Below are 72,089 nucleotides of genomic sequence, written 5' to 3'. Positions count from 1 at the left end.
TTACTCAAACTACAGAGATGTGATCTAAGTAAGTAACTATAATCAAACCAGTATGAACTTACGGGATTTAACTTTGGGGTAGTGCATGTGGTTCCTGTGCTGAAATAACGAACAAATACACGGCATACAGAGACAGACTAAAACTCCACCAAAACAAAATGGCAACCGAACTACTCGACTATAGATTTGACGACACCAGACGATGAATTATACCATCTGACATACCTGACAGACATGACAAATAATAAATATAGTAAATTAATTACAAACAATAAATTACTTTTATATAAAATAAATTAGATTTTATTTTAAAAAAATATGAAGATGTATTCAATGGGATGTTTTCTTTACATGCCAATATCCTAATCCAAATTTTAACTTATTGTTACACGTAATACTTTGTTTGTTGTTAACTTGAAAAGCAATAGTCTCTACTTCATAAAATCGTTTATGTGGCTTTACAGTCTATATGAACAAGTGATAATAGTTTGCGCATTCAAGGGTACTTCCCAGCTTATTGCTCCCTTAGTTATTCGTTTATGCGCCGCAAGAGGCAATTTGCATAAGCAAAAAAATCTAAAGCCCACACGCTTGAACTCATCAATCCGCGATTGTGCTCCTCAACAACAGTAAACAGTACTACACCCACCGGAGAGATGTAGATCAATTATAGCGGTATACAGTAGTTGTGAATGAGCGTAATAAGCTCTACAAGCAAATAATAATCAGTAGGTACCGTGATAACGTGAGAATTCAATACGGATTCATCACAATGAAACGTAATCACGTACATAATAAAGTGCATGTAACGGATTACCTTTTATGTACCATATATATATGAACATGATAAAGTACAATGTGTGTTTATGGGCGATGACGGAACGTCGACGTTGATTTTTTTCGTACACTCTGTACGTGTGTATTTATTATAATAGGAAGCAGATCGTGAGAGAGCAGCGGTAAAGTAGTAAATATTTCGCGAGTTAAAAAGACTTGCGAAAATTTATTATATTCTGAAACGCACAAACAATTGGTCAATTAATTTGCCACTTAGATATACGTTTTCAACAGCAATGAACAGTAAGGGATCTGCCACGAATAAAATGAAGTTCAGGAAAGTGTCCAAGAAAATCGTTTAACATCAAACAGTACTCGTTCTGCAAATTTATGAATTACTCGGAGACTATTGCAATATATTTTAAAGGATTTGAAATTGATTTCGTATAAATTGAATTATACACAAAATGATTTGTTTTAATTTTCATTTATATAAATTTATAATATAAATATAAATTTCGGCAATGAGTCTCGATAAAGACCCAAAACCATTATAAACGAAGAACAATTTAGAGCCATTGTGTAAAATAATCCAATCACATTTCAAGCATTAGTTTCGTGTGGGTTTCTCGTAATTTTACTGCGATATCTGAATAAGTGGGTGCCGCATGAATTGACAGTATTAATTAATATCATTCTTAAAAGACTAATAATATTCTCTTGCGGAGATTTCTCAAAAGTTGTGTAAAAGATTTTTTACAATGCTTCATTTTAAACAACGGACAAGATCAGTCCTTCCACAATGAAAGAAACGATCTCAAGATCGTTATCTGACGACGGATAATATCGAAATCGTGATTTCCATTATAGGAAACGTTGTTATTTCGACCGGCGCGCGCGTGTTTGTACAAGGTGAGCTAATAATAATAATAATAATAATAATAACAATAATAGCGTTCACAATGATTTATCGGCCATTGATGGACTGGGCCAGACAACAGAATATGGGAGGTTTTTGAAGAGTAAGAGGGCATTTACCTGTACGTCGTGCAACTGCTCGCGCTCGTCCAGCAGCAGCACGCGGCACGCGAGCACGCGGCCTGCACCGCACACCCACTGCATGCTGATGGTGTAGCACGACGAATGCTAGACGAACATCGCGACGATGACGTGCTCGGAGACCTGCGGATTCAAATACAAATGAGCTGGTTAAAAACAAGCATAAATTTTAAATGTCGTTTCTTAACATCTCAGCGATCTAAAATAACAATTACTTTTCATCATGTAATATATAATACACTCAAGTTTTTATACTGGACACTATGAAAAACCCCGTTGTTGAACGACGATAGACGGTACGCGAACGCCGACTTTCATAGATGCGAGCAGTCAATGTGATGTATAAGGATATAGTATCTGATTCTATATTTCGTGTACTCGATGTCGAAAGTAAAGTGGAATGTTCCAGTGAAAGTTACAGATTAAATGACAATTAGATGGGGAAATGGGAGGAGACTAACGATCCTACATCTGGATTATTCATAATATTTATTCTCGAGAACGAGATCAGTAGATTTAAAAATCTGATGTAATACATATTTTTATTGAATTAGTTAAATTGTATGAATAAAGCAATGGTATTATATAATAGTTTGATTTAAAATATGTATATATTATGTAAAATACAATTATTTAGCACTTTCACTACTTCTTTCATACCATTACAAAAATGACGAATTTTGTGCTGTTTTACAACATCTACAATATCATTTATATTAAAAAAACAAAAGAAAATGAACCCAACTAAGATCTAATTTTATCTATTAATCTTTTAATAATCATATATGTCGAAATAATGGCAATAGTTTCATTTATTATGGAGTCAATTATTACAATGTTTTAAACGATTTTAAAATGACTTCAAATTCTATTTACTATTAAAGCTCACCATAAATTCATATTAATATATTATATATGACTATATGAATACAATGATTTTTATATTTACTACTAAAGATTACTACAGATTTATAATAGTTCTTTCCACGAATATATGATATTGTATATGATCTATTTTATTGAGATTGTTTTAATGCATCTTTTGGAGGCAACTCTGTACTACTGAGATTCAGATTTATAGAGTCGCATTGACAAGTATATCAAGTAAAGGGCTATAAAAATAGTCACTGCCAGAAATTCATACTTAGAGATAATGTATCGTCTTAATATAAATTATTATTTGCATAATACAACATAAAATCATTATTTATTTAGTAACAAGATTGTATGTTTAATAACAATATAACCGATATAAATTTCTCATTGAAATCTTGTAGATATCATTTAAATTTTAAAAAGCGAATATTTGCAATATTTTTAAAACTATACAAGTAGGAAACAATTATATATTAATATATAATTTTATTATGTATATAAATTTTATTAATAATAATTAGCTATGAGATAATATTGTAAAATAAATAAAAATATGCATGATTGGTAAACACACCACGGTCGATATGACAATGTTGCAAACCAAGCATGTAAATATGTTTGAACGTGATCGTATACAGAATATTAAATATTAAAAGTGGCCGAAAAGCGGCAGTAGATGTCTATGCTTATAAATCAATAAAATAGGACCAATTTATTTGATCTAAAACAGAATCAAATTCAATCTCAAAAAAATATTCTGGAATAATATATTTAATATTAATAGATAATATATTGATAAATATAGTAGCTGAAGATATTCTAAACATTGTTTTTACCTATTGCAGTGCAAGTCGATTAAAATCAACACCGGGTTGATTCTAATGTAAATATCTTTACGAAGGATATGTTAGTTGTCGAAGAGATAAACATTCAGTTTCAGATACTAAACTATGATACTACTGACACAACTATCTTACGTTTAATTTGAAACACTTAAAGCAAAAAGTCAATAGCTTGCAGCTAACAACTTGGACTAACTTACTTAGATATACATAGTATATATATTTACACATGCGACGTTTAAAATATTAAAGGCAAGCATATTATTTATTTCTTCATTATATTCCTTAAAGCTCGTAAGAGAAACATAGTTAAAAAGCGATTTAAAACAGATTCGTAAATAAGAAATGATCTTTACGGTTCCACTATACTGAATATATATTGATATTTAGGCAAAATTTTAAACCAATAAATAATTTAGAGAGTTGTTCAGTAAAATCAATAAAAGAAAAAGAACATTGAAAAATACCTGTGTTTTGAATACACGATTTGAATAAATATGCGCTTTTCTACTTAAAAAAAACATATCTGTGACTTTCACATCTTAGAGCTGCATCAGCATCAATTGCCGTACATCGAATTATCCAGGAAGTTGATTCAAGTTTATGGTAACGTAACAAATGATGAACTAAGAAATACTTTTGTTTAGATTCCTTTTTCTAATTTACGTTACAATAAAAGTTTCGGTTCTGGCAAAAAATAATAATAGGTAGCTTCGGTCGGTATTTACGTGAATTTTTGAGTTGTTCTTGATTGTTCCTAATGTTTTATTATTTTAAAAACAGCATAAAAATAAGACATCTTGTAGTGAAATAAATTTCAGCGGATAACACGACAAACACACAACGCGTCAATTTGTCATCGACGATTACGATATTAGCATAAATAGCGAAACAGTGATAAATTCGATGTATGGAATCAGAAATGAGATAGTGGGCTGGTACTTTGGGCTCGGCTGTAAGCCCTGTGGGATATAGGGAGCGATAAATTTGTGGATAACGTACTATAACTGCCTCCGTGGGACAAGTACCGGTAAATTTTCGAGGACGACAGGAGACTTCGCCGTCTAAGTATGACAAATACACCACAGAAGCCGATAGCATCGCTTCAAAAAATATTTCATTCCTTACATGTACATAGTATGTATACATGCATGCATATATATCGTGTGTATGGAACCTGTTACGTTTATTGCAAAAGAAAACGGACCAGATATCATTCCGACTTTTCGTGGGTAAATATGTATGCATATTATGAACGCTCGTTAATTCTGACCTTTTACGATTGGTCTCTTTATATATGCCGTCGATTCCGTTATACGACAGTGTTTTAATTACCCGGGTAATAAATTTAATGACTCTTTTTGCTAATTAACTCTGCCTCATCGCTATATTTGCACACAGTACTTGCGTGTTAGTATTTCATAAAACGTTTGAATCGAAGACATAAATGTGAGAGAGTTCAAAGGTATAATATAAAATAATTTGTGGGATAATGTTTATTTACTGATTACTAACCCACCCGTTGGAAAATCAACTGAGAGTACATAAAAGTAACATAAATAACAAATATTATATGCGTGCTACTCACGAAAAATATATGATGTTTTTAAAAATACACTGTTTTTGTGCAGAGATATTTTTAGATAGGACAGATAGAACAGCCCAATTATTAAAAACTGTATAAAGTACTGCACATAAAAATGTCATCAAGTTAATTAATACAATTGGAAAATAAGTCAATTTCATAAAATAAAATAGATTACAGCAGTCGATTTTATATAATTAAGATTAAATTCTACACAACTAGCAAAATCAATAAAAATTATTATTTAGTATTCTATCAAAGCAATAGTTTAACGGATTTTTAATCATTTAACGCATGACTTTGCAGCCAGTAAGACACAGGTGGAAATTAGTAATAATTTAATAATTTAATGACACTATGATGGGCGAGATGTTTTTCTCTGGTAGTGGTGGAGAAGCTGGCGCATGGATGATGTCTGTGGAAGATCCTTAGAGTTCTGATTGGTGTGGTAGCGACACTATAGAGAAGGTTGATACCTCTCTACTGCGGTGCTCGTAGTGATCATCCATGACCGTATGTTGTCTTCTGCTAGTCTTTTCTAGTATCTGCCGGTGTCTGCATTGGCGACCAGCCTTGTGTGTCCAAGCCTGCAAAGCTTTCTGACCAATCACAATCATGCAGTGATCATCCAGCCAATAATTGCACTCACTTCTTAGAACAACGAAATTTCAGAAAGTGACATTTGCTTGATGGACATCTCCGAGGTCGAATTGTGCAACGGGACTTTGTGGCCTTACGGTGCTATTTGTCTTCCGGTAATATATTGTTTCTCGTGACCGTCTCGTAACAAAGAAATATTCATTCAATGTACCGGAAAATTCTTGCGTGTTATTTATGGGAAACCCTTTACTTTTTCTACTCGTAACGAGGGCCTTTGTATGATCCCACTGTTGTCTAGTTTATCCTTATTGATGAATGATTATTTTTGATCACAGATTTTAACACGAGATTCAAGAATAGGATCCTTCACTTGTATTCCACGCCAGAAAGATAATTATGTATTTTAAAAATTGTATTGCATCAGTACACCTAGATTTAAGAAAGAAGAAAGGATTTTTAAATTATTTTAAAAAGTCAAGAGTTTTTTACTATAGCTACTCCCTTGCTTTGGAAATTAGTAGGTTGGGATTGCTTTTGTAAAGTGCCCAATAGCACATATGTACATATATAGAACGGATAAATTATATAATTGTATAAAAATTGATACAGGTAGAGTTTTACCTCGCAACTTATTAAACAAACAATTAATAATGTGAAGGGCATTAGATGCCAATTTATATAATAGATGAATGGGTTTAAATCGGTGGTTTCAATTATAAAACCTTAGATTCACTGTCTAAAATTATAACAAATAATACTGAAAATAGCAAAGATACTTTAACGTATAAGTTCTTAAAATCGAAAGATCAATTATGAATGTCATGCTAATCTATAAAATATAGAATGAATGCGAATCCGATATAATAAGAAAAATTGATATGGTCCAAAGTGTAAGTATGGACCATAAAAGCAGATTGAAAGTCTTTGAGAAGTCTTTGAAAAATAAAGGACCGACTTTAGAACATGTGCTTGCAGCGAATTCTCTAGTTATTTAAAATAAATAAATAAAGCAGATGTTCTATATTATGGACTGATCCTTCAGCAGCATGCATCGATATCAACTTATCAATGAAATTAATTAAATTATGTTATATCCTTTTAAAAATCATCTAATTGCTATTCCATATCCTGTATATAACATATAAATTAGCACACACGTTAAACTTGCTCAAAATTACAATAAACCTTTTGTCGTTAGAGGAGTGAATATTAAACGTTCCGAGAAAACATATCTCACACTATGTATATAACTGTAATCAACCCAGAAATCTGAGGCGATAAACACGTATTGAATATCATACGCAGAATTTTAGTGCGCTTTATTGAAATTCCCGGGAGTCTGGTGCTTTATTGAAATTCTAGTGGTGCTACCGTGCTCAACAAAGGCGTCGAGAGTTTTTTGATGTTTTGTCAACACATCATGTTAAACTATAAATATGATGTTTGAATCTAAAGATGACACATAAACAGGAATGTGTCCGGTGGTGTACGCGACGCATTTCGATTAGTGGTTGAATTTTGAGGAAATTTCTTTAGACTGAAAAGAAAGATGACTGCAGTGTGGGATCAGTGTCCTTTCGAAGGCGGCAACACATCCTGGTAACACGCAGGAATGTCCCTGGCTGGACTGGCAATTTGTATTCAATATAAATCGCCGATCTGGAGGTTAGGGTTGTCAGTCTTTTAAACTTTGTCACCTTCGCCACAACGCGATAGTTATAATACTATGGCAAGAAATATTCTTCAATATTTACAATATTTACAGTTATATGTAGAGTTTATTAGAACTGAAAATTAAACTTTAATTAAAAATTATAAATCAAAATGAAGTTGCCATCCCTGAAATTTGTCCATCACACGTATCCATAGGATTGAATCATGCGTGCGTAAACGGCGCGTGTCATTGGATAATTCAGTAGTAGTGAACCTTTTGCTTGTAAGTGAATTAAATATTATTTTTTCATCAGTCCGGTGGCTCTTGGGATATCAAAATTATTAATAATATTATCGGTATAAATGTAAATGGCACACAAGCAAAAAAATATAATATTTCGTATTTTTTATTATTTCCTATAAACCTTTTTACTTATCCATAGTTTGTTGTCTTTTTATAGATATTAGATATGCGTTTTATTTACTACTATGGTTTAATTATAAAAAATACGTACTAGATCAAGTATTATATAAAATGGTTACCCGTGATTTGTACTACGGATTTTATTATAAAATATTTAAGGTACATATAATATTTTGCTAATTATTTAATGAATTATAAGTTAAAGTGCTTCAGAATCATTAACTAATTATGCAGCTAACTTTACTAATATATTATATATATACACAAATAAAAGTGTTTACACATTCGCTTGATTTTTATGTTCACTGTCAATATTACATAATATAATTTAATAAGAAATTTGCGTTTAATATGTAATATATAACAACTACAACTACAAAAAAGTCTATACATATATAAGAACGGAATAACGCACTCAAATTTTCATTTTTTAAAATTGTCTAATTATTAAGAATTATCTGCAATAACATATATTGAATATTACACATAATAATGTCACCGATTCCCAGACTTTTAATCTGGTGGTTAATACATACTTGTAGGTGTTCATTTTGTCTGATTGATTTACTCAAATTTACCTTTATTTTCATTTCAACACGTTTGGCTTACGCTCGTCAGGTTACAACAAAGGATTAAAAAAATATAAGGCGTTAAGAATTTGACAAGTGTATTACAATGAATCTGAAATATCTGAAGAGTGTATTAAGAGTGTTCAACAATAACAATAATTTAAATGTGTGACTTGATCCATATGTTTCGTTAGCTTTTAATCACACACGTAACAAACTTTTGAGTCAAATATCTCAAAAAGTACGTTTGTTATTGAAAAATTAAAAATATTTTTTTTACAAAATCGCTAAAGTACGAATTTAGGCAAGTCAAAGACTCGCTATATCTAAAACAACCTTGTCTCATTGGAGAGATGCGTTTCCCATGTATTATAATGCTGCGGATCGCAGATGCGGATGTTTGTGCGACAATTGCATCGTTTCTTGAACACACCTACGATGTGTGCATTCATGTTCCTTTAAATAGAAACGGTTAAACTGATTACTTCAATGATAAATAATCAATAATATGAGGCGCAAGGCAAAATGTATTGTATAGAGCGCGTCCTTTCCGAACAAAGAGTATTATTTGTGGTACATGTGGGTGATTAACGTATCGATATAGATGTGAAATATTTCCAATTATTAACGCAATCTTTTTTGATCTATAATATTATATATTTTCGTTTACTCAAATGCTCGTTAATAAGAAACAAATTGTGGTTGAAACCCCAGCAGATCAATGTGTGATACACACGTTAAAAAATGATTAACTACAAACCACTTTTAGCTTGGTTTTTAATGATGTAATAAGATGTAAAAAATATAAGTAATAAATGATATTCTATTTTATATGATGAATAAGCTCACTTCTTAGTTAGTGAATTAAAATACGCAACCCGAAGAAGTTGTTTATAATAACGAACTTTGATATAAACAAATAACTTAATGTAAACCTGAAAGTAAAGGGTTCAAATGAAACTTTTCAAAAAAAATACTCTTTTTCAAAAGAACAGTAAAAAATGAGGAACAAAAGCATTTTTGATACAAGAAGGTGGCTTAATTATTAAATGTGATCAAAAACGATTAATGAAAGTGTCAAAATCTATTGCATGTTATAAATATATTAATTTATAAGAAAGAGAAGATAGCTTTAATGTTAACACTGCATACAGTAAAGTAAAATCTACGTATTTTTATTATTAGTTTGTACTTAATTATATTATATCGAAAATTACTCAAAAGTTGTTGACTTGCGTGATTTTATAACTTACACAAAAACTTCCAGAAGTTAAGGACTTAACTGTATATCACTCTCACACATATAGTTTTTAATTTGAATTGTAGTTTAAGCAAGTAAAATAAAATAAAATAAAAAATACATGTATACAGTAATATAAAATAATAAGTTTTGCTCAAATAAAAATGCAGTTTTAGTGGTAATATAAAAAAATTTTCCACTACGATGTTTTATGTTACACCTAAGTAGTACTTTGAAATGCGTCAGCTAATCACTTGTTTCAATAACATATTCTACGTTAATATGAATACATTGATAAAACGTATAAGTAAATTGTGCAGTTCTGTTAAATATACTACAATATTAAAATAAATAAATTGTTTCCTACCCCACATAGAAATCGGCGGCTTTTTACACTGAAACGCCTTTATATACCGTGTCAGTATCAACAGGCATTGAAATATTCGAATGGCCAATGTCCACGGCGGCTTATTGGACAATTGCCTGAAAAAGTAAAAGTCGCACAAACGACAGTAACTTTACATACTAGCACATAGGTACATCTTACGCACGTTGTCCGCTCTTCATCCCCTATCCATAAAACAAAGTAAGGAGCCGTCCTCTGAATTGATGATGAAGATTCCCTCTGTAAATCCTGCGTCATTAACCCTGAGCCACGTAAGGGGCACGTACGTGCCGTACAGGATGACCCCGAAGAGTTTTACAGCCGATTTAACAGGAGCGGAAATTGACAAAACGTACTCGTGCCGATATGGCTGAGTTTAGAGGCATTTAGAGAGTTATTTTGAAAAATATATCAATTTATATCGGACGAGGGCGAAAAGCTCTTTGCAACGTTGAAAGCAATGAGATAGGGCTCTTCCGGTTTTTTTTAACTCGCAATAGGATTGATATACTCTTGAACTGAAATATGAACATAGACACATGTTTCTTAGAATATATATTTATTTTGCACAAAGATGAAACAACTTGTTTTATATTTATAAATAAATACACATTGTTTTAAGCTTCGTGAATAATCATGAAAAATGACTAGTATATTTTACACCCATTTAAAGTTTATTATCATGAAATTAAAAAAAAAATTATAATCAAATTATGATTTTTGGGAATGAAATTGCTAAGATAACTTAATGTTTTATCTCAACAAATAATAATAGGGACATTAGCAACTGTTTTGTTTTAATTTGACTCGTGGTTAACTGCATTAGTTTAACACTATTAAATTTGTAGAATTAAGCACCAATTTCTTAAATGTCATTAGTTTCATATATTATTAAAAAAAACATATAAATCAATATTTGTGACTAAAATACCTTAAGAGATAATTTGATTAGTTATTAGCAAAAATTAAAATAAACTTAAATATATGATTAAATATATACATCACAACAATAACACAATTTAATATGGTAACACAATTTTTTAAGTCTTTACATGTTTATAATCTAGAGATATGTTTATTGTTGCGGCCCCCTTTTGAGTTTTATTTGTATATAGTCATTAAATGAAACTCGTAAAATTAAAAAAAATATCAATAGTTATTTATGTAAATAAAGACTAGTCTTTAGTTGTCCAATAATAAGCATTGATCTATTATTAACTCAATTACTTTTATATTTTCAACAACAAAACGACTATGTTCAAGACGATTATCTCAGCGGCGATTATCACAAACGAGTTCTCGGATAATTGCTTTAAAAAATACCCAAGGGAGAGCTAAGATACTGAAATTAGTACTACGAGGATATCCTTATTAACATAATAATCATAATTTGACTCAATAAATTTGCATATCCTTGCGGATTTTTCCATATAAAAACACACCTAGATAATATTATACTTGTTCTATATAAAACATGTAATATTTACATCAAAAATATCGCATTAAAAATACATATTCATGACGACAATATTTTTATACGTATAATATTTTAAATTCAATATAAACCTGAGATTGCTTTGATCTCGCTAATCTTACATACACAAGAAATATATTCCAATAAGACAAAATTAAATTTTATGCTTAAATTAATTTCTTTATATTAGCGTTATATATCAAAATATATTATATTACTTTTCACAATAATATTTATAAAAAAAAGAAAATAGCATTACTATGAACATGTAAGTGGAAATTAAAATATACTGCTAAATGCTGCTGTGATTAAAAGGTTCACTTAACTCGTTACTTAAAAAATATTTTGAGTAGTAAACATGTATTTTAAATTGTTGTGTTGTGACCCTAAATGATTTTTATTTAATGTAAAAATAAAACACTTTTACCTGATCGTGGAATTATGGTAAAAAATTATACCTCAAAAAACATATCGTATGAATTTCAATAAAAAATAAATGCAACAGCTGCTATAAAAAATATTAGTGTAATTTATGACGATGCCTAAGATGTTTAAAAAAATAAAATGTGGTGTTTTTGATTTTATGAATGAGCTTTGAAATAGACACTGAAATAGTTATGCGAACTGAAATTGAAGCAAATCCAGTAATAATTATTGAAGAATTATCAAACAAGATCAGTACTTCGTATTCTACTACTCAAAAATGCTAAAAAAATATTGGCAAGAGCTAAAAAAAAGGTGTTAAGGTTCCTCATTAATTGTCTGATCACTACAGAACAACACACGTACTGTTTTGCGAAAAAATAACAATTACAGACATTTTTTTAAATATGATCACTGGTGACGAAAAATGTGTTCTATTCAAACGTGACTAAGAAAAACAGTGGCTAATTTTTTTTTATGTATAGTGGGATTCCAAAATAATTATTTATTTTAAAGTGTTAAAACAGTGATGGAAAAAGTGTATATAAGTCTTTTAAATCGATTGTATTATATATTGCATTGAATGAAAAGAGACCATCTCAAATGAATAGGCAAAAAATAAAAGCTTTATTTTAGCCCCTATATTCACTAGATTTGGTCCTTTCTGAATGATAGTTTCTTTCAATAAAACAATGTTTTAAGAGAAACATATTCAATTAAATAAAAATTTTGATTAATTTAAATTTTCAACCAGAAAAATTTTGAAAAAGCAAAAATAATTTATAGAAAAGGTGGTAGAATATTAAATAGAACAATAAAAATGATATTATACAGAATAAAAGTTTTATTGATAAAAACGTCATTATTAATATAAATCGGTTAAAATTAAATATGCATTAAATATCACTACCTAAAAATATTTTTTCTTGCCACAGGATAATAGGCAAATTATTTTTTTTAAATATCGCTAAATTTATATTATTAATTAGATAAACATACAGATTCCTATAAAATGCACAATAATGTTGTAAGCAAAATAAAATATTTATTTATAATTAAATTAATTTTATATATACACATGTATGTATGTATGTAAAGATAATTTTACACATAGCAAAAAATATATAATTTAGAAAATATAAAGTCTATTCTTATGCATTTTAATTAAATAAGCAGATTTTTTGTGTGTCTTTAATTTATAAAACACAACAATAATATTCCTACGTTCTATAATCAATTGGGGGTGGTTCATACGTATCAAAAAAATCATTAAATAAAAGTGTTTTTATATATCCTTCGTTAATTTTTTATAAAGTACGTTACTAGCTGATTTTTATTTAGAGTGGAAATTTGAAATAATCATAATAATTATCTACATGTGTAAGCTACATTTTCTGCATAAAAATTGCTATAAAAATGCTATGATTTATTTTTAATTATACGTCTCATTATCTAAAAAAAAATACCATATAATTTTTATTATAAAATATCAGGCAATGCCTAAAGCTCTTATGCCTTCACTACACTCTCTGGAAGTTGTCCGAACCGAAGTTACAACTGAAGTCGGCCGATACCTACGACTTCGAGTAAAAGCGACCACACTGCCACAAATTTCATATGCCGTCCGGACGGCGGCTTCTGTCAAGTACAGCTGGCATATTTGCGCGCGATCAAAAAATGTACCAAATAATCGCAATTTTTAAATTGTCATATTATTAAGTTTGTGTGGGCACTCGCTAATACAATATCAGTGAAAACTTTTCGGTCGTAAATATTCAATTTACGCAAAATCTTTGTCGGCTTTTGCAAAATGCCATAAGGCATAAAAATAATACTTCAGAATACGAACACCACATCTGTGACTATCCTAGAATTTGTCGCCATCGATTCTAAATAAGAATTCGTTATGGTGTGACATTTATATAAACTGATCTAGGAAAATATATAAGTATATGTGAAACGATTTTTTTTAACAAAATCAAGTACCAATAATTATTTAATTTTATATGAAAAAAAATATAATAACGATATCTGTTAGAAGAATATACTATCAAAAATATAATTAATCTCTTTTGGTGCCCTAAAATATTGAAAGATGTCAGTAAGAGTCTGTTGAAGTCCCCGATAAGCATGTGGTATTATAACTTGACTACGTGACTACGATGCAGCGCTCGACATGCGTGTTGACCATAGGACGCCTACGCGCATACTGAAATTGAACCGATTTACTCGTTCTGTCTCAGTTTGCGAAAAAATATATCATTATCTCTTTCACTGTCGTCACGTAATACGCGAGAGAGCGAAAGGGGAAGTATCTCACTGATCGCGTTCGAAAGAGCAGCTCCGACTTCGGTTCTTTTGACTTCGGTCCGTTTGTCGACAACGTTCGGAAGCGCTCGAAGCCGGCCAAGTTGACTGAATTACCCCCACTTTACCTTTCGTTCTCGGTAACCTCGGACAACTTCCGAGAGATTTTAGAGCGGGCAGAACCGAACTCGACCGAAGTAACCCATTATATTCTCCGTCCTTGGCCACCATGGCCAACTTCCAGAGAGTGCAGTTCAGGCAGTATATTTAATTATTTAAATATATACTACTTGATCATCATCCAACATAGTATATAAAAAAATGCAATGAGTGTTTTTTTAAGTGATAATTACTCTCAAAAAAATCTTAAATATCTATAATAAGGCTTTTCTAAAAAAATATATTACAATCAAAAGTTACATTTATAAGACCAGCGATTGTCGTATAGTATAAACACAGATTAAATAACTTAATGTTGAGATACAGTAAATATGTATTTTAAAAAGCAACCTGCATAAATTTAATATTTAACTTTACTTACAGATACACTATAACTAACGTTTGCTACAAATATGTGTATTGAAGGTTTTAAAAATGTAACTGGCATATTAAAAAAAGCTAATGCATTAATGGATTTAACCGGTTTTTTAGTAAAATTCATAATAAAAAGATATGAGTGTATGAAAAATACTGTTGTTTAATTAAGAAATTAAGACGTTACTTGACAAACAGCATTACTATACACAGTCGTTTTTATAGAACTATTTATGGTTAGCACGAGCCAATTCTAAAGTCGTGCGTTTTACGCCTAGTTACGCGACGTTTTAGGTAAAGGCGACACGTATTTTTCGTAAATGTCATGATAAAAAACACATGTCAATGGCACGCCGTGACAGGATGTAATAAAAAGGCGACATGCTGGAAATGAGGAACTAACATCATCTGGTGACACGTCCTAATGCTCAAAAGTCGAGAGAGAGAAAGAGAGAAGAAAAAAAACGTAAAGTAGCGACAGCATCAGGTTGCTTTTAAAGACAAAAATAGAGCGAAAAGTTCGGGAATCCTTAGAAAAACTAGATATATAGATAGTAATTGCAGCAATGGTGTGCTTGCAGAATGTATTTAAAATACGTCAGTTCCTAATTATGCTAAATAATTCGCTTATGGTTTTAATATCTACTTACTTTTATGTATTTATTGTGTCTGATTGACAGATTTACAACGTTGTCACGCATTAGGCTTACGTCTGTTATAATATTTAAAAATCACGCGATATAATAATATTAAATTGAAATAGAATTCGCCGACAGTTTTAGAACGAGGAAGAGATTGAGAATCCGTGCGAAATCAAATTATACACGCCTCATTAAGAAGGTTATTTTTTGCCATAATATACATCTCTTTTTAATTTACAACCGTTGCCAAACAGCAAATTAAACAAACGATCACGCCAGTAGTTCATTAACCACAAAAAACATGTTTTAGCTAATTTGTCCAATTGACGTTTGACATTTATTCGTTCACACGATCATTATCTTTCGTGCTCGGTGAAAAAATCCATTCAATTAAATTTAATAAGTCAGTAAATGCATAATTATACAATAAACGCATCTAATTCACTAATTAAAATGCAGTTTATCTAACCAATTGGTATGCATTTCCATAATGGAATAGCTTATAAGCGATATATTTGGAAATAATAAAATGTGTGTTAAAATAAATAAATATATCCACACGTATTAAATTTCTTTGAAACACTGTGCGTATTATTTTAATATATTGTATATATGTAAGTATTTTACTTTCACGTCAAAAATTAAATATTACACATATTAAATAAGCGCCGTTTGAGATAAAAGTGAAACGAACGGTTTCCGTTAAACGGCGACTGACAGCTTTAACGGATCTTTCGTCAAATCCAATAAAACATTAAAAACATAATTAAATTATCACCTATATTATTTTATATATTTTTTTATGAATAATAAAAAATAAATAGCTGTGAGTATCCGTATTATATTAAGATTTTTTCTGTTTTTGTGTAATCGAAATTTCATATATGATCAAAAAATCAATACATATCCAAAACAACGGTTTAATGAATCAGTAGTCAATGCTTTATTTAATCATAAATATAAATAAAATAGCTGACTAAATTTAATACACACAAATTTAACCGATAGTTTATTAACCTTGACGTTGAAATTTACAACGATCGATTTATTGCTTCGAAAGCGTTTAAGATGCAATGTCAATATACGTTTCAATGGCTAGTATTACCCACGCGTACTTAATGACGCCATTGCCATACTTGGAGGTGATAAGTGATTACTTATAAATTACAATGTCTTAAATTTTGACATGTGCTAATTGAAAGTTTCTAAATTTGCCCTTGAAAGTGTTCATAAATCTTTAGATTCAGAGAAAAGGCGTTCCATTTAGTCCGACATACTGTGAAATTAGATATAGCTATGCTTCAATGTACCACGAGAGTGTAAAAGCTAGCGTGCCTTATGTAAATACACATATGTTTGTATGACGTGATTCAAACACTGAAACATTACCGTAAATATCTGAAAGTTATTTACGAGTCAAATTAATTTATTTACTTTGAAATTTCCCTCCTGCATGACTTTCTGTGGAAATTAATATTTTGTATCTAGTATATGTGTATGACTGTATGTATTATACATATGTTTGTATATGCTTGAAGAGTTCAGTTTCTCTTTGAAGTTCATAGGGGCGACTTTTGCTTTTTACATGGTAGTCATTTCTGAGCTTAGAGAAAATATATTGCGAATATAGCAATTTTCAGTTGCTTGCATCGGCGAGAAATAAAACTCGACGATGAGAAGCACAAATGTTGTGAACGTTGCTGAAACAGATTATTTTATATGTGTATGTATTTCATCTTACCACCCTGCAGGATAATGTCGCACATTTTTCTACTGCATCTTTTAAGAATTCAATTTAGGTTTTCTTCAAAAAAATATCTATCTTACATTTTTATGCGTAATAATATCACTATTGCAAGAAACAATACTTTTGCGTAAGCTAGAATCTCACTTTGGATATATAAAAGTTGCAAAAGAAATAAATGTAAGAAAATGTTGAGATCGTGAAATTTCAATGAACGATATAAAAAGTTCAATGTCCACTAAAACATTTATTTTTAGGGCAAAAGCGGTTAGGTAATGAAAGCAGACGCTATTAACCAACACTTTCCTTATATTGGCTGTTCTGGCAAGGGCAGAGTTTTATATCGTGTAATATTTTGAATAAATAGTACTATAAAAACATGCTTACCGATTAAAATCATACATATACTATAGTATGTTAAATTTAAAGGATCAGCGGAAATATACAAATACAGGTTTAAATGAGCAACAATATGTACTAAGAAACAACGAAAGTTAAATTGATCCATAGGTAACACTACTTTTATGGATTAATTTAAAAAGATTTTATGATTTTTAGAAAATATTTTTAATAAACAACGTGATAGAATAGTAAAAAAAAATATAAAAGTATTAATACTACTAATCGTTATTGTTTTAATTTTATTTAATATAAACAGTTCGATTGCAAGTAAGTGAGTAAAAAAAACATATTAAGAAATATATTATTTTGTAATCGTTGTTGTTTTTTAAGATTATTTTTTCTAGCAAGCTTGTACATATTGTAATCTCTCAATCATGTATTTTCATTTTCACGATTTTCTCTCATTTAATCCACAAAATAATTCCACATAATCTGTCAACACCGGTAAATTATCCCATCTCAATCCCAAGCTGACATCAGATCACGTTTCGGTAGATACGATAGCCAACATCTAGAAACTTGGTTCTTTCGGTTAATTTAATAATATAATAATGTTAGTCGATGGCATAAAAGAGCGCATAACGGATGTCGAGTTAAATAAAAAAAATTCAACCACTAACAAATAGTCTGCAAGTATACAAATATTTTTAAATTGCTTGTATTTTTTGGCCAATATCAGAATCAATTAAACTAAAATCATAATTCAATATGAATGTAAAATTAAGTTTTCCCTAAATAAAGCACGTTTTATATTATTATCGATTTTTTGTAAATATTGTCAGTTTTCACCATAAAATTCTTAAAAAATATAATAATAATCAATATTTTTTTTAGAAAATTTATGTATTTTTCAGTGAAATTTTGTTTTCATCAGTATAAAATAATTTCACTAACTGTTTCAGTGAAATCCTATTCTAATACATATTCACCGGTAGATATATATATATTTCTAAAGCAAAAATATAATTAAAATTATGATATTATTTGCTCTAAAATGTCTGGTATTCTCAATATTCATTTGCTGTTCAAACCTAAACCTTACCTAATTAACATTTCATTAGGTTAAGCTGAGTTTGATTAATTGGCTCAGGTTAGTCACATCTTATGACAAAATACTACAATATTTAAAATAAATTAAGCGATCCAGCTGGTCACAATAACAGCTTACTGTTATTGTTTCGCCAGGTTTAAGAGTTTCAAAATACACAATCCCTTTGCAACTCCACCATACATACAAAATATTACAGTGAGCCCGGATTTCGATGTAGGTTTTCTTTCGATAACCACTGTATTTTATGACAACACCCATTTCTCATCTTTAGTTATCAAATGATAGAGAAAAGACGATCAGCTTCAAGATCCAGAAAATATACAGATGTGCGCCAACTTGGTTTTTGAACGTTTAAAAAATATTTAACGTATGTAAATTAGTAGCAGTATATTTAGGTATTCGATCTGGAAATTCAGATCGAATACCAAAGGAAGCGGCAATGAAATAAATAAAGCAAAAATCTGAGTTTATATTTTTCAGAATCAGTAAGTGTTATTCCATCAAGTGCCCATCGTTGATGGGGCATCTTCAGCTGTAAACTTGTTCCTTTCGGCAGAGTTCGCCTTTTCACGACTGTAAGAATATAATAATGGTCAGTCGAACAATCGGTGACATCAAAGAGCGCAGAAAGACAATGGTCTTTTATTGGTAGCGGTGGCCAGCTCAGCAGACGATATTGCGAGGTAACCCGAGGACGCAACTAAGCTCGGTGGCCCGAGTTGAACGGCCTGGCTTTATAACGGCAATGGCTGATGCTCGGCTCTTGTCTCCTCGGCCGCTCTGACCGACTCGAGACAAAACGCCAAACCTGCAGATCGAATTTGATCGAGTTCTGTCTGAAGAGATTACACTTGTTGGCATGCGATCATCTTTACGAGAAGCTGAGGACTTATGGGTAATATGAACGGGTGTGTGTGGTCTTAGAACTTATACTTGATGATTGGCGATCGTCTTGCGCAAGAATATACTCATCAAGCCACTATAATGTGTTCAATATTAAATGTACTATATTCAATTATGGTGACATACAGTTCGATACATCCATTTTTTATTGATATGCTGGTGCTATTAAACTGTTAAGAGGTTGATATGATTAAAGTATTAACATAATATTTAAAATAATCCTTACATGCTATAAAAAATCACTGATAACAAACCTAATATTTTTGTTAAGAAAAATCCTATAGCGAATTTCGCACAGTAAATATTTTATTTTACTCAACTGTAAATATTATTTAGTGTTTCATAAGTATCTAATAGAGAAATCTAACAGCCTAAAAACGACTAAGTAAACTATTACTCGAAACGATGCATTGTTAAAAGTGCAATCTCATTTTCAGCACACATCGTTAATTTTATTTCTATGAGTACTTATTATTGTGCTTAACTATAAACAAACACTTGTACAGAATAGAAATAAATTTATATATATTTTCCCTGATTTTCAATATTAGTATAGTGTACTCCTGATTATCCATGTGCGGATTATCCGTGATTGAAATCATTTCTTAAATTATTTTTAAATAACAATGCGCGTAAACTCATAAAATCTAAATGAAAATGGCACTTCAATGAATTTTTTTTTCTCTTGATCATTTTGATTAAAAAGAAGCATCGATGAATAGAGAGATTGGTTCAAAACATAATGGGTTCCTGAAGTAAACGATTTTATACAAAGTAAAGACACGTATAGCAGTATTGTTAATAGATAATTCTTCTCGAGAAAAATGTAAAATAAAGCATTTTTTATTACACAAAATTAAATAGGTTTACAACCACTGCTCTTTTTATGAAGCTGCATAAGTAAGGGCTGGTTCATGCCTAATATGCATACTTCTTGGAAGGAATGACAAAAAAATTGTTTAAAAAAATGAATTGCCGTATTTAGCTCAAGTAATACAATAAGACACTCAGATAAAAACACCTTTCTAAAGACGTTCGCGCCAGATGTTTGAAAATTGCATACAATATCGGAAGATCAAAAGTATTTAAATGACCAACATTTTTTTGCGATTTTCTATTGCTCTAACCGGCCGACGGATTTATCTTTGTTTTAGTGATGTAAGAATCCGTTCCGATAATAATAATTTACGCATTAGAATCGGCAGAATGCAAAACGATTTAAGGCTATTTTTCTTTTTTGATAATCCAAAAAAGATTTTTTTTATATTGTTTTTATAAAGTAACAACAGACAATTATCAGCCGAAGGGGCCTTAATTATTTGTTAAAACAATAAGAAAATATCAATTCTGAGCTAAGCTCAAAATTAATTCGTAATTAAAAATAAATTATATAATTGAAGAAATTAGACATTTATGTCGTTAATTAAATATTTGCAAGATCCAGAATCTATCTTTTGACTTCTTTAGTTATTCGTCAAAAGCAGAAATATGTAAAATGTGGAAAGAAAAATTTCGCAGATTATTTCACGGCACTTAGAATTCTAAGGACCCTCGCGACTCCATTAAATCATTAGAATTCATTGATGAAATGAAAATGTATCATTGGTGCAATAATTAGAGAAAGAAATTACTTTCTGCCTCACAGAGAGTAGTATATGAAAACCAACATGTTACGGATTAATGGAGAAAGTGGAGAAAAAAAATATCATCAAGGAAACGCCTCTGCTGTGCTGGTCTTCTCAAAACTCTTTCTGAGTAAAATCTGCCTTGATCAATTACTGCGCAAAAATGACGACATTGCATGCTATACATATCGTAAAAAAAGATTCTTCCTAATGTAAAAATAATATATTGGATTCTATAAATACTAAGGTAAGTAATATATCTGAATTAAACTGATTAATCAAAAATTAAAAATGCTTTGTAAATGTCGATCGGAAACACATCGAGGAGTAGTTTGATTGTGATTAAAATTCTTAGATGATGTGGATATCATTTCTATTGTCACTCAAACATAAGAGGAAGTGAGTGATAGTGAGAATTCAAGTAAAGAAGATGACAAAACGGTACTAACTTCGGCCTATTTATTCATTATGGTTAAAACTCGGCAACAATGACGTGACGGCGGCAGAGGGCAACACGTTGAATGACGACGACCGGTGGCGCCTCATCCGCCGATCTCACATATCATTCACATCAATATAACATGTAACTAAATTGTAAACTAACAACAAAAATAATACTGCATCTGCGTCTAATTGCCGCCAGTCAACATCCGTCTGCCAAAAATATTTATTAGACTACATCGACCAAAGGTGATTCGAATATAAAATAATCTATTATCTAAATTTTATATAAATATATTTTAAAACCAATTAAAGATTATTCCTATTTTTTAATTATACAAGCATTTCCTCCTCAGCTTTCGCCAGGATAATCGAGAGTATACTGTATTATTTGTTGTATAGAACTAGCAATAAATATATGCAGTGTCACACCAGATACAATATATTTAAAATTAGAAAATATCTTATTTAAAAAAAATATTTAAGATAGCTGTTATAATTTGATTGTAAGATAAAATAGAATATTCAAGGTTCAGATATGATATTTTTAGCAATATGAAGATGATAAAGCAGAAATATGTTTATAATAAATAAAAATACACACATGCGTATGTGCAACTGGGTGTTAAACTATAATATAGTAATCATAAAGATGACCATGAAATAAAACCAAAGCACCATAATACTGAGAGGCAACCAATTATTGAATTATTATCGCATGTGTTTTTATTTTATGTACCTACTGCAATAAATATAAACATCAAACCATTCGGACCATCAACTTTTACAATGGATGCCGCACACGTACTCTTTTGCGGTGCGTACGATATCCTCAGTACATAATAAAAAAATGTGTATAATAATACTACATTGTGTGAAAATAGCAGAATCATCGGCCGTGACCGAAGAACGTGCTATAGGAGGAGTATACTCAATGGTATCCAACGTACCGTGATATGGTATGACTGAAGACATAAAACGAGTGGTTAGAATTCACATACGACCCTCGAAGGTAATTAGCGTTTTATATCATACCCTTTTTAGTATAGGATAAGGATGATTTATTAAAAAAATAAACTAACGACCAACAGCTTTTTTATACGAATTTAATGTTTAGGTCATTAAGAGGAAAAATCGAATGAGAATCGAATAAAATATATATGTATTTCCCAACTAGTCAATAAAATATTAAATAATAATCAATAGCTTTAATTGATGCAAATTATAGCTCGTATAAAAATCGCTATGTATGTATAATCGTCATTCGTTAGTTGTGCATATAATGTATTATATTTTATAGCCTAAAAAAAGATCAATGCTTGTCTTGCGTTTGTAAATGCTAGTTCGAATAAAAAGATTCATCTTCATGAAAGATATGATACACATATCAAAGAAAAAGAGCTTTCGCATCTAGAGATGAAAATCCTTTTTATTATGTATAAAAACTGTACAGCAAATTTAATATTTTATTTGAGTTTAAACGATCTGTCTCAAAATGAGAAAACATTGTTTGTTATGTTTTCTTCTAATAACAATTGTATAAGGCATAATAAAAATAAATATTTTCTTGCTACCTGAATGCTAGAATAACTTATAAATATACCTTAAATAGTCATACGAAGAATGAGGGCGTTTGTACCACATAAATGTATTATGTGGAATAATGTGCCAAAAATAAATTCTACGATCTAAATAAATCTGTCAATAAAAAACTGAAAATATAAAATAAATAAAAACACAGTTATAAACTGTATATAATTTTAAAAAAATACGACAAATATTGTATACACTCGTCTTTCAATCTACGAAGTAGATACATTCCAAGAAATAATAAATAAAACGAAATTTAGAACTTTTAATAGTAAAGTAATCACGTTTAGTATTAAAAGTTCATTTAAATTTGAAAGTAGCGATACGCATGCACTGTAAAAAGCAACTCATTATACACTTCATGGGCAGTGTGAGAGGTTCCAGACGTAGGTCAAGTACAAGAAGTAGGAGTAAGCACATCGCTGCGCTACACGTGTGAAACGAAATGTTTGATTTGGTGTATTTTATAAAAGTTTTTTTTAACCGCTTAAATCATGAGATTTAAAATGCTATAAAAATATAATAACTGCAACTTGAAAAAGTAAAAAAAAAGTATTATTGTATTATTATTGCTATAAAAAGTATAAGTTTGCTTCTTTATATTTAATGTATAAGTATTGTATATTAAACAAGATTTATCTCAGATTTTTTTGAGGCTTCTTGAATCGAAAATATATTTATTTTGGTAATTTATTTAGGACAAGATATGCTATTTAGCTTTTAAAAAGTTTTCAGTATTTTTGAATTTGAATTTGTATATTAAAAAAAATATATTGAATCTGAAATATGTTTGAATAGGATATGGAATATGTATCAATTATGTTTAGTATACTATTCAATCAAACATAATAGGTGTTTATGTACTTATATTTAATAATCAATAATAATATACAAAAAAAAATATTTGGTATAAACGCGTTAAAAGCGCAATAAACAAAAATCCTTTCAGTCTTTATAACTCACCGACATGTGCAATTGATATGTCGACCAGCGTTTTTGTACGACGATCGGATATTCTAAAGTATTAGCATTCTCAAATGCATTAATAACAACCAAACACAAAATAATTTATGTCTTTGATAGGTGTCGAGAAATAATCGTGAAGTGAGCATAGAGTACTGCCAAATTTTTACATGGTAAAATTTAAACGGTAATAAAAAATAGAATTTCACCCTTAAATCGTCGCTAATGATGCGCATGTCAAGAGAATCCAGCGCGAAAAAACCTATTCTATATTAACCAAGCGTGTGTATGTGCAATTTATTAACTTTTATTTGAAATTCACTTTCGATAAGAACTTTGATCAACAACTTCCATCAGATTCTCCCGACTTGGGATACACAAAAGTTAATCTGAACTCGCACCAAGAGGAGCTATGGCAAGCATCAGCCAAAACTTCCGCAAAAGACCGCGAAAGCAGCCGCTTCCCTCTTCACGTCAACTCTGATCTAGCTACGACGTCCGAAATCCAGCGTTCGCCTGATCTTCGAAGACGACTGAATTTTACAAACGCAGACAATGCTACGAGAATATTACGTATTTATATTTTTTGCACAATAACAATAATTTATAACTAAATAACTTCGCCTCATATAAAAAACACGCTGACACTTTTGTATCTTTTATTTATTGTAAGATTGGTAAATGGTGTAATATGGCTTCATAATTTTATGAATTGACAAAAATTTTTCTTTTTTCTTGCAACTGATAATTAATGACAAAAATATTCTTCAAAGTGTTATTATATTTGTCTAAAATAATAGGAAGCACTAAAATATAATTTATAATAGTATCTTCTAAAATTAAAGAATATAATAATGGGAATGGAAAAATATTATTTTATACCTGATTTTAAAGTAAATTTAATTGAAGTTGTATAGATATATCAAATAAGTATAATTTATCCATTTATCTCAAATTTAAAAGAGGAAAATAAATAATATTTATAAAACAATTCCTTCTACATAAATAAATACAATAATGATATTTAATGATTGTAGAAGTGCAAATAATTAAATATAATCATCTTAAAATTCAACCTAAATTACACATCGTCACGAAAATTATGTCTTTTAAGCAACGGTTTTTATATCCGGTTTATTAACCTTGATTTTAGTATATTTACCAAATATATATTTATCCCTAGTGCTTAATAATAGCACAATTATTTATATTTTCTTAAATTATTATATATGTACTACATTTAAATTATACTAATAATAGTGAAATTGCTAAATATCAAGCATTGAAAATTATACGTACACCTACACACAAATAAAACAATAACGAAGGACGCTTATCATACTGTAATTCTAAAAACCGAGCAAAAATATCAAAGGATGACCGATCCTTTGAACAGCCTATATTTATAAACTTTGACCTTTGCTCCAAAGTTTTTAACTAATAAATATTTCATAGAATATTAGCATATACAAATAAATTTGTACTACTAAAAGCAGCTATATATTAAAAACGCCTACGGTGCTCCAATTATTTTATTATATGATATAATGTGACATATAAATTTGCTTTGATCAAATTACAGCGTAGAAATATATAAAATATTATAAAGCAAAACAATATTTTATTTATTTTGCGTGTACCTCAATTATTAAACTCTTGTATGCTCATCTTTCTTTTATATGTCAATCTGTCCATTGTTCGAATGTGAGCGTTATTTTTTTTTGCTCATCATAATAAAATATAATGGATCAAAAGAGTAATATTGTAGAAAGTCGGTCGTTGAAGCGCATCGAAAAAATCTGACGTGTTCACCGATTAAGTGTGATTGAAATCCAATGTGAAAATTTCTGTATTGAACACATTCACAGAAAGAAGATAGGAAATTTTATAATGATATAAATAGTATATATGCATGTCTACTATTTATCACTATCTCTTTAATTCTCCCAGATAAATCGTTAAAAAAAAGACACTATCAAGTTAATGTGAAAACCTAACAAAGACCATATACTCATATCATGTATGTTAATGCATGTAAAGATTGCATTATTTTTATTTAATTTCATAATATCTATAAAACAATAATTTTTAAGTGAAAATGTACCAAAAATGATTTCTATTTTAGTAAAATATCGTTGAATTGCGTAGATGGCCTTTAGTTTAAATGAGCTGTAACTTCACTTTATAATAAATATATATGTATAATAAAGCCACTTTGCTCTTTTATGATTGACGCATACGATGAACATTTCACGTCTCCAAAATACCAGATAATCATTAAAAATCATCCAACTTTTTTTCATAAATCGTAAATTTTGGGGCCTAATTTTAATAAAATTATGAGTTTAGAGTCTAAATATGCACAATCACAGATATTAATACAACAAAAGACGGACTCAGGTATCAATGATCAAAGCAAGACTGACTGTTAAAACTTAAATTTAAAAAAAACGACTTTAATTTCGTAATACTTACTTTATATAAAATCGATCCAATGTATTACATATAATATACATTAATCCAAGAACATTATTTATGACAAGAATAATAAAATAATGATTGAAATGTTAAATAGAACAAATATGTTGTATGATTAGCTGTTGGCTAAGGATACAACCAAAATCATTGGAGCAGTTTTCTTGGATTTCAAGAGAGCCTTCGAAACAATAGACAGAAAAATAATGTTAAAGTAATTGGAGAGTATAGGTATAAGTGATATAGTTTTAAGATGGTTTAATAATTACTTATATAAAAGAAAACAAAAAGTTAAAATAAATAATGTATATTCTGAAGAGAAATTAGTGTCTTATGGAGTACCACAAGGGTCTAAATTGGGACCATTGTTATTTGTTTTGTATATTAATGATATAGTTAATAACGTGAAAAAATGTAAAATTCATCTATTTGCGGATGACACATTAATGTATTGCATAGGTGATAACATTAAAGAAATTGTAAATAATTTAAATAATGAATTAAGTATATTAGAAATATGGTTAAAGAATAATGTACTTAAATTAAATGAGAATAAAACTAAATGTATGTTTATTAATTATAAAAATGTGTTAGATAATAGTACCAAAATAGTAATAAATAACTCTAGTATAGAAATAGTGGATAATATAAAATATTTAGGAGTAATTGTTGATACAAAATTTAATTTTAAAGAACATTGTAATTACATATTAAAAAAAATTAGTAGAAAAATAGGTTTATTATCTAGATTAAGAAATATATTAAGTATAAATACAAAAAAAAGAATTTACAATAGTATAATATTGCCCCATTTTAATTATTGTGCAACACTATTAAATATGTTAAATAAATTAGATAAACAAATGTTGCAAAAATTACAAAATAGGGCAATGAGAGTAATCTTAAATAAAAATAGATTACCTAATTGTAAAAGTATGATTGATAGATTAGAATGGTTGAATGTTCAAGAAATATTGAGTATGAATGTTTTAGTATTTATATATAAGTTAGAAAATAATATGTTACCAGAATATTTTAATAAGTATTTAATAAGAAATAAAGATGTACATAAATATAATACTAGAAATAGAGAAAATTTAAAGATAATTAAGTATAAGAAAGCGAGTACGGCTAGGGGAATTATGTACGGAGGTTTTGATTTATATAATAGTCTTCCAAGAGAAATCCGAAACAGCAAAAATATAACGGGTTTCATAAATGGAATAAAAAAACACCTTTGTACATATAGAAATAAATTATAATATTAAGACTTTATTATTGTATATTTTTATTTTTTCTTTCTGTTATGTATTTTTCATATATTTTTATATATGTTTACTAAATTTGTTAGATGTAAAGATTAGCTATTAAGCTTAATAAATTAATAAAATAAAATAATAAATAAATATATTAATCTTATTAAAACTGTAGTTTATTCCAAAAATATTACGGCTTTAAAATCAATATTTAATAGAAAAAGCAAATACCTATAGACCAGCGGTTCCCAACCTGTGATACGCGTACCACCGGTATAGTTGGTGGTACGCGAAAAATAATCAGTAATGGCGGACACAAAAAGTAAAAAAAAAATCAGTCATAAAAATATCATTTCAACTATTGTATTTTTCCTAAATGTAATTTTTCAGAAAAGCTCGATGACGATCTTTAATGTTGATGATAAAATTGAAAGTATGGTTAAGAAATTAGATTTTTGGAAACAGTGTGTCGAAAACAATCAACCGGAAATATTCGAAACTCTACATACTTTTTTGGTTGAAAACAAGGTTAGCTTGTCTCAAGATTTACTAGAAACATATAATAGTTCATTTAATAGGATTAAAATCGTCTTTCATGGAGTATTTTCAAAACCCGAAAATAAAGATAATAATTGGATTCCAAACCCCTTCTATGCAGAAAATTTAGAAAAGCTTCATCGTTATCAATAAAAGATAAAGAAAATTTAAAATATTTATCAAGTGACAAAACTATACAAATAAAATTTGAACGAAACAATAAAATTAATTATTGGTTAAGCATCGATAAATAATATGAAGAACTTTCTGAAAAAGCTCTCAAATTCTTATTACCGTTCACTAGTATGGAATTAGTAGAAAAAGCTTTTTATATGTTTTTTTTAAAAATAAGTATCGAAACAAATTGGACGCAGGTGTAGATTTAAGGGTATATCTCACATCTTTTAACCAAATTTCAAAAAATTATGTTCTTCGAAACAAGCACAAGGATATAATTAAATTTATTTTGCTTGTATTATTGTGCTTATATTTTTGTAAAGTTTGTTTAAAAATTAAACTTACAACTTGATAACAATGTATTATAATCTTAAGCAACACTCTCATAACTATTATTTCCGATAATAAATAGAAAATTTCGGTAGTAAAAATATTTTTAAATACAATTTCATTAATATTATTATATTTAAAATTTAAATTTCGCCTGCGGCGCTACTGTAAATTTGTAAAAATGAAAGTGTAAATTGTCTCGTTTTCATCAGAAAATTTTTTACACTTACCGTATTTAATTAGTTTTATATACAAATATTTTCTATTAATATCGGTAATTTTTGGAAAAAATTGCCTGCGGCTCATTTCTTTTTTTTAATACAAATAATTTAATATAATTCTATGTAAATTTTTTTAATAAAAATTAGTTGTTAAAAAAAATACTTCATTAAATTTCCTGGTTTTGAATTTCGACAAGAAATGAGCTTCGGCACCTTTTATTTAAAAAAAAACATTGTGCTATGTAAAGTTCAAATGTCTCATTGTTATTAGAAAAAATAAAACCTTTGGTATTTTTTTAAACTCAAAAAGGGAAATATAGTCACCCTATAAAATTTATAATGCAAATAGAATAACAAATTTCTCAAAATACAATAATTTTTACGAAGTGGTACAATTAAGCGTGATGTACTACCAAGTGGTATGCGAGCCAAAAAAGGTTGGGAAACGCTGCTATACACAATTAATCAGACCTGTTTAAACTTACGTTTGTCTAGTGTGGAGTAACGTGAGTAATGCTAATTTTAATAAACTTTAAGTTATCCGAAATAAAGCCATAAAAATAATTTATAATACACTGTTTTATACTAAATTAAAAAACTCTACACCAGGTATTTAATTCCTATTGTTATTATCAAAGTGAAAAATACAATAAAAGTATCCTGCGAGACTATGAAAAACCACTATTCTCAAGAATCGGTGATTACGAAGAAAAAAAAACTTATATTTAATTATTAACATAAAATGCCTAAGCACATATTTTCATATTTAGCAATTTATACCTAATTTTTTTTATATTGTAAATTAATTAATTACACAAACATTCAAAGACTAAAAATCTCCATAAAATCCCATTTCATAAGGCTGTGTATTGTGATCCAAAATAGCATTTAAGACATAAATCTACTTACATAAAAATTATGATCGGATCCGCTTTGTAATGTGAACGAAAAAAAAAACATTTTTCGAACAAATCGACCACACAAAGGTCAGAACATAGCGATCGACCTCACGACTCCCATTCACGTTTACGAGCGCGTTTTTTACCGCGTTTAATAACAATTTCGGTCCGATATTACCAAAAATTGATAAGGGTCCGATTGATGGCGGACCACACCCCCGACACGATTTTAGATGTAAAAGCTCACATCACCCTCTCTCGCAAGATTTTATGGGCGGGGCCAAACGTTCTACAGATACTACCCAAAATTATGTTGAATGTTATTTTGCCCGATGTGTGGATAAAAAGCATGTTATAATTAATTAATCAAAAGATTTTCTGTCGATGTCTAAATTAATTCCAAACGTAATACGTGAATCCTGCTCGTTATCGCGAAACCATGGCAACTGGTTTATATGTAAAGCGAAGGATCTGTCCAATTAACGATAATAGGGTATTATACACGTCACTAATGCATAACTGTGCTTTTTTCGCAATGAAAGGGCTTTCGTTGACACGAAAAAAACGCTTCACTACACAGAATGATTAATGACATTTAAATAAAATATTTAATGTTTCACAATAACTAGATACAATTATTCTCAGTTGATTTCGTCAAAGTCATAAATAAACCATAAAATCTACAGTTTTGGACTCATTCTGGTTTCTAAATAAATTAACGAATAATCGACCGATTTGTACGCAAATTTTGTGAGACAATTTTAAAGTTTACATTCCCACGTGAATTGCTTTCTTTTGTAGAGTCCGATTTGATCCATCTATCACGTAATTCGAATCGAAGATTAGCTCGAAAGGAAGAGTAAATGTTAACGAGCCTCGGGCTTTTTTCGTTCTAATTAATAATAAAATTGTGCAATGCGTGGTATCGAAAGTGGTGTTAAAGTTCAAGATCTTAAATATTTAGAGTAGGTTGTAAAGTTGATTTTAATGTTGTAGGTTTTTTAATCGCAAAAACATTTAATTTATTAGTAACCAGGTAAGACTTTGGTATTTATTAAAATCGAAGTAGTGTTTAAAAAAGTGAATTAGTATCATTCAGAAATGAATTCTAGAAAAGTGTAAATTGTTTAACTTTTAAATTAAAATGATATGACAATCTCAAATAATTAAAAAAAAAAACATTACAACACACTGAAAGCAATAGAGTAAAATGTGTAATTTCTACATTTTATACATAGATAGACTGATAAACATAAAAGAGATAAATTTAAACTATTTTTTATCCTTGCTCTTATTGAGTAAGTCAAGTACCTAATCTAAGTTATTTATGTAGAGTTCAGTTAATATGGTATATTTTTTTATATTTGATTTAAACTAGATGAAAACTTAAACTTATTAACTTCTCATGAACACTTCAATATCAACAGAAATACTTCCACAATTAGTTATCCATAGTATATAAGACTAAAAGTAGTATTAAAAAAATATACTTAAAACTAATAAAATCAATATATAAACACTATATGCTAGGATAATCCATTACTTTAAATAGATCGCTCTAGAAAGAACACATAAATCAAAGACATTAATATAACATGTCCAATTATAATACCAATTAATTGTGAATACATGATTTGATATATGTCAGATACCTTAATAACCGTTAACCTTATTTTTTCGTAAACAATACATTTATAACCTAGCTAGATTTTAGTAAATCACCTTGAGATTACGAATAAGAATACCTTATCAAATGTGATTATAATTAAATGTACCAAATCCGATCTGATCCAAATAAGGAAATGAATCGATTTTCGAATGATATATTTATTGTATTTTTCAAAGATCTTGTATTTACGCAGTCGATTCGGAGGTTTAAGACATTTTTATCAACACAATACAATGCAACAAGTCCGTTACCTTGTCGTCGATCCGAGCTGTCTGCGTCTCGAAAGAACAACCAAGCACTCGAATTGAAACTTAATCGCACGGTCAATGCAAGTCGGAGGTCAGCTCGATCCCTTGGACAATACGAGGTAAGTGTCTAGGGAACGAAAGGTAAGTACGAGGTAGGTTTCACTGAAAACTTTGTTCCAAGTCGCCTCAGCGGGCACCGGCTGAGAGGCTACGCCCCCCGCGCCGGCCGGGTATTCGGGTCCAACAAGTGTCAATCGAAGTTTCGAACTGGGAAAGAGCGAGAGAAAAGAACGGCGGAGCGCAGCCGAAACGCGTCGACACCACGCGACGGACGCGGGCAAACTGGTCGCGGGCACCTGCGCCAGCCGCAACAACCTGTTCCGCCGGGGATGAATGTAACAAACGTGCGAGTAGAGACATCTGACGATACGAGGAACAACTTTTCAATTTAACGGAGTATTCTAAGGTTCATTCTGATGAGCAGAGCCTGGATACAAATTTTGCTAGATTTAATTTTGTCAGCCTCGCTGCTCCTCTAAAACGTATTTAATTCTCAAGACATCATAATTTCCTAATCTATTGAAATGCATAAAAGTCACCCCTATTCATAAATAGGGTGACAAATTCTGTATAAAGAACTATAGACCAGTCGCGGTGTTGTCAGCGCCTGCTAAATTATGTAAAATAATTATCTATAGATATTTTTTTAATTTCTCGGTGCGGGAATTCAAATAGACGTCGTATATACAGTTTTTGAGAAGGCCTTCGACAATGTTTGTCATGGGTTATTATTTAAAAAAAGGTCAAACCTCGGTTGCTCGGATGATTTAACTCGGTTATTCTCGAGTTATTTAAGCGATCGTAGACAGTTTGTAACCTATGACGACCGATTGCCGAAAGAATATTTCTCCCTTTCGGGAGTTCCTCAAGGGTCCAAATTAAAACATATATCGATTCAGAAAAAAAAATCATTAAACAAATCTTAATTTCCTCCTCTTGACGGAAATAACTACTGGAATGACAAAACTAAATAAAAAGAAAATTTATCACAAAAAAAAGAAGCCTGATAAAATTAATTTAAAACCTAATGAACAAAATATTCACAGCACTCGTCACAAAAATGAACTAATGAGCAAAACTATAAATATCGCAATTTGGAATGCTAAGAATTCAAGAACTAAAAATATTTTTAATAAACCATAACATTGACATAATGTTAATATTACTCTAAAAAGCTATGTTGAAATCCCTTATTACAAAAATTATCATACTGAACACCCGGACGGTTCTGCTCATGAAAAAACTGCGGTTATAATAAAACCTTCTTTAAAACACTACGATAAACAAAATACGATAAAGACAATCTTCAAGCTACCAGTGTCAATGTCGAAGACAGCATAGAGCCAATAACTTTCACAACCATATATATACCTCCCAAATAGCAAATAAAACAATTATGGGGGTTCTCATTCTTGAAACTCATCCAGTAAATTGCCGTGACCAAAAATTGTCATTCATCAACAATTGAGAGAAACAAGATAATATAGTGTAAATGATGGGACTACACAAAAGCCCTCGTTACGATTAGAAAAAATAGTCTCACATAAATATCAAGCAAGGATTCTCCGGTGCATTGAATAAATATTTATTTGTTACTAAACGGTTACGGGAAACAGTATATCACCGGAAGACATACAGCACCGTAAGGCTACAATATTCCCAAAGGATGTCCATAAAGTAAATACCACTATATTTCATAGTTCTAAGAAACGGGTGCAACAATTGTCTGAATGATCGCTGCATGACTGTAATTCGTCAACGAGTTTTGCAACCCTTAATGCTAAAGGTGGTTCTTCAATGGAGACTTGGAGATTCGGCCCGCCTGGCAGACGCGCCCCCACCGACAGACGCGAAGAAACGGCCTGAGACTCCCGAACACGATCATCGCAGCAAAAGGAACTGACCTCCAATACACTGTCGCTGCCACATATACAAAACCCCTGAGGATCTTCCACGGACATCATCGCTCCACCAGCTTCTCTACCACTGCTCGGAGAATAATGATACTCGCGCATTATAGTAGCCACACCCCTTATGATTATCAAACCTTAAGCAATACACAGATTTTTTCAAAACACTAAGAAATATAATATTAATTTTTTCATATTTTTTTTTCGTTTTTTTATAAAGAACATACTACAAATGATTGATGTAACTGAATATCCTGAATTTAGCTATTCCGAAAGAGGAATGATGACAAAGAACAAAAATTGATTAAAAATGACGTATACGTATATTTTGCCACATCGGAATTAAAAATAAGCCACTCTTAGATATTTTGGCTATGGATTATTCCAGGTATGCAATCACATATTTATAATCATTATTAAATGTCGTCTATTAGATAACATCCAAGAAACTACACATATGTATATTGTGAGGACGATCTATGTGATTTTTTTTGCTGCAATAATGGTTTTAATTTATTATGCTGTAACCAAGCATATTCAGCTAAATAACCGACTGCATCACAATCCTTGTCAGGCGATCATCGTGAAAGATAGTATCCCCAATAATCAATAGATAAAAAAAGAATCAATCTTCATATGTACTAAGTATATATTACATGTTCACGTTTAAAACGAACCTGGTTCAGTCAAATTTAACGTATATATGCATTAAATCTGAAAGAATGATAATGTTTATGTATTAAAAAAGGAAAAACTCACTGTCTGGCCTCGGAAGGGATTGTTTATTTAGTTTAATCAATGTATTCTTCTAATCCTCAACACATTATGTATATATTTAATCCGATTATTTATATTCAGTTAAATAAAACAACGCACATGATGAATTAATGAAAATTATTGTCGCGTAGCAAAATTTTACTAATAAATAATAATTATTTAAAACCGTTGTTACGTTACTGTCGGCCGTTATGTTTTATATTTGAATGCTTAATTTTCATTGGTCGACAACAAAAGAACTCATTAGTAAGGCACGAAAATCTATTTTTATTTTTATTTATTATAATTAAATATATTTCCTATATTATATTAGAAAATTGAACATATAATGTATTTACTTTAATTTAAATAAAAACTTAAATATATATTTTAAATTTTTAAGGGAATTATGAAGCCTTTCCGGGAATAATCCAGAAGGGCTGTCTTTTTATTTTTCCCAATGCCTGTATAAAAATATTCAAGCTATTGGTCTCAAACACAATGTTTTAAATATTTCCTAATGTTGTTTTAATTATATTTTTCTGTTTTTCATACAAAATAAATAAACAAAAGAAACGTTGTTTACTTTTATTTTATCGTTATTGATTATTTCATAATTGTGTTTTTGGAATGTGGTGGAAAAAATTGTCACAACTAAACGGGCTCGATATTTTGACTCCATAGCAGTTAAGGTAGAACAATTATCAAACTTTTCACATCTATTCAGCTTTCATTGCACTATAAATAATCTCTAATTCTAAATACATTACATTCTTCATCGAAAAATGGATTCTGTGCCCATTCAATGTTTTGCAATCAAGATTATTAAAATAATGTTAAAAGTGCATTAACAAACCTTGCAGATGTACAGTAAAAATATATGTTTTGTTTATTTCAATAATATATCTGGTAAATGAGTGATTTTAAAAATGAATTATATCGACCATTTTTTTATTGTTAATTTTCATAGCTATAGTCTTTTTGAATCAGTGAATGCGTTTGTGGTCCTTGCATTAATTGATTGAATCACTCAATTTTTAATTCAAGCAAACGGGCAAGATTGATATTAAATTTATTGTTCTTTCAGGTTTTGAGGCCAAAGGAGTGAGTGTGACTTTGCAGCCAAAATAGACAACAGAAAATCTGGTAACAGTTTATTTTATATACATAGTTAAAATGGTAGGTTTTGGAAGTTGAAGAATATTCGCTGGAGTGTCGAGTTGAATATCAGCGGTAGTCAGTCATGATGTGTTCCGAGGCATCTCTCCTGGTGCGTCTCTCTAGAGTCTTTCTTCATTTGCCTCTCTGTGATCAAGTGCTATATTTTTGATATTGCTTGCTCTAGACAGCTCTGGTAAATAACAAATAAGGATGTTTTCGAGGCAATTGCATTGTTTCTTGTACACACCTACGTAATGTGTTTACACTTTAAAAGAGAAACGGTTCAAATAGATACTCCGGCGATCGTTATTTAAGGGGTAGAAGACACTAGTATTATGCGCAGGGTAGTGCGTCTGCGCCTGGGAGCGAAAATTCTATTTCGCGCCCTATCCTCTCTTATTTCAAATTATTCTTTTTACAATTTTCCAATACATCCATTATGTGAAAACTTCTTAAATATTATTGACATATATTTTCATGGCAGTAAAATCAAATATATGGGTAAAAATTTTAGCGGTAAATACAATATCTATATTAAGGCAAATCTTAGATAGAAAAAAATTGAATTACAAACGAATTTAATTATGAACATTATCCATAAGCGTTATATTGTTCATAAATATCCACTAAATCATATAACAGTCAAATAAATAAAACAGTAAAACACTAGTAAGCAAATACATTTTTTAAAATAACAGATTTTAAAATAAAAAATGAAGAAATAGTTTATTAGAGATAAATTTTTCTTGAATTTGATTATGCATACTGATCACATAATCGAAATCATTTTACAATGCTAAGAAGAGATCTTGTCCCATTGAAACTTGCAAATATGGAAAAAATAAGCTTTAACTTGCTGATTGATCGCTTAAAACATGCAATCGACACTGCAACAGTTAAAAGAATCTGCAGTGAGATTTCTAAATACATCATCTGCATATGATCCAAACGAGTTTTATGTATCTAATTCCTTTTCATCGACGTCTGTGTCGTAGAAATTTCAAAAATTTGGGCAATTTCGATGTAGTTCATTTTAATCTTTTTAGAAAGAAGAGTTTTAATGTCCAACAAAAATCATTTTATTTTCTTAGTTCTTCGACACTTTACAACAATATAGACATGAGATGTATTTAACTCTCAGTTATTCACAGATCTTACAAAACACCCTAGCTTTCAATTTTTTTCTTCGTTTTTTATAGTGTAAAGTTAAAATATGTGAATATGCATCTGTAAGCTTTAATAAATATGAATTTTTATGTTCAAATCGATTTCAGCTGTATCGTCAGTTTACTTTTCACCATTTTATACCTAACCGATTTTATTACTATTGCTTTGATACAATAATAATAAAAATCATATTATATACTACATACATTTTAAACTGAATTAAAGTCATTGAACTCTACACTATACGTATGAATTTTTAAAGCACAAAAGAAAAAAGTGTATTTAGTATTTTAATTGCATATGTATTTTCTGATATATGTAACTACATAAAATATTATACATGCATTATTTCGCTGGGATTTAACAATTTTTAGCACAAAGAGTCAATACCCTTATTTGCATGTCAAATTATTCACTTTTGTGCCGTGGAATACATAAACTATTTATAATTAACCAAAAGTTTTCGATGATTATTATCCATGTAGAATATCATTTATTTTTAAAACATAATTTTAATAAATCAACATTTATGCAACTATACATCTATCAGGAGTATATATTATTATTTTAAATAATAGAGTTGTTAAGTAATATATGTATGTGATTATGTTCTATATATTCGGTCAACAGTCCATGAAAAAAATTATTCATTGTTTTTGCATCATAAATACTTAAAAACAACTGTTATGGTCTTAATACATATTGTAAGAACAACAAAGTCTAATAAGTACCAACATTTATAACAAACACAAACAGTTTCTCGAAAACAAGCTCAAGGGCCTTAAAATGTCTGTAGTTTTATTTAAATTACCATTTTCAAAATAAAAATCTTATTTCAGTTCTACAATAAATGTTTTGACTAAAAAACGAGAGCTTTTGTATGCGGCCCTTACTTTCGTATTTATCTTACTCATGAATGAAACAATATGTATAGCTCTGTTTACCATAAAACCATTTATAAAGTTAATTAAAATTAAATATGAATATATTATGTACATTTCCTTATTAACTAAAAATAATTGTGAAATTTATATACAATATATTTTTGATCTACTTTGGTAGAAAAATTTCGGTATTTAAATACCGAATATATATATTCGTTATTCGTCTTTTTGTCCAAAGTATTCGTAGATATCAGATTATATATATGTGGTGTGATATGTTGATTTTTTAATTCTAAAAACATCAAAAACCGAGCAACTCTAAAAACTAAGTTATGTATTTATTATTCAGTAAAACTCATAGCCATTACAATTAAAAAAAAAACTCTTTGTAATTGCTGAAATTTGAGAAATCACTCATATATACGAGTTAATATTGTGCAGCTGTACAATTTCTTGAATCGAATTTTTCGCTAAATCAATACAAATGATGGTTATTTTAAGTCTAAAGTATTAAATATTTTGGTCATATTTTTAACATACAAAGATGTAGTGTTTTTGGCAGCAGATATAATTAAAATTAAACTCTTTTTTTCTTTAATTAAAATAAATTTATTTAATTGTTAACATATATAATACATATGTATGTATATATATATAATATATGTGTTATGTATGAACCTGTGTTTTTTATTGTATATAACGTTATGAATATATTATAATATTGAAATATTATATCGTTAACTATTCAATATTCGAATAGTTCAAAATAACGAATTTATTAACACATTTCATGACGCATTTTAATGCATTTAATAGCATAGTTTTTATCAGATTAACATAAAAAAAATAGGTAAAGTCTCAAAATTTCGGCTATTTAAAAAAAAAGCGTAACTTCCGTTAAGAAAAATTTATTAGATAAAGCAGAGATCAAAAATGTTTTAAAACATATTTCTAAAAAAATATTTATTTTAAAAATAAATTGTTTAACAAAAATTTAATTTCAAAATCTGAAAAATATTCACAGTTTATAGAATAATAATAATGAACCTTTTTAGATTAATGTGATAAGTAACTAGCAACAATCGACAGATGGGAGTTGGTTCCAATTTCAACTAAACCGTTAGCGGAGCTTTAAACCATTTCAGCTTCATTACATCTACAAGAGATGTCACTATATCGTTTGACAAATACATTTACATCATTGATATATCGTATGCACGTAATAAATTTTAAGTGTGTACATTTCATTAGTCAGACCAATTAAAGTTGTATATTTAACCACTCTGAAATCAACACGAAGGCCACTGCATCTCATAAATCGAATTAGAGTGCATGAAAAATTGGAACGAATTACATTAAATCAATCAATTAAAATGCAGTTAAACTATACTTATTCATAGTTGCATATTTTAATTCAAGTGGCGTTCTATTTACATTTTATTTTAAAACTCAAGTGACCAAAAACATCTAAAGCATTCGATATCGATGGTATTAGGAAATCTAGCACTTGAGTACACTTTTCTTAATTAATTCATATAATGTATTTTTAATAAATTATATTATTATAAAAATAAAATATTTTTTTATTAAAATGTAGCTTATGATAACTCGTTAAGAATTAACTGATTAACTTATTATTATACTGTCATATTAAAATTTTAAATAAAATATTTAATTCCAGTACTATTGTAATAACGGGTAATATTACCGGGTAAAATTCTCCTTAAAGCAAAATGCCGTATAACGAAACTGTGAATCATTGAGTAATATTTACAAATATTCCCAAATTCTTAAGTTTATTGAATCTAAACTGAACTATAATCAGAAATGAATAATGCACTGAAATTGTGAACATGTTTACAGTGTACATGTTTATTTGTATTAACCTAATTTTTTTAAATAAATAATGATATGCGTAAAATTTGCAATTTTTATGTCGAGTTTATATTGATAATAATATTTATTAATAAAACTCTATTTATACACAATAACTTTATGCTAAAATATACACGTATTTTTATAGCGGTATCGGTGTGAGTTAGAGTTGTGTGTTAGTATGTACTTACTGAGTTTTCCAGTGGCTATTCGTCAGTTTGCCGGCAACAGTCGTGCGCCATGTGCGCCACTGGCGCGACGTAATTACGAACTGTAACCTAACCCGCTTAATACGAACGTAAATTAAATTAATTATAATATAATAATAGTTCGATATAATAAAAAATAATGAAAAGTGTTACTGTGTAGTGAATAATAAAAAAAATTAAATACAAAAAGGCATTTTTATACATAGGTTATTTTGATCAATTGAAAAAATGATAACAATAATATATATACTGTGATATAATATAAACAAATCGGGATACTTTTAAATGCGCAATTTTGAAGAATATAGTTTAATATTTTTTTTTTATTTTAAAAGACTAAATTATTTTTTTCCTAATGATATACATATGTATGTGTATCACTTTATATTAAATAAAATATTTTTTAAGTTAAAATTATCATCACAATTTTTATATACTGAGCTACTTTTAAACGCACAATTTTATAAAATAAACTTTCAATATTTCACATATGTATGTGTAACTAAAGTGCTAAATTTAAAATATTTTTTTAATTAAAATAATCGGGCTATTATAAACTGTTCTATTTTTAATAGTAAGAGTATTCCACATACTATATATGATTTCTCAATTAAATATTAATAAATAAATATTTTTTTAAGTACGTTTTATGGAAATTAATTTATTTTATTAAAATAGCTATTTTTAAATGTGGATCAATTGATAATAGCTATTGCTTTAATTAAAAAAAAATAGAATTATTAATTTTTAACATACATTTTACTTAAGAAAATATTCTAACATATAATCAAATCCTGACTCATGCAACAAAACTACACCTCATTATTTTAATTGGTACGTAAAAACAATGACTCAAAAATCATTTTTAATTGTACAAATGCTACAGTTCAATACCTTGATACGACTTTAATCCCACCCTGTAATAAATTCATGAAAAACTTTCGAAGTTCACAAAGTAAGAGTCCTTGATATTTTCTCTGAAAATCGTGATCTAAAAATCGTGATGTTGCATTTTTGCACCAAATATCCGGGTCTCCCGTCAATCGTTCCAAATATTGACATTTAAAGATCGATTGAGTTATTTTAAGTTTAAGTTTGTGTCAGTACATGCTTTTAAATGAATAATGTAAGCATTCAATTTTTTACATTATGTAACATTTTCAAACGAAAACTAAATATGTCGTGTCTATGTATGTAATTATGACCTATTGTTTCATAAAACCATTGACGCTTTTAACGACTTTAATAATTCAGTATTTAAATTTATATAATAGTTTTTTTATGTGTGTACTTAGATAATCGTAGGCTTACATATTGTCTGTGTTCCGTTATCAAAATATAGTATCAGTTAAATACAGTGTTATCTTGATTTTTAGAACCCGTAACGTGAAACTGTAGACCTTGAACTTTATATTTTTTAAACGTCTTAAGAAACTCTGAAATTATAAATTAATTTTAATGCACTTTTTTAACCTGATGTGAGTTCACATATGTTGCTTTTTTAACCTAGATAAATATTTACAAACAATCCGTTTGCAAATTCACTCTTTCTGTGAATCGACGATTCGGTTAGCTATTTAATGGTTATTAATCGATTCACTTCCGTTGATGCGTAATGCGTGTTTGAAATATTATTATTTTGGTACACGTTGCACAATCGTTCGTCGACTTTTGGGGCATGGTGTAGCAGCGTCTTTTTCGGGGCGTCCCACGCGTGTTAGCACATTTCAAAAGAGATCTTCGTAAATAGCAGCATCGGAGGAGAGGAAGATGACTTCCCACGCCCGTCTTTAAAATCGTCGTATTGACACTTGTAAATGCTTGTAGATCTAGAGATAGATCGACGACTATGATTTCGAAGCCATAATGACATAATGTCTAGGATGGGTGCATTTTTAAAACGTATGATTATTTAATAATCATTTAAAATTATCGACTTATTGTAGTTTATATTAATATGTGTAACACGTTTAAGTAACAATTTGACAAGTTATACATTATTATTTTAAATTTTGGTGATTCTGGTATGAGATAAATGATTTTATTCTATAACTATAATAATTATATTTTTTCTAAAATTGAAACGCATGGCAGAAATTCTTTTTTTATCTTTAAAATAATTAATATGTAAGGGTCATACGATATAATTTAAAAAAATGTTTGGAAACTTGTGATAGTATATAAGATAAATATACAGTAAGGGGAAAATGATAAAAAAAAGTTTGTCTGATTACCAGTATGGTATTATTAATTCATAGGGTTGATAAGAAAACGTTTTTATTAATCAAATTGGCCGCTGCCACCATTTGGTGTTGTTATTTTATATGCTGTTGATGTGAAAGTTTTGAGTAGGTTCAAACTCTATCAAAGAAATTTTCTAGGAGAGCTTAAGGTCAAATCAAATTCTCGCTTACTCCAGCTTTTCTACGAGCTAGCTGCGGCTCGGGTAAAGATCAATATTATTAATATAATCTTTTAGTACGTTAGTTATATTAATAATGCTTTATTTATATTATTAAGATGTTTTAAAATCAAAAAGACCACTTTACATCTTAAAATAATTATATAGCGTTTGTTGCTGAGCAAAATTTCGCTACTAAGCGAGTGACCTTCGGCCCATAGTGGCCCATATATATAACCATAAATTGTAAATATAAGCGTTTTAAAGTAGTATTAATTAAAAAATATCACTAAAAGGTTTGTTAATGAATTTTTAGAATATTAAAATAAAATGGTGATATTATATAATATATGGCTATCATTTTTTAACAACAACGAAATGAAATTTAAATGTTTTATTCATATTTGCCATTGAGGAAAGATAAAGAATAATAGTTGTAGTTGTTATTTTATAGTTTAAAAATAAACAATGGTGTAAGATACTGTACGCAATAATTATTTATAAACTGGTTTTGAAAAAAGTATAAAGTGATTCTTCATTGAGTTAAGATTTCAGTTTGATAGAACCGGTCGTGATCGGATGCATTTTTTATGATTCAATTTATTACACGGAATTAAGCGAATGATAATAATTATGTAAAGTAATAAAGGGTTTAAATGTGCCATTTATGCTTAAAAATGTTTTTGACGAATCATCTAAAACAATTATTTATCAACCGGGAACGGAGAATAATCCAACATAATGAAATAATTGTAATAATTAAAATTGAATCTCCAACTGTGATGGCTCAATGAATATCGATAAAAAAGGACTAATCACTTTTCAATTAAATAAGCACGTATAATTATAAAAGAGCGCAGTAGATAATACATATTGTATTTATTTTATCAATAGCACTTACATTATATTTTATTATTTTAAAATTATACAAAAATATGTTCAACAACGTAAATACAGTGAAACCTTGACTTACGAGTTATTCGAAATATATATATATTTTTAATTTGACTCGACATACGAGCAAAAACACGAATTGCATAACTTAAAAATTAACTTTATCATTAATTTAGGTAGTATGTATTAATTAAAATGGAATAATGAAATTTCAATTCATTTCAATTGAAAAAATTGATTTGATTTACGAGTAATTTGAGTTACGAGCTCCATCACGGAACGAATTAAACTCGTAAATCAAGGCATTATTGCACATGTATTGAAATAAATTGAAAAAAATTTAATCATATTTTTCTTCATGTGCAATCTATAAAACACTATTTTCATTTTATATACAGCATTATTTTTAATCACATAAAACACAAAATTGTTTAAAATAACTCCACAACTAATAAATATTGTTTATTTTGTAAAGAATATTTTAGAAAAATATATATTCACTTAATAATATTTTATTGTTTTACCTAATATTTTAATCAATATTTTAAAATATTTTATTAATACAAACTATTTCTCTTCTTGATAATAAAATATATTTATTCATTTTCAGATTACTTTTTCCTTAAAAAAGTGTATTGTGTAGGTAATTTCTAAATTTAAAAAATCTTAAATCAATAGACTCTACGATTTAAAAAAATATATCGTTATAGATTATTGTTGTATAATTTAAAGTCAGTAAGATACTTAATATCAGGATTTGCATAAATATATACATATGTATGCACCAATAAATAATAATAAACAACTAGGGATACTGAAGTTTCGTGTTTTTAAATTCCCGGAAAATACTTTTCTAAATATTTTTTTAATTTTACAAGTTGCATATGGGGCGTTATTGAAGCTTGGTTTCAAGCATAGTTTTTTTCATTTAGAATTTCTATACTTTCATTGTTTTTAAAGTCACTTTCCTGATTGTCTTGTTCATATTTGTCATCATTCTCTTCATCAGAATTTTCAGTAATTAATAAATTATAATCCTTCAATAAAATTAACAGATTACATCACATTATTTCAGTGTTGTGAAAAATGATCGTGATTAAAAAAAGTGTTTAGTGCTTAAAATATCATGGGAGCGGCAGCTGGGCCTCGCCTTTTGAGGATGGCTCCTCTGAGGCACAGCTTCGCGGCACCATCACCGGCAAAAACGACGCCTCCTCCTCAGGACACATGGGGGTACACCAGCGACGCTGATTGCCGAAATAAAAAAGGTATACCTTCCACAGCTATTTTTTTAATAATTGTGTATTTTTTTATAAGTATAAAAATAGTTATATCCGTTTATACATATACATATATTATCGGTGTGCACAAATTTGTGCACACAGAGCACACTTTGAGTATTATCGCCGTACATGTACGGCGGTCAATCACTGTTATGATTAATAATTATGGAAATATACCTAGAACTCACTCACTTTCAGGTGTATACTAACAAATTAGCTCACTACGCAAAGGGTTAAACTGTATATTTATTGTAATATATATATTTAGCTCTTTAGCTAAATATAAAGTAGTCTTAAAAATTCAATATCCTTTTCTTCATATACTTTGTATCTTTAAATAATAAACACATTGCTTGCCCATTTTTATTTACTAACATCCCATCACCATATGTCGGCTTTCTTATGCTCATTCATTGAACCCTAACTTATTTTTAAAAAAATAAAGCTTTTCCGCTAATATTTGCCCTAAAAATAATCTATAGTAGTTTAAAATAGGTCAGTAGTGCCACTGACCTATTTTCCCCAACCTTTTACACGCTTTATTTTATTTTATTGGTACACGATCCACAGTTTGGCTTTTAATTGTGTATACAAAAAGCAGTTGTATACAAATTTAAAATTTGATTTCAAAACATTGACTAATAAAATATTTAGGATTAATTAAAAAAAATGTTCTTGTCCTAATCATTGCAAAACAAATTGCGATATTAAATACAAAGACTTGTAACACAAAATAAAAATATTTTCTAAAAAACTATGGGTTGCAAGACTTAAGGGTTGTAATGTTATCCCTATTTTCACCAATTCCATATAAGAAATAAAATCTCACATTCATTTTTGGTAGTACTACATATACTTAAATAAAATTAATACATTTTTAATACAAATATAAAAGCAATAACTTAAATTATAAATTAAGTTTTTCATTTTTGCTTACCTAATTTTTATTAGCTTTATTTGTATACTCTACTCTCACTTTTTGTATTAACAGATATATAAATTGTTGCAAAAATTAGTAATAGTTGTCATTGTAAAATACAAAATCTATCGTACACAACTCTTTTTCCACGTCTTATCCTTTAAAGTTGAAACTAATCATATAGTTTTATTCCATATTTTTTATGCCAAATAAACCAACTAGTGCTGTTACCATGCAGTTTGCTAAAAGTTGAATTAAAAGCATTAAATTGCTACACATGATAAATAGTAAAATAAATAATATTGACAATATATAATATGACTTCTTGTAAATCATAAATGGCAACTATGTACTTTCTAGAGCTTAAATTTTATTTTTTTGAGACGATTACCATATTATTTTTCTATGTATTAACCTTTCCCCTTATAATTGCATTTACAAGCACAAGAAAAAAATCGCGTTGCTTTATTTTCAGGGTATAGGTGCAATATAAAGTGTTACAATATACTTTCGATTACTAGTGTTACAGTATACTCTCGAAACACACTCTTACGAACGTTGTTATCAGGGGCGTATATTCAGGGTGTGCTAGGTGTGCGGCGCACACCCGCAAAACCATCTAAAATATAAATTTAGAAATTTAAAAAATTTAGGGCGTAAAGCGACATCATTTTGCATACAGTAGTATGCAAAATTATAAAATTTTAATAAGCAGTGTATAGTATGCATTGGTATTTGTCATTCGCTCTGAACGTTTTCGCGCGAGCGATCGTTTTGGAACAACACATATAACGCGCCGACCTTGCGCGCGGCCGCCGACTAAAGTAAATTGTTCCGAGATTTAACGGCTGAAGTCGATCTGTCGGCTGGCAGCGCTCAGTAGTAAAATTGGTCTCGAATTTGGTGCGCGTACTTCAAAAACTCTTGCGTCCGTCGCTGCTTTTTTATTACATTATATCACAATAACAGGTCACTCATTTTTTTATATTTTGGCGTAAAATAGTTTATTATCTTATTTACATATGATCATTATTTAATTTTCTATTCTAGATTATATTTTTTTATTTACCCCAATAATGATGAAGAATACTGTTGAAGATATTTTGAATAATCCATTTTCAAAAAGAAGTTATGAAATTAAATTGAAGATAATATTAAGGAAGAAGTAAATTCAGCAAATTTTGTCGCTATTATTCTTGACGAAACTTCAGATATAATGACGAACTCACAGCTCTCAACAGTTTTGCGTTTTGTTTATGAAGGTAAAGTTTACGAGCGGTTTATTGGCTTTACAGACGTTAGCTCTGATAAAACAGCCGATGGCTTATTTTGCCACGTTGTAAATATAATTGAAGACTTTCAAATTCAAGAAAAATTAGTTGGACAGACTTATGATGGGGCGAGTGTAATGAGTGGGCATATTAATGGTTTGCAAGCCAAAGTACTCGAAGTTTATCCATTGGCCATTTTTACACACTGCTATGCTCATATGTTGAATTTAACATTACAACAAGGTCTTTCCAATATAAAAGTGTGCAAATCATTCTTTCAAACTTTAAATGGATTGTCTGCATTCTTTTCGAAATCTTCCGAACGAATAAATATTTTACAAGAGTTTGTAGCTAGAAGACTTCCTTCTGTTACACCTACAAGATGGAATTATACACACGGTTAAGTAACACAGTGCAAAAATACAGAAATGAATTTACGGACTTTTTTCGAGACGTCGTGAAAAATTGTGAACTATGGGACCCCGACACTGTAATAAAAGCACGAGGTTTTCTTAGCTTTTTGGAAGATTTTGAAACAAGAAAACTTCTCCACATATTTTCAAACCTTTTTGGAAAAATTGATGTGTTATACAACATTTTACAATCCGAATCTTTTGACATATTATATTGCTGTAACAAAGTTTACCGAAATTTTGCAACAACTCAGACATGAACAGGAAAATAATTATAAAACATTATGGGATTCTTATGTAACGGAAGAAAATTATCCAAGACTGAGTAATGATTTGCTTGTTGAAGAAAAGCACGCGTTTTGCCAACTATTTAATACAATAGTTGATAATATATGTAAGCAAATTGAAAACCGTTTTTCTTCAATGTCTAAATTGGAATATTTTCACCTTCTGGAGAAAGATAAATATGAGCAATATAAAGAAAAATTTCCAAATGAATTACTTACCAAACTGCAACAATTCTATGGAGCATTATTTGATTATATAAGTTCAAAAAATGAGCTTGCTGTTCTTTATCATTTACCTAAATTTGCAGAAAAATCTGTTCATGAGCTTGTACAATTTATGAACACAAATAATCTTGAGTCAGGTTTTCAGGAAATAGATAAATTAGGCAAACTAATATTAACTCTTCCAAGCAGTACTGCTTCAGCAGAACGTTCATTTTCTGCTCTGAAACGAATTAATAATTGTTATCGAAGTACCCAAGGCCAAGAAAGGCTATGTGGCCTTAGCTTGATTTCAATAGAAAAAGGGATCCTTATGGATATTAAAAAGATGAGCACTTTTTATGACAGCGTGATAGAAAAATTTATGATTAAAGAAAGAAGATTAGATTTTATATATAAATAATTATAAGTTTATGTTTATTGGAAATTTGATATTTTTATATAATAATATTTTAGATTAGGTTTGATGTTTATTTATTTATTTATATATGGGAAAAAGCTGTAAGGCAGTTTAGGCATGTCAAAACCTCGGCTAATAAAAATGAAAAAATGTACTTTTTTTTATTTTTTATAGCACACCCAATATTAACACCCACCGTACGCCACTGGTTGTTATGTGATTTTAATGTTCTTTAATATTTCAATAGCAACTCAGTTTAAATTCTACAAAAAACAGTTGTAGCGATGTTCTTCAATATTTTTTTAAATTTAAGTCACTACCAAAGATATGGGAGACATTTTATAGTTGTAACAATAATGGCTTGAATATTGCATCTGCTATTCTTTCTGTATTATCCCAGTTTAATCATCCTGTGAAATATTTAAATATAATGCTTCACTATCTAATAACTAACTAGTTGCATCTTTGTTTGAGTTTATCAATATGTTTCTCCATATACTCAACAACCTACTTTTCCCTAATTGTCTTCTTGTTCACTTTCACTTATTTAATCTTATCTATGTGACTTGGATTGCCCGTTTTGATACTTAACAAGTGTCTATCCAATGTTTTATCCATAATACTAGAAAGTATAAATCGCAAAAAAATAAATAGGAAGCTTTTTGTGAGTTCTTATTTTCGAATTATTGCTTAATTTTTGTTTTGATATTTTTGTATATAATCTGTAGCGTTAAAGTTAAAGTAGATAATCGGCAATAATTTCATTGTTAAAATTTAATTCCAAACACGCAAACCTGCATAGACGGTCACCGGCGTTTCATGACTTAACAATTGTATACAGTTCAAGGCCTGTCATCGTTTTTATTGTATAAGAAATTATTTATTACAACGTGTGTGATGTAATGTGGTATAATTGAATTTGATGATGATGCTAACACGCTCAGATTACGTTAGATTCGGATCTATTTAATTGAAGTTCTTTTTAACGGATTTATGCCTTTTATTAAATAAAAACATTCTAAACAGATTACACATCAACAAACGTTTGCCATTTTTTTCAAATAAATTGCAGGGTAATTAAAAATAAACACTAAGCTGCAAAATAAATAATTGGTATAAAATTAAATAGTAACATTCTATTATACATATAGCAATTAAATATATTAAATATGTAACATAGCAATATATATTTCATTACTATTTTTTCTTAAATAAACATTGTAATTTTTTATTTCAGCATGTTTTTAATTTTTACTTAGGCAAATCTTAGCCAACACTTAGCTAGTAAACGTTTTATATTAATTAATTTACACATTATATCAAGTTTAGAAAATTTAATTTTTTTACTGTAATGTTTGTATTGATAACACTAGAGAATTAAATGGCCGCATAATAAGAATTATTTTGATTTATTCCATAAATTTATAATTTTTGTCTTACCATAAAGATAGCGATGCACCTTGAAGTTTAACCGTTGTTTTTTAAGTCTATGTTCTTTGAATGGAATTCATATTTTTTGTAAATACCATGAATTGAAAGCATGAATCATATCATTCGGATCGAAATTCTATAATAAATCATTTTCAAAAATAATACTCATTACCGTGTAGAATGCTTTGAAGTTAATTACGAGTGAACTTATATATGTTTTTTAATGGTTTATTTAATAAATTAATTTATCAAAAAATATGTTTGTGTTATTAGTGCTATTATATTATATTGGATATATGTATGTATATGTTACAGGGAATGTTTATTTTACAGTGAAGTTATATTTTCCACTATACTCTATTTGCGTTAACACAGTCAGTTCGAAAGCTATCCATTTTAACACTATTCATTATATTTTTTAACACTATATTTTTTATATTTATCAATCAATCGGTTTAATAATAAGTATATCATATCGTGTGCTTTAGAACTAATAGTTGAGGCGTTAACTCAAACTTGCCATCTCTTTTTTAATTATGAATAATGATGAAATGGATAGCTCTCGAACTGACTGTGCTAACGCAAATAGAGTACAAATACATTAGTTAGGTATACAACATGATAATATCTGTTTATAAAAAAAATCATAAGAATGTAATAATGTTTAATAATTCTTTGCTCCCAATATTCTAAAACAAATGCTATGAAAGCCTACAAAAGAATAAATAATCATAAAAAATAAAAGTCTAATTATATAAATCAAATAAATGTATAATATATAACAATTATTTCATTTCAATAAGTAGGAGTAAACCTCACTGTGTCTGTAAAATTTTATTTACTTTAAAATCAATAATCTTTGATTAAACCTTATAATATAAATTAATGTGAACAATATATTTCATCAAAAAAATTGTATTACTATTATTTATATGTTAAATAATATTAAATACAATTTTAAAAGAAGTGCACATTTATTCATTTTACAGCAATATTGACATCCGTTATTATCCGCATTTTTTGTATTTACATTTGTATTGTAAGTAAATTGAGCCGTTATTCGGTATCATTGCAATGAAACGTCAACTGTGCACGCTTGCCGGTGTGACCGAAAAGTCTCAGGACTGCAAAAAAATTGCGCAACAGCACTAACCCATTTATTCGCCATGAAACAATATCTCTATTGTGCGTGTCTATCGTGCGTGAATTACCATATGTCTCTTTTCATTGTTTCGCAGAGGAAGGCATGTGGAGTCAGAACATCTCTCAGGGCTGGCGCAGACTACGGCGAAGATGTTCGCGGCTCAGGGCTGGCACCGCCGGACGCGAAGGGTCCCCCCTGGACTCCACAGACCGTGACTCCCCGATTCCGGCGGAGTCTCGCTCCAAGTACTCCCTGCTCTCCGACAACGTAGACGAAGCCGAAAACGAAGAACCGACCCAAGACTGCACCGGAAAACTATCGTTCCGCAACCGAGTCAAAATCCTCAAATCGTCTTCTGTGAGAGCCGGTGGATCGAGTGTTCAAGAATTGCAACGATCTTTGAGAGGCGGCCTTGGACGTTTACAGGCAGGCTTGAGACGCAGACGAGCTTTGTCGGTCCAAGACGTGTTCTGTTCTCATACTACGTTTTATGTACCAAATCCTACTGGACCTTCTTCTTTGCCTTCGAATCGCAACCCTCCGCGTTCTGAAGAAGCCAATATAGACTACAGAAGAAGCGTGTGGGATATAGGAAGAAGGACGCCAGTGAGATCTGAAGATGTATCTCCGCCTCCTAGAGCTCCGAGAGCCCCAAGGCTACCAGAGCGCAGTAATTCAGCTAGAAGAGGCAGCTCTCCTGACATGTACCATTACAGAAACAACATACATAGAGTGAACTCAACTGCATCTAGAACTTCAACGTGCATAGACGATTCTCCTAGTAAACCGCTGAGGCCACATAGCGAATACAACAACAACGAATGTAAATCTAGTCACTATCTATCGAGGTATGTAAGCGATAGGAATAGCTTTTGGTCTCCGCCTCTACCAGAGTATCAACCTGTGTATGGCGATCGTCTGGTGGTACCTAAGGGATTGCCGCCTCGTCCCGGAGTCAAGAGTCCTTCTCCGTCGGTGACCCAAGCGCCGGTTCACCCGCCGCGAAGACATCAAGAACAAAGGCCGGAAGAACGTGACAACAGCCTGTTAACTCAAGTACGTATGAGTAACACACACCTTTCTGTACGTAGGTTAAATAGACTAAAATGAGCGCAACCCACGCGTTTAGAAGGTGTACGATCGCCTAATCGGGCCATTGTCGCGAATACGTGCGATTTAGATTCATGGCTGGTGGTTTTAAAGAGTCGTTATCGAAACGTTTTGTTTCAACGTGACCTTTCAAGTTTTATGCTGTTGTTTATAAAGCGATAAAATAGCTGTTTATTAAATGTGGTTACATAGAAATTTATAGTGCTAATCGGGACCAGATTAATAATATTCTTTATATGTATATTTTTTTTAATTATGCATTTTTATTTGTGGTAAGATGAAACATAAAATTTGTAAATATTTTAAGGATGTATATACATAAAGTTTTAAAGTTGTATCTAGCGCCTTAATATTTTTTTTCATTTAATTTTAGTTCTCTGTAATATTATAACAGTTCATTAGTAATGTCTTCTCGTATTCTCTTTTTTGTGTACAATTTTATATTACTTAAAAATAATAATAAACTTATCTTAAATGTTTGATGACACCCGTAATATAAAAATATGCTGCATTCTATAATATAATTAACTGAATACGAAAAATGATTTAATATATTTTTATTTAATAGGTATATGATTAAAATCGATTTCGCTTTTGTAAAGTTACATTATTAAATCAGATGCACTGCAAACGTCTGTCCTAGTCTTAGCGTATATTTTCTATATATTTAAAATACGACAATGATTATAATATGTATATTATATTATTTATTTATTACCACAAAAAAATCCTATTTTTAATTTACCTATTAAGAATATTTTTTTAATTAGCTCGGTTATTACAAATTTAAATTTAAATTAAAGGAGTACGTCCTGTTTTAATAACGCAATTCAAGTATAAAACACGCCTGAAACATGACCGTGACACACTAGTGTGATGAGACACACCTGTTTAAAAATACTTATTTAATAGATATAATTTTATAGCTACGTACTCTCAATACCATACATGTCAATGCTATTTTTACAAATGCGTTTTAAAGATAAGATAAAAAATTCAATCCAACTTTAAGTAATGAAGACGTGGTGGTAAAAAAAATAATGCTCAATTTGTTTTCGTTAAATGATGCTGTGCATGCGGGATCCTGTGTTTATATAGTGATTTATTATTATTATATAACTTAATCATATCAACACCAATTGTTGGTTGATTTATGATTATTGTTTGAAATTGACAGGTGACGTTTACCAAATGTGCCGGAGGCAAGGGTCTAGGGTTCAGCATTGTGGGCGGGAGAGACTCCCCAAAAGGCAACATGGGGATATTCGTCAAGACCATATTCGACAACGGACAAGCTGCAGAGACGGGACAGCTTAGAGAAGGTACAAAAAATATTTTATTACCCGAATATTACTTCTTAATCTTGACATTGTATACTAAATATATATAATGTTATCCTACATTCATAAAAAATACTTTAAGGTACAGTAAGTTCAATGAAAATGGGTAATATTATAAATATATCTATAAGTAATCTTTAAATTATTTTATAAACTATGTTGATAATTTATTGATGATTAGTGAAGATTTCTGTATCTTTTACTAAGTATAATCATTTTGTCATGTATGCATATACTACATATCTTATGGAAACGGATTTCCCGTTTTCTTGTTTATATTTACCGTTCTTTATTTTTTAACCAGCCATTAATTTAAATTTATTCATCTATCTGAGAGTTGAACTATTTAATTGATAATCTTTTATATTAAATAACTAGATTCAAAATAGTAGAAAACTTTTTAATCCATCTCTTCATTTGTTGTTAAAGAAAATGTTTTCAACTGTTCCTCTTTCCATAAATGTTTCCACAACAAAACATTTCAAATTATAGTTCATGTTTTACATCCATGCCACTCCAATGCTCAATATAAACAATTTTTTCTTTGACCTACAACAACAGGATCTGAACGTGTTTTTATATCGTACCGGCCAGACATGATTGATTAATCTTTGTTATTTTTTTATTCGCCATCTTCAAAGATGATGGCTGGCAGGGTCAGAGCGTGCACATTCAATACTTCGCAACCTTGATTTTTTATACAATATATTCTTATCACTTTCGGCCAGCCATGAAGCGACGAACAATAAGCTCACGTGTCGGATTGACCTCAACTTGCGGTTTTCAACACGTATTTTCTTCTATGGTGGTTTTGGGAGACACATGTGTAAGATGTCTGGATTTCCTTGAATTGATTTGTAATAATAATTGTTATCTTAAATCGTGACAATGCGCAAGTTACGACACGAGGTCGCATTCTCCTTTTACGGGCGTTTAATATTATACTTCACAATGTTTATGACAATATGTAAATTGATCGATAGTGCTAATAAATATTCCCTTCCTGTATGTTCTGAAAATAGCTATGGGTATTGCGATTTCATATTAGTATATACATATACAACTATTCAGAGAAAGCGGATGTTGTACCCACATTAGAAACATTTTAGTTAATAATTGTTGCTGCGTGATATACCATTTAACCTTTAACCATAAAGTATTTCTATTGTTGGTATACTTCACTTTGAATACGGGTATTTCATCGTTTTAAAATAATGTGAGTAAACCGTTATTTCTGTATTTTCTAAAATTCTACTAGATTCGTGCAGAAATATCGCGCATGTGGATTGAGCATGTTTTGCTTCCCTTTACTCAAAATAAAAATTAAAACTACATTTTTCAGATTAAAAACTAATGTATAGATCAAATTATAAATTTTATATAGCCGTGATATATATAATAAATTAGTTTTAAATAAAAAAAAAAAAACGTTTTTGCCACAAAAATAATATAACTCGATTTATATATGAAATTACTATAATGCTTGCACTACACACTCTGAAAGTTGTCGGAACCGAAGTTCAACTGAAGTCGGCCGAGGTCGCCGACTTCCGAGTAGCGGCCACACTGCCACAAATTTCATATGCCGTCCGGACGGCGGCTTCCGTCACGTAGAGCTGGCATATTTGCGCGCGATCGAAAAATGTGCCAAATAATCGCAATTTTTAAATTGTCGTATTATTAAAATTACGCTACTGATAATTATAAAAGTTTGTGTGAGCACTCACCAATACAATATCAGTGAAAACTTTTCGGTCGTAAATATTCAATTTACGCAAAATCTTTGTCGGCTTTTTCAAAATGCCATAAGGCATAAAAATGATACTCCAGAATACGAACACCACATCTGATACTATCCTAGAATTTGTCGCCATCGATTCTAAATAAGAATTCATTATGGTGTGACATTTATATAAACCGATCTAGGAAAATACATAAGAATATTCGAAACGATTTTTTTTAACAAAATCAAGTACCACTAAACATTTTTTTATTATTTAATTTTATATGAAAAAAAAATATAATAACGATATCTGCTAGAAGAATACACTATCAAAAATATAATTAATCCCTTTTGGTGCCCTAAAATATTCAAAGATGTCAGTAAGAGTCTTTTGTAGTCCCCGATAAGTATTTATTTATTTTTATTTATTTTAGATTAAATTAAGACCATCGTGGCCTAACAGGTTACCCCAATGCGCCACGATGGTCGAAAACAAATTTTAAATTTATAAAACATAAAAAAAAAAAAGTATATATACATAAATATAAAAATACTTAAACATAACAAAAAAATTATAAAATATTAAAATTAAATGAAATAAACCGGATCAGCTCCTCGTAGCTGACATTAAATAGGTCAATATGTAATGCCAGCGTATTAAGGAGCCGGATGGCCACAGCCATAGGCGAGTCGGCAAGTGCGGATGTCCTAGCCCTAACGGTCATCAAAAGAGGTCTCGATCGTGATTCTCGAAAATGTTCAGGAACCCAAAACTGGAATTCCTCGAGAATAGCTGGATTGTCGACAGCACCTTTTAGTAATTTAAAAAAATGCTTAGCGATATACAGCTTTCTGCGAGAACTCAGCGAATCATATCCCAACGCTCCTAAAAGAAAGGCGCTGGGATATAAGTACGGATAATAACCAAATGTCCTTTTGTAAAGGTATCTTAAATACCTTTTTTGAATTTTTTCCACTAAAAGGGAATATTTGGCTATTCGGGGATTCCAAATTATAGATCCCGATTCAAGAATGCTACGAACTAAGGTGTCATAGAGGATGCGAATAACTGACGGATCGTCAAAGTGAAAGGCATTCCTCATAACAAAGCCGAGCATCTTGGAAGATTTATCACAGACGTCGTGTATGTGTAGAGAGAACCTCCATTTGCTCTCGAAAGTGATTCCGAGATCTTTAATGGAAGTTTCTCTAGTCAAAATGTTACCACCGAGATGGTAGAAATAAGCTGATGGCGAACGGGATCGAGAAAATGACACAGTATGGCACTTTCCGACACTAAAGGGCAGACGGTTAACGGAAGCCCATCTCCACAGAGAGTCTAAATCACTTTGTAGAGAGAAGGAGTCCGCAACAGATCGAATGCATTTATATAATTTTAAATCATCTGCGTACAGAAGAAAACTTGAATGTTTAATTGCAGTATTTATGTCATTAATAAATAACACAAAAAGCAGAGGTCCCAGATTGGATCCTTGAGGAACCCCCGAAGGGGTAAAATATTCCTTTGACAATCGGCCACCATACGTTACAAACTGTCTACGATTGCTCAAATAACTTGAAAATAACCGAGTTAAATTATCTGAGCAACCGAGGTTCGACAATTTTTTTAATAATAACGCATGACAAACTTTGTCAAAGGCTTTCTCAAAATCTGTATACACGACGTCTACTTGAATTCCGGCATCGAGAGAAGTTGTGGTATTATAACTTGACCACGTGACTACGATGCAGCACTCGACGTGCGTGTTAACTATAGGACGCCTACGTGCATACTGAAATTGAACCGAGCTACTCTTTCTATCTCAGTTTGTGAAAAACCATATCATTATTTCTCTCACTCTCGTCACTTAACACGCGAGAAAGCAAAAGGGGAAGTATCTCACCTATCGCGCTCGAAAGAGCAGCTCCGACTGCGGTTTCTTTGACTTCGGTCTGTTTGCCGACAATGTTCGGAAGCGCTCAAAGCTGGCCAAGTCGACTGAATTACCCCCACTTTACCTCCCGTTTTCGATAACCTCGGACAACTTCCGAGAGATTTTAGACCGAATTCGACCGAAGTAACCCACTATATTCTCCGTCCTTGGCTAACATTGGCCAACTTCCAGAGAGTGTAGTGCAGGCATAACAATAGTCAAATTCCACTACAATAATTGCTAATTTTCTACATTTTGTAAATCTAAGCAGTTTTAATAATGAAAATTTTACTCTTTAAAAAAAAAACTTTAAGTCAGTGGTTTTTAGCTGTAATTAAATATTCATTTTTTATTTACATTCATTTTTCTTCATATCTTTAATTTTTATGTACCGTACATTCCTTGCTGCTTATTAAATCCTGAAAGATATTAAATACATTGTCTTTAACCCTTTGAGTAGTGCGTTAATTTAAATATATTTGTTAATTTGTTAGTATACACCTGGGAGTAAGTTAATTTTACATTTATTAATAGAAAAAAAATCAGTGTTTCTCAACTCCTAATTGCTTTGATCAATTTTACTACTTTTTTGTATTAGTGTGTTTAATAATTTATTTTAACATTTTTTCTAATATTAAATAATATTTTATAATTTTTTTATAAAATTAATATAATATATTTTTTGTTATGGTTCATTTACGTTCTCTTTAATTTATATAAAAAAAATCTTCAGTTATGTATGTAAATATATAGCTTTCTGGAGTACCTCAAAACAGTGAAATATCGACCGCCGTACATGTACGGCGATACCGCTCAAAGGGTTAAAAACTAAGTATTATTGCATTGCAAAAAATGCTTATATTTTCTCTAACAAAAAATACTCGTTTTTTTTTCATAAAAAGTTGTATACTTTGTTAAGAAAAAATGTAATGGCTTAATTTTGAATAATATTGATACGCAGACCACGGGTTGGATATCCCCTGCTTTAAATGATATAAATATCATAAACGTTAAAAAGCAATCTAACCCAAAAAAATTTTTCGTGAAGTGCAATTAAATAAATAAGCTATATATTTAGAACGCAATGATCTAAGTTAAGTTTCATATATGCTTGAAAAATATATGATTTCTTACAATAAATATATTATAAACCTAATAATACTATTTATTAACTACCTATATTTATTGAATCAGTTATTTTGTTTAATTTTATTCAGTTCTAATTAAAAGCTTAGTAACATTTAATATTAGAAAAAGATATTTATAATAAATTATAAATATCTTTTTATAATAAATGTTATGTTTTAAAATTAAATGGTTAGTTAAATTTTAAGTCAATGTTGATTTTTTTGAGATGAAATATATGCATTTTCAGAGATGAAATAAAATGGCTTTGATTATAGAATATAGTCATATATTAAAAATATTTAAAAAAAACACGCCCTAGCATTCCTGTCAGCTGTTAAAATGTTACTGTCGATTTATAATTATTAACTAATAATACTGACCGTTTAATTTTAAAATTTCTAAGAATTTCACTTATTTTATTAAGTTGTAACTAGAAATTAAAAAAAATAACGAGTCTATGATTAAATAAATAGTTAATTCGTAAAAAAACATAAGTTTCAATTGATTTGACTGTGAATTTTTGCAACCACGTTGACCATGACATTGTTAACCTTTTAGATTTGACGGTCGTGCGGATCAATATATATTTATTTCGAAATGATAACCTTAAATAATTTAAGATTATTCTAAGAAATAACACTATTTTAATAAAATTATTCCGTTAATCAGTTAAGCGGAAGAATGAATCTGCATTCAATGAAATACAGTTTCTTTACCATTATAATCGCGAATGGATCATTAAACTGTGTTTTTTGTCGCAATTTTATACAATATAATAATAATATGAGTTTAACAATGATATATAGAGAAACTTAATCTGTTCTTATTTTCTTTAAATATACCGTATTATTTATCACATTTAACTTCTTATATAAAATTAGCTTATCTCGAACCATACATCTAACTATTTTCTCTCTTTGTTTAAAAATACTGTTATAGGTAATATAAAAAGGTATAACGTCACACCTAGACGCCCAAGCACGTATGGGACCGTAATAAAAAATAGTTAACCAGATAGGGACTACTCTCTATAAAACTACATCCTAAAGGGTTACCCCTACGGTACGGAAACGTCACGTCGTACCAAGAATACGAAATTGAATTACTTTTTTTACGGGACACATAAAACACTTTACGTTTTTTGAATGTTGTATACCTTTTATAAAGAATGAACATAAAAAAGAGATTGAACAGGTCAATGCGGTACACTTTAATAAATGCCCCCCTATACGTTTGACCCACGATAGAATGGTACATTGTACATAATGACTATGGCTTTTTACCATACATATCTAAACCGGATTTGGTTCTGCGTTCATATATATTTTTCATATGTGGCGGAAATTAGGCAAATCGTGCCACTTTCTATATATGTATTTGCGTATGTTTATGTCCATATTTGTTAACAATGGATCTTCCATCAAGTGTGACAATGATGATGGTTAAGACATAGGAAATTTCGGCGGTGGGTGGCTGTTAACCTTTAGCTTCGTATTGTTATTACGTTTATTATTAGGCTATTATGATTATAATAATGTGTTATTGTTCGTTATAATAAAGTAGTAATATAATATTAACAGATGGATAGCTAAAAATAATAAACTTGTTTGTATAAATATAATATATGCATATATAAAAACGCTACTAGTGTAGTATCAAATAACATATATGAATATTTTATAGTAGTAATAACTATAAAATATATTTATTGTATATGAGCCAATAGATTTTACTATTATAATAACTATAAAGTAAACAGAAACATGCTTTATTAAGCAAAAACGGCTCAAATATGTAAAGCTAGCAAAGGCAGAATGTGTTAAATTCTACGCTTTAGGGCACTCTATAGCCCGCAGCTGAAAATCGCTAAGCATTGACGGATTGCTGACTCCTCCCCTAAACAGTTTCAAAAAGTGAATATGTTTAATATTAGCTACTTTAAAAATGCAATAAATCGTATCTCAACGCTCCTAATAAAAAATCACTATGATACAAATACAGATACGATCCGTATTCTCTAAGAACAAATTACTATTTAAAAAATATTCAAACTAGCGTATCATAAAGAACCCGAATCGCCTACTAATGTTAAAGTGATACGCGCTCCGCATAGCAAAGCCGAGCATCTTCAACGCCATATCGCAAACTTTAGCGAGGTGCATTCTAAGTCTCCATATCTGCTCTAACAATACACCGGCGGAAGTATTTTTGCTTAAAACACTTCTACCTGAACTAGAAGAGATATCTGACGGGTCTATTTATTACATAGATCTGAAAAATATAAAATTGGCAATACTAAACAGTAAGAGCAATTTCAAGTATTTTTGTAAAGACACTGAATCTTCATTTATACAAATACTGAAACACATAATAAATTTTATGAATTCTCAATTGCCGCACGTATGTCATTTATAAAAATAAGAAAGAGCAGATAATACAAAATGGATCCCTGTAGTACTTCAGAACGAGCAAAATCACAATCATGCATCGATTATCTAGCTAATCGTTGCACTCGCTTCTTAGAACAACGAAATATGTATACGCCTTTAGAAAGTGACATTTGCTTGATGGACATCTCCGAGGTAAAATTGTGCAACAGGAATATTGTGGCCTTGCGGTGCTTTTTGCCTTTCGGTGCTTTTTGCCTTTCGGTGATATATTGTTTTCCGTGACCATTTTGCAACAAAGAAATATTCTGTTAATCCTTGCGTGTTATTTATGTGAAACCATTTTTTCTAGTCATAGCGAGGGCTTTTGTGTCTAATTATCCTTATTGGTGAATGATCATTTTTGGTCACATTCATTAACGCGAGTTTCAAGAATGAGAACCCCCGTAGTATCAAATAACCCAGCAGGTGCCAAAGGAATGCTAACTGGTCTGAAATTTTCAATACATGCCTAAGTTTCCGGTAACATTTTATTTTATAAACATATACCAATTTATGCATATAAAGATAAATGAAGATGCATGTGTTAATGTAGATCAGGCGGAAGAATTGTAGTGGCACGTCGGAGAGTCTTCGCTGGCTTGTCAAGTTATATTATTGTCGGCTGTGATTTCGTAAAGCAGCGAGGACATGTCGTAATATGTACTTGTGATGACGCTGGATGATCCGCTGATGTGTCTCGTATGCATGCAGTCCTGGCTCATTTCTATTGCTGTGACTCTGTTTTCTGTTCTGTTTTTCTCACCACCCTACCTCCTCCCAAAAAGAGTCCAGATGGCAAATTTTTCGATTCTTAACCAAAGGGTAAAATAATAATATGTATTGACGGGTAAAATGTATTGTCGAACTATCACAATTACTAAATAATATAATGATCCTTTCCAAACAAAGTTTTTTAGGGGTACTTATGAGTGATTAACGTCTCATGACGAATGTGCTATTATGTGGTCCGTGAAATATTTCCAATTAATAACATAATTGTTTGGTCAATATATCTCTCTTCCCATTGTCTTTTTTTTTAAGTCATTAGAATGCCCTCTAAATTATATAAAATTGTGCAGGTGGTTGCAAGTTGCAACTCCCACAATAAATTGGGATGGATTTTGTTAGTACATGGTCAAAACTAAACAGTTGACATATTATTCTTGAATCTGTGATAGAATTATTGTAGTTTAGACAGAATCTATTATACAATAGAGATAGTTGAGAATACTGAAGTGTTTTAAATTTAATAAATTATGCAAATATGTTTTCCTATATATAGAAAACATCAAAAAATAAATTAGTTGCAGTTTGAACATTACCTACAGTTTTTTGTCAAAAAGCAAAGGAGTTTATTTTAAATATGAAATAACTTCCATCTCGTTCTTTAATATTTTTCTTTCTATCAACTGTAGTGGCAAAAGTCAATGCATAGGTCAATTATTATGTTAAATCAATAAGCACAAAATATTATTTTCAATGGTTCAATTACTGCTTAATAGTTAAGAAAATGTTGATGTTTAACACACGTTGTGTCACCCTATAGTCTCTACAGTTTGACAGTTATAATCTTTGATAGCACTGAAGAGCTATTATTAGATTTTAAATTAGTAGTTTATGAATCGTATTAAAGATATATGTAGATAAATCAGCAGTGAAATAAATTTGGTATAAGGTCGAGAGCCCCAATTATCGGATGAGTTTGTTGATTCGCAACCTGCAAAGGATTCACGCGCACGATCATAAACCAATTTTATATAAAGTGAGGTTGACCCTAACTATATAATCTTAACCATGCCTACTACACTAATATTTTCTGTTATATTTGAATGTTAGCTTTAATTTATCGCACTACCATGATTGATCATTATATTCGCTAAATACTTGAACGAACAGTTAATACAATTATTTACTGGTATAAACAGTAAATGCCATTAAAAAACTAAACAATGCTCTTGTTTATCAAAATAATATATGCTATACATTATTTAATGAATGCAATAAGATAATATCAAGGCGAACGGTTATTCCATATTATCCAACCGCTCGCTCTCGTGGTTGCAAACTTCGCGTAACGTTACAAATTAATCATCCGTGTTTAATGGTCATTTATTATATCACACGAACACACACGAGTTTGTATTTGAGATGTGAAATAAAAATGAGATATAGGTGTGTTTAATAATAATATCCCGCACCGGTTCGACCTACGCCGAGATAAATAATCATTACGAATGTATACTTAACTGTGTGAGGTCACGTTGTGAGTCGGTAGTGTTCCTGGTTTTTTTTTTTATAAATATCATAAAAATGCGACTATTGAATGAAAGATGAATGAAATGGTATATTGTGTCGGATTGATGGCATGAAAACCGCACAAAGACATTTTGTCGAACTAGAGAAGTAACGGAGTGCGGTTTCGTCATGCGAAAATGTGCATTCACGATTCAGTACAATAAAAATTATTTTAATGTTATTGGTATTTAAATCTATGGAAGTTATAAGAGGTATTGAAGAATTATGTAGAAAGGTTACAATCATTAAACATTTATTAAATCTTACGAAACTGAAAGTTTCGGAAATACGTTGCTCTCTAAATCACATAAATACAATAACTGATTTGGATAACTCTATTTTATAAAATCCATAATTATTATATATTACCTAGTCTAATTCTATTTATTGTATTTAAGCAATCATACGTATTTATTTCAGTATTTTCTCAAGCAAAAATATTGGAATTGTTTGCCAAAGATAATAGTAAAATGTTGTTTAAATAATCAATAAAACACATTTAACAAGTACTTGATTATAAAATTAATCTGATATTAAAATGTTGATTGTCAATACCTTATATACTCTACATGTATAAATATAACATGATTAATATGAGAATATTGCGTATTTTATGTAATACATATCTAAAAACCTGTTAGCAATTAATTAATAAACCAATAAAAGCGAGAACTAATAGCCATTTAAAATGATCTCATTTCACGAGTAACTTTAAATTTATATTAAAGATATTGTTTATATTTCATAAAATTTAATTTATTGCAATAATTTGCTTAATTATTTTATTAAAAAAAATGATTTGTATAAATCACATTAAAAGTTTCAAGAATTTATATAAGCTTCTAAATCGATTCTTCATATGATTTAGCGTCAGTCACATTTTATTCCATTAGTCACATAGTTAAAGTACGCTTTCACGTTTTGGAATACAATTGTATAATATTCGAAACACACTAACGATCGAATAGTTTAAAATCAAGTTTATTGTAAATGAATAGTACGTTTTTACACTTTCACTGAAATTACGTGCTCAGCAAAATCGTGACTAAACAAATTTTCATTAGCTAGAAGGACATTGTATGATAAGATTTGTTTAACTGCAAATTAAACTGGCTATTAGGTTGCCACGTTAACTAAATTTAACCACTTTCAATGTATAATATAACCGTTATATAATATAATCGATATACCATAAACAATTTTAACGATTTATTTTTATTACATTTGACTATTTTAGTTAGCAAAGCTACACAACGTTTTAGACACGTCTAGCTATAAACGTGACGCCTACCTGTTTATATTATATTTATTTATATTGACAAAGGCATAAACGTTTATATCCAGATCGTTTGCCCAAGCAAAGTGTTTGTCAAATATTTGTCCGACTGGAGATCGACACTTGGAGCGCTTTGAACTTTGCGAAGCTCCGTTAATATTTACGATACTCAATAACCGATCACGATTTCGTACTGTAAAATAAAGAGACATTTTCAAAGACACCTACATAGTTTCACAAGACAGTGTATTATATGTTTATATATGAATCGCCCACGTAGAATTAGATCAGATATGAAGCTTGTCACTAAATCTTTATTAGATTCGGATGAATGTTAATCGAGATAAGTTTATTTAAAATTGGTTGTTTCTGTCTTAAAAGACACTAATTTTATCGTTTGTAAACCCATCACGTAGTATACAAACAATGATGGAATTTGCGAGTACCACTGGAATGTTCTTTTGATCTGATTAATCGGCGAAGGTCGACGACAGACGGGTTCGATCTTAGCTAGCGATGGTTCGTGATCTCAATCTTTAATTGGCAGATGTTTTTTATTTATTTTTCAACAATTTTTATAAAATTGTTATGTGCTTATTGATAAATTGCATATGGACAACAAGAGGTTTGTTAAAAGCATATGTTAATGCGCTTTCTTGTATTTTAAAAGATCAATCTTTGCCTGGCGCAGTTACACGAGAAAGCTCTTCAACGTATGTTCATGTAAATAAAACATGATAAGTGCGTGTGTAATATAGCATGTTGTATATATAAGATATATTGAACTTACATACATATTTTATGAATGGTTTGTATGTATGGCTTTGATGTTCAAATAAATTATTGAAATATCTGACTTATTTGATAGCATTTTAGTAAGATATAAATTATAATCTGACGTTTCATATATAATCTAATTTAGTAAAAATTGTTTTTAACATTAAACCAAAAATTTCATGAACTGTACCTGTTCCATGTATATTATAAAAATTCAGCAATTGATTATTGAATTAATATAGTCCATTGCTCATAAAACTGCTTATTAGATTTATCATATATATATCATTTCAAATCACCTGTTAGCTTTGCTTTTTATTATCTTGTAAAATATATAAAGGTAGGATGTTTTATAACTAGTCATAAAATATATGTAAGTACCACAAATGTCGCACATTATTTTTTAACGTTTATTTCCTTTTGATTTTCATATCCGATTTTATGTATTATATAGACTAAGAAAAAAAATATAGTATTGTTTCATATTTTTTTTAATAATAATATTAATGTCAATACCGGTATTGACTGCTTTTCTCTCGGTAATACCGGTATTGAAAATTTCGGTATTATTGCAATCCCTAGTAGAGAGCCAAACTATGGCTTAAAAATAATTTTGGTAAATGCTACAGCTTAAAAAATAGTGATATAACACTGGTTTTTTTATAGGTATGCATTAGCATCAAAAACTACTTCCACTGCAATTCAAATTCAAAACTTCATACGGTTTTGGACTGTGTCGTTGGAACCAAACACGAAGTTTTGTTGCATCATACTAAAGTGCGTCGGCTCACACGTAGACAAGTCTTAACACCTGTTATGGAATTAAAAACTTGATTGCCATATTTATTTTTAAATTTAGAATAAACCACTGGGTTATGTGATAAATACACTGATCATTTTTGCTTATTAATAATAAATATTGTACATATATTAAAAGTTTCGTTTATTTTTTACACTTAGTCCGTAGTACGTAATGTGCAGTAAATAACTTTTGCTTTTGAAAAATATAAAACTAAAGTTATTAAATATGTAATAAATAAAATAAAATTTGTACACAGCGTTCACAGTCATCTTTGCTGTCAATCAAAAACATTAGATTGGTTGATCTGAAGCACGAATTTAGCAAACTTCTTCTTCAGGGCCAGATTTTATCTTGAACTACATTCTGAACGGATCTGGTCTTTTGAACCTTCTTTGGTTAATATAAAATGCAATTTTCAGACTATGTAATGTAGTTTTACAGAGTTGTGAAAATGCTTTAAAGTCACTCTGATTCACTAAAAGGTGACAAATCATCCAGTAACTTTCAGCAACTGCAAAATTATTTTAAATTATATTACATAAATATATTTTAAATCATTTCAGGTGTATGTTTCTCGAACAATAATATGATTTTCTCCAATCTTGATCCACTGTTACTAACATAATGTTTTTTTCTAACTTTATTTCGAGATCATTGCTCTCTAGGGTACAAGTGGACTAGGCATTCTGATTTCTTAATGATTTTCATTTCTCGAGAAATGAGAATTCTTGACTTTGAGAGACGAGAAATTTTGACGAATGAAAATATGTGTGTAATACAGTTAAGTATTGCAGATACATTATCACATATTATTTTTTAAATAATACTTAAAAATACACAAGCCATCTAAAGCAGAATCAAACATCCTCGTTCTTTTTTTGTTAAAAAAAATTCAGCGGTGGAAAAATTGCTTTCGTTTTATGTTGTTGTTGCTTTGCTGTTCTCTTGCCCGTCGATTAAAATATTTCGAATTCTTTCTTCATTGATTCGTAAGGTGCTGATTTTCATACATTACTCTCTGTAAGGCTGAAAGATATTTCTTTCTATAATTATTGCGCCAATCATAAATTTTCAATTTCTTCAATGGATTCTAATGATTTAATTAAGTCGCAAGAGTCCTAAAAATTCGTCGTGCCATTAAATAATCAGCAAATAATTTCTTTCCCTATTTTACATATTTCAGCCTTTGAAGAATAACTAAAGAAGTCATCTTTTTTTTGACTAGTGAAAAATTCTGAATTTACAAAATATTTAATTATTGATATCAATGTCTGGTATCTTTAATTATATAATTTATTTTTAATTGCGAATTATTTTCGAGCTTAGCTCAGAATTAATATTTTCCAATTGTTTTAACAAAAATTTTAAGGCCCCTTCGGCTGTCAATAATTATCGTGAAACAATTGGCAATTGACTCTACAAAAACAATACAAAAAAACTTTTTTTGGATTATCGAAAAAAATAGCCCTAAATCATTTTGCATTATGCCGATTCCCATACGTATTTTCTTCTAATCGGAAGGTGTTATTAAATCACCAAAGCAAATATAAAACCGCCAGCCGGTTAGGGTAATAGAAAATCGCAAAAAATTTGGGCATTCAAATACTTTCGATCTTCCGAAAAAGTATGCATATTTTCAAACATCTGACACGAACACCTTCGGAAAGGTTTCTTATCTGAGTGTCTTCTTTTATTACTGTAACATTTTTTTGTCATTCCAAGAAATTTGCATATTAGGCAGGAATCCGCCTTTATTTATGCATCATTATAAAAATGGCAGTGGTTGTAAACCTTTCAAAAATATTCGTACAAATTTAATTTTACTTAATTAAAAATGCTTTATAAAATTTCTCGAGAAATGAGAATTTTCGATTTGACATTTTTCTCGATAAATTTTCGAGAAAAAAACACCAAAGTGGATGTTATGTACACCTATTTTAAAACTACGTTTGATAAAGTGAAAAAAGAAGGTTTCATGAAGCTATTCTCAATTGATATCAGTTCGTCAAGTATAAAAGTTTATTTTTAAAAAGATATAATCTTCTACTGGAGTACCGCAAGGATTCAACTTGGATCAATTGTTCATTAATGACAGAAACAGCGACGAATCGCTCAATTATTTTATTTTATGCGGCCGACTTCAACATTTTCAAGAAAGTGCAGTTAATTTAGGATTCCCTCAACTTGCAAGAGGATCTCAATTCTTTATGGATAATTTTTAGATATTAGCCATCTGACTGCTCTATGTTGTGCATCGAGGTCTTGAGTTTTTAAGTTATTTTAGTTAGTATGGGACAATGCACATTTGTTAATGTGATTTGAGTCTGTCCTTATTTCACGTTTTTATGTTTTTAATTAATTGTGTGTATATGTATATATGTATATGTAAGTATGTATCGTGTATTTTTTATGCTATTAAATAAAAATCGTGAAGATTTTTATTTAATAGCATAAATAAAAATCTAACCAAACAAATCTCGTATATTAAATTTAATATTTATAACATTAAAAAATACTAAAAATATACCGATATAACAAAAATCAATGCCGGTATTATATGCTTTTTTATTGTTATTTCGACAGGTGACGAAGTAATAACAGTCAACGGAGTAACAGCCAACGGATTAACCCACGCACAGGCCGTGAGACTCTTCCGTGACGTCAGAAGGGGAGCTGTGAAGCTACAAGTGCGCAGGCGCACAACTCATCTTGGTTCTGTGGCCCCATCGCCAGTGCCTTCGCCCTCTGTGACTCCGCCCCCGAGACCGGCAAAGCCCCAGCAATATGCAGTCAAATGAGGAATGAAGACGACGTGTGATTTGTACCAAAACCTAAAGATTTTCTATTGAAAAATATATTTATAAAACCATGACATTATTTATCTACTTTTAAAATATATGTTAAGCATTCCGCATCATGATTGTACTTAAATTGTTAAATAAGTAAATAAGTGCATATAAATATATTTTTATGATTTAACTACGGTACCGAGAAACGACCAAAAATGTTAATATTCTTTCACGATTATAACCTTAGCGCCTTTATTTATATAAAAAATACGATACGCTTTACGAACATTAAAATGTATTAATGAAAACTATAATGAGTTTTATTTTTATCGCAATCAAATATTAAATTAGCAATAATTTTAAATTATTAACGCTTTCTAAGAGACTATCGACACTATTTCGCTTTTATAGTATGCATTGCAGAATCGCTTGTTGTTAAGTGTCTTCAGGTAATAAATATCAATTTAAAACGACTATATGACATGCGTAATATCCTCTCTAATATAAAAGGTTTCTATTTTTTATATAATATATACATTATTAAATTAAATTCGATTGCATTACTTAATGTTTATCACTAACTTTCATTATACATATAATATAAACATTTAATTATGATTACATAGTGACATGTACTCATCTAGAGGCTGCAATAGTTATTAAAGTGGTATTAAACGTGACATTTAAAGTAGCTCTTCCAACTAACAAAAAATATAATTTATATATTATAATAAAAAAACGATTGATATAACATATTAATATATAATACATAATTATATTATAAATTTACGATACTATTTAAATAAAAATAATGTTTGGAAAAATCTTATACAAAATAATGAATGATCAAAAAGTTAAAAAACTAAACTAAATACACATTTATAGTCCTAATTTTATTTACATTACCTATTTGTTTAATATAAATAAAAAATAGCGTATGATTTAATTTCTAACCAAATTTTTAAGACAAATTAAAAAAATATATAAGAGTTTAGTATTTTAAACAAAACGTATATTTTCTTATTTATTCTTAAAATATTGTCATGAAATAAATAAAATTGAATAGTATAATAAATTGTACTGAAACTGTAGTATCTAAAGCTAAACGACTGTTAAAATTTAAATTATTAGTTCAAAAGTAACGTTTTTATTTGTGCGGTACGATGTCGTTGTTGTTGGGTTACTGCATTATCAAAGTCATCAAGTGGTATTAACAATTAGGTTTTGAAGATTCTAGGTGAGTACATGGTTGAAAAATATCAAACATTTAAAGTGAAAGTGGCTGCTTTTCTAGAGCTTTTAAATATTGTCTCGGTCTATTCGGCGTAGCTCCGCTTAGTGAGAGTTCAAATGAACTCTCTTATATTCCAAGTCGAAAATGAAGCGGTAGTTCGAGTTAAAGCTCTGACGAATGTTTCGAAATGACCTAACTTACATTCAAGTCATAGATTTTTGAACAATGTATTTAGAACTAGAATCTTAGTTTTTGTATATTACTTATCAGAATGTTTTGCCCATTGTAACAGGTGGAACTCCTTTTCAATGGTGTAATTCTGGCAAATTTGTCAATATCCGTTTTATTTTAAAGTGCGGTATAACGAGCTTAGTGCATATTTTTCGTTAGCTGCCTCGACACTGTTGCTCCTATTAATTATTTTTTTAATAGCTGACAATCATTCCGATTCCTACCTAATTTAAGAAATACAAATCCGTTAGTTTTACGACCTTTTTAACTTATTCAAATGCAACAGTTATAGATGGTCCCGACACATTTTTTAATAATTTTTAATACAGTTTTTTTATAAAAATGCAAAAAAAATTTAAATTCTAAAATAACACTTTTGTATTATGCTGGATTATAAACAAAACGCTTCATCACGGCTTGTGATGAAGCGTTTTAACCGTCTAAGAAAAAAATAAGTTTTTTCGTTAAAATGAAACACCACCGTCGGAAACCTTTTAACAGCTCAAGTCACAAAGTACACGCCATAAATCAGAAAGGAAAAAAATATCTGTCGCATTAAGAATAAAATAACGCCTTCATTACAGTTCATAATATGATCGGCCAGCGCAATTTGTTTAAAAAAACTCCCACTTGAAAGGAGCGGACCAAAAGTTCTCCCATGGGAGTGGGAGGGGCATATATTGAGTTATGCTCTTCGGGCTATTAAGAAGTAATTAAATTATTAAATGGATTTATTATGTGAAATATGTTTCTAAAATAAATATAGTATTGGGGTTACAAAAAAGTGTAACAATATTTTTTATAATAATACGAGAATGTGGACAACCAAATAAGACTTTCCCATAGACACTTCTAAGGGCATCTATACCAGAAAGTCCGCTTCGGATCTTCCAGAACTCTCTAACCTGGACTTAAACTAAGAGAAATCAACTCAATATCAGAGCAGCGAAGATCGAAGAAGCTGCTTCTCTCTTCGCATCCACTGGTCCAGTTCGACGTCAAAAATCCAGCGTACAACCCGCTTTGAAAACGCCTGAAATTACAAACGTTTTAACAAAAATAATTATCCTGATTGAAAGTCATGACAATAAATTTGTTTTTGTAATGGTTATCTATAAAATAGCATAAAAAAGTTGTATCAAATTAGCGTTTTAGTGCATAATGATATAATTCTACTGAAAAAATCACTGAAGTAAAAATAAAAAAAAGCTCTTAACCCTTTTGTTGGCTAGCCTTTTGAGATTACTATATTAATATCGATCTAATAATAATAAAAATATATAGTCGGAAAAATATAATAAATATTAGAGACAAATTAGAAGTACGTAAAACACATTTTTCAATGATTACGCCGGAGCAGGCATTTATTGATAAAAATAGCACAAGGTGATTTATCGGATTTTGGCAATCATAGTGTTAATGTCATAGCACATTTACAATAGACGATTCAGTCTTTTGAAAATAAAAAAATATATAACAATAATAAATAAATAAGTCAAGATATTTTCATTAAAATATTACTATCAAATATTATATATTTTAAATGGTTACAAAAATGAAACACGCCAATATGCATTCTTGCAACACAAAATTTTATTTTCGGACCTTTTTAATGATATATGTACTGTAAAATATTACAACTAACTATTTAATCACCAGCAAGTATTTATACGGTAACATATTATTATTTTCTTTAAATATAAAATTTAAAGATATATTATGTATCTTTCAATTTTTTGTTTCTTTAACATTTTTGTAGTCACAAAAAACGCAATCAATCTAAGACCTTCATATTCCATTTACAATAATTGTTATTGAAAGTAAAACATTTTATTTTTTTAACATCAATTAGCTTTATATAATATTAACGACCATTGATTGCCCTGGTTATATTTAACACGTTATAGGAAGAACTTTCATATTCAGTTTAGCAAAGATTTTCACGCAACACCTACATTACAATATACTTCTGCACGCTTAAAAAACATAAAATTCATGTATTTTTAAATTCAGAATTCTTAATGAGAGCCTAATAAATCCAACGCATGGGCGTATTTACATTATATATGCACTTCCCATCTGCAAACAGAAGCGTTGAATACCAATGAATCTAGTATATTTTTACCGATCGGTTATTCATTGAATATTAATGGGTGTTATAAATCAACGATCAATTTTTAATCCATAAAATGTGTAGTTTTTTCAGGTTACGTAATAGAAATAGATGTTTTGTAACGTTCAATTAGATAGTGAGACGGTCCGTAGCAAATTTTAAATTTCTGTATAATTGCTTGTGTAATTGATGGGTGTAAAATTGGGTAAAAGGCATGGTGATGAGACTCATCGCGCGTCATCTTCACAGCCTTGTCTATTGTTTATAATATAGTTATCGTTAAAAAATTTGGATACAATAT

At 29.6% G+C, this 72,089-nt stretch overlaps 2 protein-coding genes across 12 annotated transcripts in view; one reads left to right on the top strand and one right to left on the bottom strand.

Annotated features, from left to right (window-relative positions):
• LOC148237899 (band 4.1-like protein 4A) overlaps positions 1–32,265 on the bottom strand; it is a 264,159-nt gene extending 231,894 nt beyond the window's left edge. For all 5 annotated transcript variants that reach the window (XM_088181479.1, XM_088181483.1, XM_088181481.1 and 2 more), the window contains exons 1-2: positions 31,924–32,265; positions 1,816–1,959 (exon numbers count right to left, since the gene is read on the bottom strand). In XM_088181479.1, coding sequence (XP_088037605.1) covers positions 1,816–1,899 — 84 coding nt within the window. In that variant the 5' untranslated portion in view covers positions 1,900–1,959; positions 31,924–32,265. The remainder of the gene's footprint in view (positions 1–1,815; positions 1,960–31,923) is intronic.
• Positions 32,266–39,901: 7,636 nt separating this feature from the next.
• LOC148237898 (uncharacterized) lies at positions 39,902–68,518 on the top strand. 7 transcript variants are annotated; one of them, XM_088205843.1, is made up of 5 exons: positions 39,902–40,031; positions 44,313–44,505; positions 50,702–51,663; positions 52,895–53,039; positions 68,005–68,518. In XM_088205843.1, the coding sequence occupies exons 2-5, from the start codon at positions 44,364–44,366 to the stop codon at positions 68,217–68,219; spliced, it is 1,464 nt and encodes a 487-aa protein (XP_088061969.1). In that variant the 5' UTR covers positions 39,902–40,031; positions 44,313–44,363; the 3' UTR covers positions 68,220–68,518. The 7 variants fall into 7 exon arrangements, with proteins under 7 accessions (XP_088061969.1, XP_088061973.1, XP_088061972.1 ...); XM_088205847.1 differs by having other exon boundaries at positions 39,926–40,006; XM_088205846.1 differs by having other exon boundaries at positions 39,926–40,006; positions 44,293–44,505.
• Positions 68,519–72,089: the final 3,571 nt, after the last annotated feature.

The sequence above is a fragment of the Plectrocnemia conspersa genome, unplaced genomic scaffold (genome assembly GCF_051122295.1).
Source record: "Plectrocnemia conspersa isolate PC_06_02 unplaced genomic scaffold, ASM5112229v1 ptg000002l, whole genome shotgun sequence".
NCBI lineage: Eukaryota > Metazoa > Arthropoda > Insecta > Trichoptera > Polycentropodidae > Plectrocnemia > Plectrocnemia conspersa.
The sequence above is the reverse complement of the archived record's forward strand: the minus strand, read 5'-3'. Positions and strand labels throughout refer to the sequence as shown.

Excerpts from the sequence above, each read along its gene's own strand:
- LOC148237898 (XM_088205843.1), top strand. The coding sequence starts at position 44,364 with ATGGGAGCGGCAGCTGGGCCTCGCCTTTTGAGGATGGCTCCTCTGAGG. Across the intron at positions 44,506-50,701 it reads TGATTGCCGAAATAAAAAAG|AGGAAGGCATGTGGAGTCAG; the intron begins GTATACCTTCCA and ends ATTGTTTCGCAG. Across the intron at positions 51,664-52,894 it reads ACAACAGCCTGTTAACTCAA|GTGACGTTTACCAAATGTGC; the intron begins GTACGTATGAGT and ends TGAAATTGACAG.